General features: G+C 52.5%; 1 protein-coding gene and 5 gene segments (V, D, J or C); all 6 read right to left on the bottom strand.

Annotated features, from left to right (window-relative positions):
- Positions 1 to 14638: 14638 nt before the first annotated feature.
- Positions 14639 to 15122, bottom strand: LOC123347509. The segment is given in 2 exon segments: positions 14639 to 14982; positions 15077 to 15122. Coding segments are annotated over 2 exon segments (390 nt in total).
- A 7370-nt stretch (positions 15123 to 22492) lies between these two features.
- LOC123347510 lies at positions 22493 to 26606 on the bottom strand. The segment is given in 4 exon segments: positions 22493 to 22705; positions 24659 to 24954; positions 25062 to 25166; positions 26567 to 26606. Coding segments are annotated over 4 exon segments (654 nt in total).
- A 2947-nt stretch (positions 26607 to 29553) lies between these two features.
- LOC123348719 lies at positions 29554 to 31503 on the bottom strand. The segment is given in 3 exon segments: positions 29554 to 29758; positions 31251 to 31364; positions 31458 to 31503. Coding segments are annotated over 3 exon segments (363 nt in total).
- A 9972-nt stretch (positions 31504 to 41475) lies between these two features.
- LOC123347511 lies at positions 41476 to 51511 on the bottom strand (the record flags this gene model as incomplete). Its single annotated transcript, XM_044984893.1, has 3 exons — positions 41476 to 42067; positions 42171 to 42365; positions 51088 to 51511. Coding segments are annotated over 3 exons (1065 nt in total), but the record flags the coding sequence as incomplete, so codon positions are not given.
- A 562-nt stretch (positions 51512 to 52073) lies between these two features.
- Positions 52074 to 55967, bottom strand: LOC123347512. The segment is given in 3 exon segments: positions 52074 to 52157; positions 55509 to 55828; positions 55922 to 55967. Coding segments are annotated over 3 exon segments (450 nt in total).
- A 3313-nt stretch (positions 55968 to 59280) lies between these two features.
- Positions 59281 to 59747, bottom strand: LOC123347513. The segment is given in 2 exon segments: positions 59281 to 59594; positions 59702 to 59747. Coding segments are annotated over 2 exon segments (360 nt in total).
- Between the last annotated feature and the right edge of the window lie 9768 nt (positions 59748 to 69515).

Raw genomic sequence — 69515 nt, forward strand, 5'->3', positions numbered from 1 at the left:
TGGGAATGTCACACAAGCCTTTGGGGAGTCCTGGGCCAAATCTCACTCAGTGGGAGCTGCGTTCTGTGACCGTAGTGCCCCCATGACCCCACCGCCACCACCAACGGGCCTCTGCTTCTCCCTCAGCAGCCGCCTCTCCTGGACTAACTCCGGACTGGGGTTCACAGATGACGCGGGGGATCTCTGCACCCAGCGGGGCAGTGGGCAGGAAGGGGAGACACGTTGCCCGGGAACGGAAGGGTTAAAACTGCCGGGAGGTTTGTGTTACATTCACCCGGGTGCCCGGTCTCCTGTCCCAGCCCGGAGCGGTGTGTGTGTCACTGCTGCCCCCGCGCGGCTGCCGGGAGAAGCGCGATTCCGCAGCCTGGGTTTTTGTATGATCACAAACCGGTTTCGTGTCACTGTGTCTCGCACAGTAATAGCGGGCGGTGTCCTCGGGCTTCAGGCCGGTCATTTGCAGATACAGCTCACTCTTGGGATCATCCCTGGAGATGGTGAATCGGCCTTTGACGGAATCAAGGTAGTTTATAGTACTCCCACCGGTGTATATTTCAGCGACCCATTCTAGTCCCTTGCCAGGAGCCTGTCGGACCCAGCTCATGTAGGCGTTGCTGAAGGTGAACCCGGAGGCTTTGCAGGAGAGGCGGAGAGAGTCTCCGGGCTTTTTCACATCCCCTCCGGACTCCACCAGCTGCACCTGGGACCGGACACCTGAGAACAAAGACAGGCCATTAATATCGGTATAAAAACAGCGGTAACACAATATTCTTCTAACTCTGCCACTTATTCAGAGGAGGAAAATATCTTCCAAAGCGGCTAGAGCGAAAATTACAAGGAGCAAAAATCCCATTTTCCCAGGTGCTGGAGGGGAAAGTTCTCAGGGACTGGCTGGTCACTGCACAGACCCAGGGGCTGCGGATTGTGTCTCCGGGTGCAGCCTGGGCAGAGAGAGGCTCAGATTTAAACAGGAAACTGTCTCCCTCATTTGCATGTCCCCGCTTTATAAGAGACACACACTCCTGCTGCCAGCGATCTGAGTGACTCGCACTAGGGCTCCGGGTGCGGGAGTCAGACTGTCCTGTGCTGTGTCTGTGCAGCGCCGGGCACAGGGTGCTGGGATCCTCCTGACACTTTCGGACCCCTGGGAGGAGTGAAAAGCTCCCTGCAGTGACTGTATTTCCCCACCCGGGAACTGAGGGCCTGGCTATTGTGAGGTGACATTGGGGCTGGGGGTGACTCAGCTCTGGAGCCCCATTCCAGGGGCACAAGGGCCATGCAACGTCCGGTCAGGGGGGGTCAGTGTCCGGGGAGGGGTCGTGTCCCAGGGATCCATTGGGCTGGGCCACTCACTGGAGCGGGAAGATTCCCCATGGCGCGGGGGGGGGGGGGGATTGGGGACGGAAGCCCCTTTCCCTTCCCGGCAGTGACCGGCTCCATTGAAATGATCCGTGACACTAGGAACGTGATCGGAGCAAGCCTGGCTCGTGCTTTGGGCCGGGTCTGGGGCCCGCCTGTGGGTGCAGGGGGGGAGAAGCTGGGGGGGGGAGGGGGGAGTCTGAGGACAGAGTTAAGTTTGCTGTGGAGCCTCCCTGGGATTAGTGGACCAAGAGTGGCCTGACCAGGGACCAGGGTTTCTTGCAATTGGTTCTTGCCACTAATAGAGACAGGAAAATGGCCTAGTTCAGTGGCTGTCCTGTCAGCCTTTCCAGACTGTACTGAATCAGGAGTCTGATTTGTCTCGCATACTCCAAGTTTCACCTCACATAAAAACTGTATCAGACATCAAAATACGAAAGTGTCACAGCACCTTATCGAGAAATTGCTGAGTCTCATTTTTATCATATAGTTAGAAAATAAATTGATTGGAATATAAATATTGTACTAAATTTCAGCCTGTAGAGCAGTATAAACAAGTCATTGTCCGTATGAAGTTTGAGTTTGTACTGAATTGGCTAGTGCTCTTTATGTAGCTTGTTGTAAAACTAGACAAATGTCTGGATGAGCTGATGCATCCCCAGGAAGACCTCCGCTTACCCCGTCTGAGAACCACTGCCCTGTCCCGCTCGTTATAAGAGATACAGACTCCTCTCCTCGGAGATGTAAATTATTAACACAATGGCTCAGATGCTTCTTATCCTGTTGTATATGGGAGAAACAAACAGCTCCCTTGAATAACCAGAATTCTTTACCCGGGGATTTGGGCCCCCTATGAAATCTATTCTAGTGAACTAAGAGATGGTGGGGGATTCTGCTCGGAAGCCCCCACTCCCCGTGCACCCTGGGGCGGTGGTTCTGTGGGGTCAGTGACGGGGTCAGGTCCGAGGTTTTCACTGGTTTGGGGGACACCCGCTGGAGGGTGAAGATTCCCCGCGGCGCTGGGGCAAAGTGTCCCCTTCCCTTTCCCAGCAGGGGCCCGCTCCACGGACATGCGCAGTGACCGGGGGCCGGGGCCGCAGCAGGAGCGCCTAGTGCATGGAGCAGGGCGGTGCTGCAGATGGTCGCTGGAGATGGGAGAAGTGCTCGGAGGAAAGTCTCAGGCCAGAGTTCAGAGCTGGATGCGCAGCGCCAGGGCGGTGAATGTGCTGAGGGCAGAATGTCTCTGGGGTGAGCGCAGAGTGTCACTGACAGCGGAGAATGTCGGGGGGGGGTTAGAAAAGCCTGGGGGGATTCTTCACCTGTGACTCCTCATTGCCCGGCTTCTCGGGGTTCAGTTGAGTGCAGGGCCGCCCGGGGGTGGGGCAAGTGGGGGAATTTGCCCTGAGCCTCCACTAGAATAGAGTGTTCTATAGTATTGCAACTTATTTTTATGGAAGGGGCCCCTAAAATTGCTTTGCCCCAGGCCCCCTGAATCCTCTGTGTGGCCCTGGTTGATGGTGGGAATTTGCAGCTTAGAGGCCGGCCGGTGCAGTGCCTGGGTGTGATGGGGATAACAGCGATGGGCCGGTTCAGGAGTGGGTCTCTCGTGCGTTGAGCTGAAGTGCAATTCCTAAACCGGATCCTGGAGTTTGTGTGTGTTTGTGTGTGGGGGGGGGCTGTGGGGTATTTTGCGGGGGAGAAACCAAGATTCCTGGGCTTTGCATATTGCTGTCAGGAGGGGCTGTAGCACATTCATATCTGGGATCCAACCCCCGGGGAGGGAGAGATGTCCAGAGGTCACCGCTCTTCGAATGAAGAGGGAGCCTGGATTAGCGGTAGAAGGGAGGGGACCAGGCCAGGATGAGCGGGTCTCTATGGGGTGATGACAGTAACTGTGGTGTCGGGTATAGAAGGCAGAGGGTGCACCCAGCCTTTTCGGTCTCTGTGGCGTGAGGGAGGCTGTGGGTAGCCGTGGTGGGTAGGTGCAGAGAGGGGGAAAATGGGCAGTAACGTAGGGTCTGTATGAGGTGAGCGTGGCCGTGGGGGGTAGTGGGGGGAGGTGTAAAGGGGAGGGGAGAGTTCTAGAGTGAGGGGGGGTGTCAGTATCATACTCTCCTCATGACACTTTTAACTGACTGGAAATGAAAAATGTGAATCCGACCAGAGAGAGGATGAACTGGGGAACAGGAGGAGGCAGGACCGCAGGTCAGTATTGGAGGTAAGCATTCGTAGTGCTTTTCTCTGAGGTATTTCTATTTGGATTTGTATTTCCATTTACGTTGTTATTCACATTCCAGTTCACCCTCCCATTCATATTGCCAATCCCATCCATAGGAGTTCATAGTCATATAACTGTTCCTATTTCCCCCTGTAGTCCCATTTATACTCCACTTCATATCCCCATTCAGATTAATACCCCCTGGATACTTCCGTTTCGATTCCCCTTCCCATTCACATTTATGTTGGATCCATACCCACTTTTCCTTCCTCTTCCCACCACGGAGCATGAAACTCACAGACGTGTTTCCTTTGGATTGTGGTGGGAATGTGGATCTGGGCATCAGACCCTCAAATGCTTCGGTGCCACTCAGGAGGTGCATAGACGCTTGTGCTGCCCCCTCTACAAAAGGGTGGATTTTTATCCAGAGTATGATCAATGGGCTGAGGGGGGAGATCACTCAGCGATCACTGACCCCACCCTGCCTGTCAAACAACCCTCACTCTGGGCTCCGCACGACCCCTGACCTGCACTAAGGGCTCGGCTTCTCCACTGACCTGACTTGAAGGTGTACACTGTCCCGCAATGTGAAATAGTTGTAGACCTTCAAGTCAGCGGCACTGCTATGGGTACCCGCATGGCCCCACAGTGTGCCAACATCTTTATGGCTGATTTAGAATAACGCTTCCTCAGCTCTTGGCCCCTAGTTCCCTGGTGCTGGAGCGGAAAGTTCTCAGGGGACTGGCTGGCAACTGCACAGACCCAGGGGCTGCGGATTGTGTCTCCGGGTGCAGCCTGGGTAGAGAAAGGGACAGATTTAAACAGGAAACTGTCATCCTTATTCCTATTCCTTATAAATGACAGACTCCTTCCATTAACTATGTGAATTACTCTGAGTAGAACTCTGAGATGAGTCAGACTTTCTCTGTGTTTCTGCAACTAACAACCTGCACTGGGCTCCTGAATATACATTTACCTAATGGAGAAATTATGGTCAGGCCGACCATGGTCTAAATATATAAAATAAATTCCCTTGCATTCCTTACCCGCCTCCCCTTTGCGTTTTCTTTCGGTTTTATTGGGGGACTCGGAGCTCATATTGTCTCCCTGCGCTGCTCACAATCCGTTTCCCCTTTTTGTACCAGTCCCGCTCTGCTCTGCCTCACTGTGTCTCCTGCGCAGTAATAGGTGCTGGTGTCTGCAGCTGTCAGCGAGCGGAGCTGCAGGGAGACCTGGTTCTTGGCGGTGTCTGCGGAGATGGTTACTCGGCTTTGGAGAGACGGGGTATAAGCTGTTTCCCACTCTCCTTCAACATTTTGGAAAATATGTCCCATCCACTCCAGCCCTTTCCTTGCAGGCTGCCTGATCCAGCTCCAACCATAGCCACTATCGATAGTTTCACCGGAGACAGCGCAGCTAAGGGTGAGGGTCTCTCCGGGCTTCACCGCCCCCAGGCCGGACTGAACCAGCTGCACCTCACACAGAACACCTGGGAAAAGGAGAAAAAAAGCAAAGACAATATTAACCATCGAACAAATCCATGGCTCTGTCCTTTTCCCCCCACTGCCCCAGAGACACTCACAGGTGAGGGTTGAGAGCAGGGAAAGGAAAAGCCACAGAGATTTCATTCTCGTTTTCATGAAATGAGGGAAACTCCCCAGCGGGCTGGACTGGGCAGTTCTGTGTCTGGGGAGAGACTGAGGCTCCTAGAACCAGGGATGGGTATTTAAACAGGACCCCCCCGGGGCAGGGATTTGCATGCGGGTTTCCCAGGGTGGGTATAAGAGATGACAGTGGGCGGTGTCTCAGCACATGGCAATATCCCCTCGGAGACAAGTATCCCATTTATACCACACAGAGACAGGGGGCTCAGCTCAGCACACATACATTGACAACAGGGCAGGGCTGCCTGAGAGTAGGAAGGAGGGTCCAGTGTGTAGCTTCTCAGCCTGGGAGACTGGAGTCCTGGTTATTACATTCGTCACCGATCTACAAACCCCTGGTGTGACCTTGGGATGCCACTTAAAGTAACCTTTGCCTCAGTTTGCCGTTAATCGGATTGTTAAACAATAATAGAATATAATTTATTTAAATATTTGTGTATGTTTTCCACTTTTTCATATAAATTGATTTCAATTACAAGATGGAATACAATGTGTACAATGCTCACTTTATATTATTATTTTTATTATAAATATTTGCACTGTAAAAAACAAAATAAATAGTTTTCAGAGTGGTCGCCATGTTAGTCTGTATCAGCAAAAAGAACGAGGAGTACTTGTGGCACCTTAGAGACTAACAAATTTATCTGAGCATAAGATTTCCTGAGTTAAAACCTAGTTCATCAGATGCATGGAGTGGAAAATACAGTAGGAAGATATATATATGAGAACATGAAAAGATGGGGATTGCCTTACCAATTCTAATGAGACAAATCAATTACAGTGGGCTATTATCAACAGGATAACTTCAATGTATACCTTCAAGTCAGCGGCACGGCTATGGGTACCCACATGACCCCACAGTATGCCAACATTTTAATGGCTGACTTAAAACAACGCTTCCTCAGCTCTCGTCCCCTAACACTCCTACTCTACTTGTGCTACATTGATGACATCTTCATCTTCTGGACCCATGGAAAATAAGGTCTGGAGGAATTCTACCAGGATTCCCACAATTTCCATCTGACCATCAACCTTAACCTGGACTAGTCCGCACAAGAGATTCACTTCCTTGACACTACAGTGCAAATACGCAATAGTCACATAAACACCACCCTATACCAGAAACCCACTGACCGCTAAACCTACCTACATGCCTCCAGCTTCCATCCAGACCACATCACATGATTCATTGTCTACAGCCAAGCTCTAAGATACAACCGCATTTACTCCAATCCCTCAGACAGAGACAAGCACCTATAATATCTCTATCAAGTGTTCTTAAAATGACAATACCCACCTGCTCAAGTGAAGAAACAGCTTGACAGAGCCAGAAGTGTATCCAGAAGTCACCTACTACAGGACAGGCCCAACAAAGAAAATAACAGAACACAACTAGCTGTCACCTTCAGCCCCCAACTAAAACCTCTCCAGCGCATCATCAAGGTTCTACAACCTATCCTGAAGGACAATCCCTCACTCTCACAGACCTTGGGAGACAAGCCCGTCCTCACTTACAGACAACCCCCCAACCTGAAGCAAAAAATCACCAGCAACCACACACCACACAACAAAACCAGTAACCCAGGAACCTATCCTTGCAACAAACCCCGTTGCCAACTCTGTCCACATATCTATTCAAGGGACACCATCATAAGACCTAATCACATCACCCACACCATCAGGGGCTCATTCACTTGCACATCTACCAATGTGATATATGCCACATGCCAGCAATGCCCCTCTGCCATGTACATTGGCCAACATGGACAGTCTCTGTGCAAAAGAATAAACGGACACAAATCAGTTGTCAAGAATTATAACATTAAAAAACCAGTCGGAGAACACTTCAACCTCCCTGATCACTCAATTACAGACCTAAAAGATGCAATTCTTCAATAAAAAAACTTCAAAACCAGACTCCAACAAGAGACTGCAGAACTGGAATTAATTTGCAAGCCTGACACCATCAAATTAGGCCTGAATAAAGACTGGGAGTGGGTGGGTCATTACACAAACTAAAAACTATTTCCCCATGCTAATTTCCCCCCTAAGGTGCCACAAGTACTCCTCATTCTTTTTAAATGAAATAGTATTTTTTCAATTCACCTAATAGAAGTATGGGAGTGCAATCTCTTTATCGTGGAAGTTGAACTTACAAATGTAGAATTATGTACTAAAAGCTGCATTCAAAAATAAAACAATATAATGTTTTAGAACCTACAAGTCTACTCAGTCCTACTTCTTGTTCAGCCAATCGCTAAGACAAACACGTTTGTTTACCTTTATGGGAGATACTGCTGCCCACTTCTTGTTTACAATGTCACCTGAAAGTGAGACCAGGCATTCTCATAACACTGAGTTATCTGCAATTAATCAACAGCCTAGTGTATATTAATAAGGGGCATAACAGAGAAGGGAAGGGGTAGCAGTCTCCATAGATTTCCTGTGTCACTTTCGGCAAGCCCCTTGGGGGCAGTTTTTCAAAAGAATTTAGGCACCCAAAGATGCAGATAAAGATTTACTAATGTGTCTAATCAGGCCAGAAACCCAACTTGCCCTGACTTTCCTAATGACCCTGTGACATTATCTGATTAAAATATGACTATATAGATCATTGTTGCAACCACTGTTACATATTTGCAGCAAATCTTGTACAAAGGTTGTTGAGTGGTGTGTATATGAAAAGGTTTGATTTGTTGATTATGATTATGCTATCTGTATGCAAGTATCATTTTTGTATGTGACATTATAAGTATTGGGGGCTCTATACTTGGATTTCAAATGTTTGCTCCTGGGGCAATGCCCACAAAGTTATTACCCAGAAGACCTTGGAGCAGGGGAGGGCAAACTTTTTGGCCTGAGGGCCACATCAGGTTTCCAAAATTGAATGGAGAGCTCCCCCAACAGCCAGGCATGGCCTGGACCCCGGCCCCTATCTGACCCCCCGCTACATCTTGCCCCCTGACAGCCCTCCCAGGACTCCTACCCCATCCACCACCCCCCTGCTCCCTATCCCCTGACCACTCCCGGACCCTCTGCCCCTGACTGCCCCTCCCCACCCCATCCAACCCCACCTCCTTCCTGACTGCCCTCCTGGGACCCCTTCCCCCATTCAACCACCCCTGTTCCCCACCCTTTGACTTCCCTGACCCCTATCTACACCTCCACCCCCTGAACAGCACCCTGAACTCCCCTGCCCTCTTACTGCACCACCCAGAGCACCGGGTCAGGTGGCAGCGTGGCAGCCGTGCTGCCCAGCCGCCCAGAGCATTGCGCCGGTGGCACAGTGAGCTGAGGCTGCAGGGGAAGGGGAACAGCAGGGGAGGGGCCGGGGGTAGCCTCCTGGGCCAGGAGCTCAGCGGCTGGGCAAGGGGGTCTCGCTGGCTGGGTGTGGCCCGAGGGACATAGTTTGCCCACCTCTGCCTTGGAGGGACTATTCAAATTGACTGATCCATGCAAAGAACATTTAACTAACAATAGACCATGGGAGACGCCCATCTACACTTAATGAAATGTCCTGCTCTGACTAGGCGAAATGCATGGACGTGGGATTTGCCCACCATGTGACTCCAAACTCCATCTTGTTGCTGTGATTTTCCACAGTAAGAACAATGGGATGCCCTCCACATGGCAAAAGCTATGAAAGGCCCTGGAAACCCCTCCACTTTGTCTTCAATCCTGCTTCTTACCTCTGGAGGAACCTTGGTACAAACTGAAGCTCTGAACAAAGGACTGAATGACCCATCCCAGCTGTGGATGTACTCCAGAGACTTGACTTAAGCCAGCAGTTTATTCCAACACTGCTACAAGCCTGAACCAAGAACTTTACCATCACTGTATGGAATTGATTCCTTAAACCAAATTTAACTCTCACCTTTCTTTCTTTTTATGCATAAACCTTTAGATTTTAGATACTAAAAGATTAGCACTAGTGTGATTTTTGGGTAGGATCTAAGTTATATATTGACCTGGGTGTGTGGCTGGTCCTTTGGGATCAGAAAAACCTATTATTTGATTAAATTAGTTGTAAAGAACCACTCATCTCTGAATCCAGTGGTTTTGGTGGTGTTATCAGAACTGGAATGCCTGAGGAAACTGCCTTTATGTTTTCTTGTTAGCCAGTGTGGTGAAACAGGAGTTTAATTTTGTGGCTGGTTTGGTATATCTTATCAAAGAGTAACCAGCAGTTCTGGGTTGTGTTTAGCCTATTTCTCAGCAGTTCATCATGAATTTGGCATTCTCAGTTATAGAATATCAGGGTTGGAAAGGACATCAGGAAGTCATCTAGTCGAACTTCTGCTTAAAGCAGGGCCCCTTCCCAGACAGATTTTTTCCCCAGATTCCTAAATGGCCCCCTCAAGGATTGAATTCACAACCCTGGGTTTAAGTAGGCCAATGCTCAAACCACTGAGCTCTCCCTCCCCTGCTAAGGGGCACTTTCACTCCCTCAGTCTCTTTTGGAAATATCCCTGGGTGTCTGTGTCTTTAAGCACCTAAGATTTTCTTAAAGGTATCTAGGTACTTAACACTTGTTGAAATGAAGGAGATTTGGGGACCTCGGTAGTTTTTGCAATCTCACTAGATGCCTTACTCCCTTTACAAATCTGGCCTTTCACCTTTTTATTATACCTCAGTTCTCCATCTTTAAAATGGAGATCAAGATAGTTCTCTACTCTGAAGGGCTTTATGATGTTACGGTTATTAATCTTTATGAATCTCCCCCATACTACAAAGAGGGGAACTAAAATGGCTGCACTGAGTTATTCCAGCTATGCCCCAACTAAGTGACTGGTCTGGAAATCATGAGATCTGGGTCCAGTTCCCAGACTGGTGTGTCTTTGGGAAAGGCACTTAATCTCATTCGGGGCCTCCATCAGTACAAGGGAGTTATTCTATTTCCGTCCGTGACAGGTGTTATAAGGGTAAAGGAATTAAAGTATTGTGAGCTACTCGGGTGCTATTGTGATAGGGGGAACATATAAGTACATATATTGAAATTCATTTGATTTTGGTGCCTAAACTCTATGGAGAACCCCAGACCCTAGAGAAGATGCAAATCCATAGCGCTATGTTCACATTATTCTATACTTTTCCGATTTACTGATTATGTCTGAATTTATCACTCATGGTGAAAACAGAAGGTAAACATGATGTGCAGCACCCAGAACAATGGTACAGTGAAACAAATGGGATTTGTCTATATAAAACCATGAATAATAGCCATGTGTTTTTGTTATGGAATGTTCCACAGAGATTAGTTCTATCTGTCATGCAGGGATACATTTGTGTGGTTACACTGACTAACTCAGAATCCGGTAGGAGAAAGCGAAAAGTCAGGCTTTCATCTACCCACTTCTCTCTCTCTCTCTGTTCCTCGCTGCCTGCAGCAGACGTTATCTCCCATCACACTCCTGTGCAGGCTTGCTCAGTGCATCGGGCACGGGTGACAGGGTCTGAGCTGACTGTGGGCAGGACGGATTTTGCGTGAGTGCTCTGTGCTGTCTAACAGTAACACGTGGCGGTGTCTGCAGCTTCCATGTTGTTCAATTGCAAATAGAGCTGGCCTTTAGCGCTGTCTCTGGTGATGCTGTTTCGATCTGTATCCAATTTCTCCACTTGTCCAGATCAATCCCAATGACTCCAGCTCCCTTTCCAGGAGGCTGCCGGATCCAGCTCCAGTTGTTATAATCAACAGAGGTACCATAAACAGCATAAGTACGTTTGGCAGGCTCCGTGGGCTTCACCTGCTCTGTTCCCCACTGCTCCAGCCGGATTGCTAATACTAATGGATAAGTGGTTTTCAACATTCCCAATGAGTTGAGAAGCCTGGGTTTAAGTTGAACACGCATCGAAACACATATTTAACTGAAAACATTTGGGTAAAGGACAATAGGCTAGATTTTCAAGCATTTTTGGGAACCTAAAGGTGCAAGCAGGTGCCTAGAGGTTAGACGCCAAACTGCTATTGACAGTCAGTGGGAGTTAGGCATGTAACCAGGGCCGGCTCCAGATCCCAGCGCGCCAAGGGCGTGCTTGGGGCGGTGTCCCATGGGAGGGCGGCAGGCGGCTCCGGTGGACCTCCCGCAGGCGTGCCTGCGGAGGGTCAGCTGGTCCCGCGGCTTCGGTGGAGCATCCAGGCACGTCTGCGGGAGGTTCACCGGAGCCACGGGACCGGCGACCGCCAGAGCGCCCCCCGCAGCGTGCCGCCCTACTTGGGGCGGCGCAATTCCTAGAGCCACCCCTGCCCCCCCTCTGCCCTAGCCCCCCCTCTGCCCTGATGCCTCCAGCCCCCAGCGCTGACTCCAGACCACCCCCAGCCCTCTGGGTCCTGGCTGCTAGCCCTGCACAATCCACTGCTGGTCTGGGGTTCTGGCTGATGGATCCTTGCCAGCTGGGGTCCCGGGCGCAGGCCTCGCTCAGCCTGCTGCCGGCCTAGGTGAACAGAACCCCAGACCAGCAGGGGGCTGAGCAGGCCGGCGGCGTAAGATCAACATTTTAATTTCATTTTAAATGAAGCTTCTTAAACATTTTGAAAACCCTGTTTATTTTACAATACAACACTAGTTTACTTATATAATATATAGACTTATATAGAGAGACCTTCTAAAAACATTAAAATGTATTACCGGCATGTCAAACCTTAAATTAGAGTGAATAAATGCAGGGGCGGCTCTAGAAATTTTGCCGCCCCAAGCACTGAGGGTCCACTGGTCCCGTGGCTTCGGTGGACCCTCTGTCCCATGACTTCAGCAGACCCTCCTGCAGGAGGTCCACCGAAGCCACGGGACCAGGGACCCTCCGCAAGCAAGCCGTGGAAGGCAGCCTGCCTGCCGCCCTTGCAGCGACTGGCAGAGCGCCCCCAGTGGCTTGCTGCCCCAGGCACGTGCTTGGAGCGCTGGTGCCTGGAGCCACCGCTGAGTACAAGCTTTGCTCAGAGAAAAGTGTAACCCTAATCTCTCCTATACACAATGCAGAAGCCATCTATTCTAAACAGCAGTAGTACAAGCTGCAGACTCTTCAAAAGACATTAAAAAGCAATAAATTTATTGTCTTCATTATATTCTTTTTTCAGCAAGAGTCCAAAAAGACTGAATATCTTAGAAAATATAGAAGATACACTGTGACTGAAGCTCAAATTAGTCCAACCTGGGAAAACCCTCTGGCTTTCTCATGAGCGATCCTTGGCTGTTGTCTTAAAATTACTCCAGCTGTTATTACTGGCTTTGGAAAGTATCTACCAAGATGGGACGGATCTAAGGAGTGAGGCTGGTGGATCATTTTTGCTACTACGTTCAGAGAAGACTATTGCCATTCTCTCTCTCATAAGTCTACTGTTGAAACCACTTGGATCATTAAACAATGCCATCCAGGCATCTGCTACAACAGTAACAGATCTTTGTCCAGCCATAGAAGCTACATTTGGATCAATCAGAGAGCTAGCCATTGAAAAAGTACTGGAAGAAGCAAAGACTTCAGTCCAGAAGTTGACTAATGAAGTCATTTATATTGAATTCTTAAAGGAAGAGGGCAAGAAGTGTTTGTTAAGGCTACTGAAAAATTACACAGACTTGATTACTAAAAATCTACAAGAACGACTTCTAGATTCTATTCAACCTCTATGTAACTTTTACAGACCCCTGTCCTATAAAACACTAACAGTTGAGTGGAGTGAGGCACTACCAGCAATGAGGCTGCCATGTGCTCAGGACAGAATAGAGAATTTGAACACAGAATGGGAATATCATAGGACGAATGAATGAAGCTTTGACTTCAAGTTCTTTTTTTATTATCACTAGTGGCGTGAGCTGATCTTTATGCCATATTTCCTGGGATGAAAGAAGTAGGAATTCATCTCTTGCTACTCCCAGTCACAACAGCTACAGGTGAGGGTTCTTTTTCATCATTGAATAGAATTTTGTGTTCAGAAAGAGGTTGCCTTCTGTCTGATGATGTGAATGAACTAATGAGCATATCAGTTGAAGGAATGGAAGTACCGGACACACGAGAAGCCACAATAGATGAATGCATTCCAGTCAAGAAGTTAATTAACAGAGTTGTGCAAAATTATAACAAGAAACCAAGAAGGATGTAGACTTAGCACTTCATAGAAGGCTTGAGTAGCCAACTTTACTTTGTGTGATGATTTGAAAACATGAGTTAAATCTAATAAAATGGTCATGAAACATTTTCAGTTCTTACTATGGTGTCTTTCAGCCCAACTTCACCCTCAAGGTCCCACCCCCCCATTGGCTCTGACCCCCCCTGTAAATTCAAACCCTCCCTCCCAAATTTCAATTACTGGGGAAACACTGATGATGTCATCCAGGGCTGAGGGGCGGGGCTCTTTTATTTCCATGGTGACTCTATGAAATTGTAGAACTTTATTGTGGGCTGGATCCTTAGCTGCACCGTTCACGCTGAGACTGTGATTTCCAAATGTCACATGGATGAAAAAACAAAACAAAACGTGAGTCTCTTTTGAAAGTCCCAGCAGTGCCCACATTTACCTGCTCGCTAGAGTGGGGATCATTCAGCTCCACCCACTGACACCCGCGGAGTGTCCGGGTGGTGATTTCCCAGTGTCCGTGGGGTGAAAACAATCCACGAGCCGCTTGGGAAAGTCCCGGCGGTGCCACATCCCCAGGCTCAGCGGAGTGGGGTTTGTTCAGGCGCTGGGTGATCTCTGCCCACAGCCCCGCCCGGACTCTGAATGGCCCATTTCCATATCCAGCCTCCAGCTCTCCGTGCCTCAGTCTCCCCGCTCTGACCCAGGGGCTGGGATAGTTCCCGGCCTCCCGGCGGCGCTGTGGGGAGAAAGGCGATAACCGCGTGTGAAGGGCCGAGACGCCACGGTGAGGGGCCCCACACGGGTTATAATGAACTAATCACCTTCCGCTGCGTTAATCCGCTAAAGTCCCAGTTTGCTGAAAGGGCCAGAGCCTCCCTGGTGTAAATCCGGAGTAACTCGAGTCTAGCGGAAGCAGCTGCGGTGACTTTACAACAGGGGAGGATTTGGCCCCATGAGAAATTCGCTCCATCGGTTGGGTCTGATGCGAACCGCAATGCGCTTGTCCCGTTTACACTGACAGACGCTGCCCTGTGAGTCTGACACCGAGACGGGCCCGGGACAGCCAACGTGCCAGATCTGCGAGGGGAGAGCGACTGAGAACAGGACTCACTCCGGTTTGCGGTTCACAGATGAAGCGGGGGATCTCTGCACCCAGCGGGGCTCTGGGCAGGAAGGGGGGACACGTTGCCCGGGAACGGAAGGGTTAAAACTGCCGGGAGGTTTGTGTTACAGTCAGCCGGGTGCCGGGTCTCCTGTCCCAGCCCGGAGCGGTGTGTGTGTCACTGCTGCCCCCGCGCGGCTGCCGGGAGAAGCGCGATTCCGCCCCCTGGGTTATTGTATGATCACAAACCGGTTTCGTGTCACTGTGTCTCTCGCACAGTAATAGCGGGCGGTGTCCTCGGGCTTCAGGCCGGTCATTTGCAGATACAGCTCACTCTTGGGATTATCCCTCGAGATGGTGAACCGGCCTTTCACTGAATCAAGGTAGCGTATATCACCCCCATCGTCGCTTATAAAAGCGACCCATTCTAGTCCTTTGCCAGGAGCCTGTCGGACCCAGTTCATGTAGGCGCCGCTGAAGGTGAAGCCGGAGGCTTTGCAGGAGAGGCGGAGAGAGTCTCCGGGCTTTTTCACATCCCCTCCGGACTCCACCAGCTGCACCTGGGACCGGACACCTGAGAACAAAGAGCGGTTACAAATCATTGTAATATGAGCTGCAGCCGTGTAATGTCCCCCTATTTCTCCAATTCAGTTACGGGGAGAAAATACCTTGTAAAGCCGCTACAGTGAAAAGCAAATGGAGCCAAAGCCTCATTGTCCCGGGCGCTGGAGGGGAAAGTTCTCAGGGACTGGCTGGTCACTGTACAGACCCAGGGGCTGCGGATTGTGGTCTCCGGGTGCAGCCTGGGCAGAGGGAGGCAGAGATTTAAAGAGGAAACTCTCAGTCTCATTTGCATATCCCGCTCCTTATAAGAGACCCAAACTGTGATGTGATTTCTTAGCGTTCAGAGGGAAGGAATCAGATTATTTCAGGCTGTGTGTTTGTGCAGCCCGGCACAGTGCGATGGGGTCCCAAGTACACATTTGATAAGGGAAAAGCAAAGAGAGGGAGAGTGTAAATCACTCCTAGAGGCTGGGGGAGGAGCAGCTGTGACGGAAGGTGTGTGGGTAACTCAGCAGCCACCCCAACCCACTTCCCGGGTTTCTGTGGGACCCACCAGCCCTTGGGATTAAACCCGGTACCGGCGCATTTCAGCAGGTGGATTCTCCGGGCTGCTTCGCTTCAGAACCGCCTGGGTCAGAACAACCTGCGGCTGGGCCCCCGTGGGAGGGGTGAGAAGGGAACAGTGAGGAAACCGGTCGCAACAAACACCCCCTCCCCCCCGTCACCTAACGGGAGACCAAACACACCCCCCAGGCAGAAGAGAGTCTGCGCTACAGTGAGACTCCATAGCAGCGGGGCGAGGGGAGGAGCTGGTTGCGGGGACTTTAGGAGTGGGGTCTCTGCAGCCCCTTGTTCTAAGCGAGAGAACCGCTCGGAAAGTGACCTGACAGTCTATGCACCGAGGCTGGGCGGAGATGAATAAAGTTCAGCCTGTGAAATGTTTGTGACCCGTTCCGGTGGAGTCTTCACCAGCAGGTCATTTACATTGTGGCTCTGGTCACCTGACAAACTGGGCTTCTGCCCCTGTTCTATACATCAGCTGAAGTCAACTCTAGAAATCTGAGCTGAAACTTGCCCCCTGTTCTGAAAGTGCAGGAGGCGCTGGGCATCAGAACAGGCCCACATCCCATCTGCTTGCAGAGGTTAAACATGGACCACGTGCGGCAGAGCAGGGGGGAATCCGGATTGTTCACCTCTGAACGTCCGCATGATATTGAGAAACTCCTCTGGGTGAGCTATGCCTTGTGCTTGGACGTGAGATGTACCTGAGGCAGCCGAGTGCACGTGTAAAAGCGGATCTCCCTAAACATTTATTTTTGTTATGAATTTGGTTTCTGTAAAGGGAAATCGTGTCTTACTAATCTATTAGAGTTCTTTGAAGGGGTCAACAAACATGTGGACAAGGGGGATCCGGTGGACATAGTGTACTTAGATTTCCAGAAAGCCTTTGACAAGGTCCCTCACCAAAGGCTCTTACGTAAATTAAGCTATCATGGGATAAAAGGAAAGGTCCTTTCATGGATTGAGAACTGGTTAATGGACAGGGAACAACGGGTAGGAATTAATGGTAAATTCTCAGAATGGAGAGGGGTAACTAGTGGTGTTCCCCAAGGGTCAGTCCTAGGACCAATCCTATTCAATTTATTCATAAATGATCTGGAGAAAGGGGTAAACAGTGAGGTGGCAAAGTTTGCAGATGATACTAAACTACTCAAGATAGTTAAGACCAAAGCAGATTGTGAAGAACTTCAAAAAGATCTCACAAAACTAAGTGATTGGGCAACAAAATGGCAAATGAAATTTAATGTGGATAAATGTAAAGTAATGCACATTGGAAAAAATAACCCCAACTATACATACAACATGATGGGGGCTAATTTAGCTACAACAAGTCAGGAAAAAGATCTTGGAGTTATCGTGGATAGTTCTCTGAAGATGTCCACGCAGTGTGCAGAGGCGGTCAAAAAAGCAAACAGGATGTTAGGAATCATTAAAAAGGGGATAGAGAATAAGACTGAGAATATATTATTGCCCTTATATAAATCCATGGTACGCCCACATCTCGAATACTGTGTACAGATGTGGTCTCCTCACCTCAAAAAAGATATTCTAGCACTAGAAAAGGTTCAGAAAAGAGCAACTAAAATGATTAGGGGTTTAGAGAGGGTCCCATATGAGGAAAGATTAAAGAGGCTAGGACTCTTCAGTTTGGAAAAGAGGAGACTAAGGGGGGACATGATAGAGGTATATAAAATCATGAGTGATGTTGAGAAAGTGGATAAGGAAAAGTTATTTACTTATTCCCATAATACAAGAACTAGGGGTCACCAAATGAAATTAATAGGCAGCAGGTTTAAAACAAATAAAAGGAAGTTCTTCTTCACGCAGCGCACAGTCAACTTGTGGAACTCCTTACCTGAGGAGGTTGTGAAGGCTAGGACTATAACAATGTTTAAAAGGGGACTGGATAAATTCATGGTGGCTAAGTCCATAAATGGCTATTAGCCAGGATGGGTAAGAATGGTGTCCCTAGCCTCTGTTCGTCAGAGGATGGAGATGGATGGCAGGAGAGAGATCACTTGATCATTGCCTTTTAGGTTCACTCCCTCAGGGGCACCTGGCATTGGCCACTGTCGGTAGACAGATACTGGGCTAGATGGACCTTTGGTCTGACCCGGTACGGCCTTTCTTATGTTCTTATGTTCTTATGAATTGGTGTCAGGGTTCCCCCTCCCACTACTCCGAACTAGGACCAGCTCTAGGCACCAGCAAAACAAGCACGTGCTTGGGGTGGCATATTTCCAGGAGCAGCATTCTGGCGGATATCTTCAAGAAGTCCAACATCAAGCCCCAGCTCTCCTTGGGCAACAAAGTGCCACCAACTGCCTGGATGTGGCAGGCGGCAGCCCTCTGGGCTACTGCTACAAAGTCTGACTGACCCCGGAGTCCGCCAAGAGCCACTTCATGTTCCTAAAGCCCTACAGCAGGGGTCGGCAACCTTTGGCACACAGTTCACCAGGGTAAGCACCATGGCTGGCCAGGCCAGTTTGTTTACATGCTGGGTCAGCAGGTTCCACTCATCGCAGTTCCCACTGGCCCCGGTTCGCCGCTCCAGGCCAATGGGGGCTGTGGGAAGCGGCACGGGCCAAGGGATGTGCTCACCGTGGCTTCTTGCAGCTCCCATTGGCCTGGGGTGGTGAACCATGGCCAGTGGGAGCCGCGATCGGCCAAACCTGAGGATATGGCAGGTAGACAAACTGGCCTGGCCTGCCAGGGTGCTTACCCTGGCGAGCTGCGTGCCAGAGGTTGCCGATCCCTGCTCTAGTCTGTATTTCACCTCCACACATATCACAGGCAGCGAGAGTTACTCAGGCCCTCTGGTGGCCCATGGAGTTTTCAGCTCCTCTGTCTCAATAAGAAATTCAGGCAAATACACCCAGCTCAAGCTGATTCAGATGAAGTCGTTGCTGAATGCTGCATCAGTACCGCACCCAGTCAAACAAACAAAAAAAACCCCAACAATATTGCAAAGTGCAAACATGTGTAAAAGCCAAAAAAAAAAAAAGGAGGGGAGGCAGCCAAAATTTTTTTGCATGAGGGGTTGGGGGGACCTAGAACCAGCCCTGCTTTGTACAATACTTGCTGAAAATATATAACAGTGGTTGCAACAATGAAGAGGACTCAGAGGGTCCCTTATTCTGTGTTGTGAAGCGCCTGGGATGGGGGATCATGTTTGTGCTTTTACCTAAGGGAGAAGTAAAATGAACTCAAATCCCAAGACATCCTTCGCTGGCCTGAAAGAGCATGTTCTGGGGTCAGGGAAAAGCTTCCCTTATTCCTCCTTGCCTTTGGGTTAGACCAGGGGTGAGCAAACTACGGTCTGTGGGCTGGATCGGGCCCATCAAGGCTTTGGATCTGCCCCATGGGATTGTCACCCCCTTGTGCCATGGGCCTCGCGCTACTCCCAGAAGCAGCCAGCACTATGTACCTGCGGCCCTTGGGGGAGGGTGGGCAGCGGGCTCCACGCTCTGCCCTAGCCTGCAGGCACTGCACCCCACAACTGCCATTGGCCGGGAACGGGGAACTCTGGCCAATGGGAGCTTAGGGGGAGGTAAGTCTCAGAGGGGGAGCTGTGTTAGTCTGGATCTGTAAAAGCAGGAAAGAGTCCTGTGGCACCTTACAGACTAACAGACGTATTGGAGCATGAGCTTTCCTGAGTGAATAGCCACTTCGCATGCATCCGACGAAGTGGGGATTCACCCATGAAAGTTCATGCTCCAATATGTCTGTTAGTCTATAAGGGGACCCAAGACTCTTTGCTGCTTTTAGGGGGAGGTACTTACAGGCGAGGGGAGCGCACGGAACCCTCTGCCTCCCCTCCCCCCCACTCAGGCGCCACAGGGACATGGTGCTCGCTGCTTCTGGGAGTGGCATGGGACCAGGGCAGGCAGGCAGGGAGCCTGTCTTAGCCCCAGTGGGAGCTGCTGCCACCCTGGAGCTGCTCCAGGTAAACAGCGCTGGGCAGGAGCCTGCCCCTCAAACCTCCCCTGCCCCCAAACCAATGTTCTCTCTAATTTTTGACAGGCTGTGTGCGCAAAAAAATTCTTCTGTGCAAATTTTTGTGCATGCAGTGTTTCGCCGTGTGCGCAGGGTTTAGGATCTGTGTGCACACACACATGCACAGCTTAGAGGGAACCGTGCTCTCAACCCACTGCCCTGAGCCCCCTGATGCACCCCACACCCTTCCTGCCCCCAACTTGCCTTGAGCCCCCCCACTTCCCTCCCCCTGCTCTGAACCCCCTCACTCACTCCGCACCCCCTCCTCCACCCCTGGGTTAGATTGTGGGAGACAAGAACATTTGGCACCTGGACCAGAATCTGAAACTAGAAACTCTCTGAGTACAAGGGGAAGCAGGTTCAGCCTTTTTGTAGCCATGGGAGACCTGACAGTGACAATTGGCTGGTAGCTAATGCAGGGTGGGAATGTCATACGAGACTTTGGGGAGTCCTGGGCCAAATCTCACTCAGTGGGAGCTGCGTTCTGTGACCCTAGTGCCCCCATGACTCCACCACCACCACCAACGGGCCTCTGCTTCTCCCTCAGTAGCCGCCTCTCCCGGATTGGGGTTCACAAATGAAGCGAGAGATCTCTGCACCCAGCGGGGCTCTGGGCAGGAAGGGGAGACACGTTGCCCGGGAACGGAAGGGTTAAAACTGCCGGGAGGTTTGTGTTACATTCACCCGGGTGCCGGGTCTCCTGTCCCAGCCCGGAGCGGTGTGTGTGTCACTGCTGCCCCCGCGCGGCTGCCGGGAGAAGCGCGATTCCGCAGCCTGGGTTTTTGTAGGATCACAAACGGGTTTCGTGTCACTGTGTCTCTCGCACAGTAATAGCGGGCGGTGTCCTCGGGCTTCAGGCCGGTCATTTGCAGATACAGCTCACTCTTGGGATCGTCCCGGGAGATGGTGAATCGGCCTTTGACGGAATCAAGGTAGTATATAGTACTCCCACCGGGGTATATTTTAGCGACCCATTCTAGTCCCTTGCCAGGAGCCTGTCGGACCCAGCTCATGTAGGCGTTGCTGAAGGTGAACCCGGAGGCTTTGCAGGAGAGGCGGAGAGAGTCTCCGGGCTTTTTCACATCCCCTCCGGATTCCACCAGCTGCACCTGGGACCGGACACCTGAGAACAAAGACAGGCCTTTAATATCGGTATAAAAACAGCGGTAACACAATATTCTTCTAACTCTGCAAGTTATTCGGAGGAGGAAAATACCTTCCAAAGCGGCTACAGTGAAAATTACAAGGAGCAAAAATCCCATTTTCCCAGGTGCTGGAGGGAAAAGTTCTCAGGGACTGGCTGGTCACTGCACAGACGCAGGGGCTGCGGATTGTGTCTCCGGGTGCAGCCTGGGCAGAGGGAGGCACAGATATAAACAGGAAACTGTCTCCCTCATTTGCATGTCCCCGCTTTATAAGAGACACACACTCCTGCTGCCAGCGATCTGAGTGACTCGCACTAGGGCTCCGGGTGCGGGAGTCAGACTGTCCCGTGCTGTGTGTCTGTGCAGCGCCGGACACAGGGTGCTGGGATCCTCCTGACACTTTCGGACCCCTGGGAGGAGTGAAAAGCTCCCTGCAGTGACTGTATTTCCCCACCCGGGAACTGAGGGCCTGGCTATTGTGAGGTGATACTGGGGCTGGGGGTGACTCAGTTCTGGAGCCCCATTCCAGGGGCACAAGGGCCATGCAACGTCCGGTCAGGGGGGGGGTCAGTGTCCGGGGAGGGGTCGTGTCCCGGGGATCCATTGGGCTGGGTCACCCGCTGGAGAGGGAAGATTCCCCATGGCGCGGGGAGGATTGGGGACGGAAGCCTCTTTCCCTTCCCGGCAGTGACCGGCTCCATTGAAATGATCCGTGACACTAGGAACGTGATCGGAGCAAGCCTGGCTCGTGCTTTGGGCCCGGTGTAGGGCCCGCCTGTGGGTGCAGGGGGGGAGAAGCTGGGGGGGGGGGAGGGGGGAGTCTGAGGACAGAGTTAAGTTTGCTGTGGAGCCTCCCTGGGATTAGTGGACCAAGCGCGGCCTGACCAGGGACCAGGGTTTCTTGCAATTGGTTCTGGCCACTAATAGAGACAGGAAAATGGCCTAGTTCAGTGGCTGTCCTGTCAGCCTTTCCAGACTGTACTGAATCAGGAGTCTGATTTGTCTCGCATACTCCAAGTTTCACCTCACATAAAAACTGTATCAGACATCAAAACACAAAAGTGTCACAGCACCTTATCGAGAAATTGCTGAGTCTCATTTTTATCATATAGTTAGAAAATAAATTGATTGGAATATAAATATTGTACTAAATTTCAGCCTGTAGAGCAGTATAAACAAGTCATTGTCCGTATGAAGTTTGAGTTTGTACTGAATTGGCTAGTGCTCTTTATGTAGCTTGTTGTAAAACTAGACAAATGTCTGGATGAGCTGATGCATCCCCAGGAAGACCTCCGCTTACCCCGTCTGAGAACCACTGCCCTGTCCCGCTCCTTATAAGGGACACAAACTCCTCTCCTCGGAGATGTAAATTATTAACACACTGGTTCAGAGCGGGGTCAGACGCTCCTTATGCTGTTGTATATGGGAGAAACAAACAGCTCCCTTAACCGGAATTCTTTACCCGGGGATTTGGGCCCCCTGTGAAATCTATTCTAGTCAACTAAGAGCTGGTGGGAGATTCCGCTCGGAAGCCCCCACTCCCCGTGCACCCTGGGGCGGTGGCTCTGTGGGGTCAATGACGGGGTCAGGTCCGAGGTTTTCACTGGTTTGGGGGACACCTGCTGGAGGGTGAAGATTCCCCGCGGCGCTGGGGCAAAGTGGCCCGTTCCTTTTCCCAGCAGGGGCCCGCTCCACGGACCTGCGCAGTGACCGGGGGCCGGGTCCGCAGCAGGAGCGCCTAGTGCACGGAGCAGGGCGGTGCTGCAGATGGTCGCTGGAGATGGGAGAAGTGCTCGGAGGAAAGTCTCAGGCCAGAGTTCAGAGCTGGATGCGCAGCGCCAGGGCGGTGAATGTGCTGAGGGCAGAATGTCTCCGGGGTGAGCGCAGAGTGTCACTGACAGCGGAGAATGTCGGGGGGGGGGGGTAGAAAAGCCTGGGGGGATTCTTCACCCGTGACTCCTCATTGCCTGGCTTCTCGGGGTTCGGGTTGATGGTGGGAATTTGCAGCTTAGAGGCCGGCCGGTGCAGTGCCTGGGTATGATGGGGATAACAGCGATGGGCCGGATCAGGAGTGGGTCTCGGGTGGGTTGAGCCGAAGTGTAATTCCTAAACCGGATCCTGGAGTTTGTCTGTGGGGAGGGGCTGCGGGTTTTTGTTGATTTGTTTGTTTGTTTCGAGTTTTCTTTTTAGGAGGTGCCAAAATTCCTGTGCTTTACATATTGCGGGGGGGATGTGTGGGGGCTGTAGCACATTCACACGCAGGGCTGCCCAGAGGGGGGGCAAGTGGGGCAATTTTTCCCAGCCCCGCTGGGGCCCCCACCAGAGCTTTTTGGGACCCCTGGACAGGGCCGCCCGGGGGGGGGGGGCAAAGGGGGCAATTTGCCCCGGGCCCCGGGCTCCGCAGGGGCCCCCAAGAGAAGAGCGCAGGCTCCCGCCTCCGCCCCTTTCCTGGAACGTCCTGCCGAGCCCCTGAGCCCCGCCCCGATCCGAGCCGCGTGGGGAGGGGGCGGGGCAGCTGCCTCCGCTCGGCATGGAGCTCCCAGCCCCGCCCCCTCACCACACGGGTCTGAGCGGGACGGAGCTCAGGCCCCTCCGGAGACGCGCTCCGGTAAGGGGGGGGGGGGAAGCGGGAGCTGCCGGGGCCGGGCCGGGCCGAGGGGGGGGGGGCCGGGAAGCGAGACCCGCCGCCGCCGCCGAAGCGCAGCCCGGTCTTCGGCGGCGGGGGGCCCCTTCTGTTCCGGAACCCGCCGCCTTAGTGCCCCGAAGACCCGCGGTGGGGACCCCCCCCCCCGCCGCGGGTCTTCAGCTTCGGCGGCGGGTCCCGGAACGGAAGGGCCCCCCGCCGCCGAAGACCCCGGGCCCCCGGAATCCTCTGGGCGGCCCTGCCCCTGGAGGAGTCCTTCACTGGCTCCGGGGGCCCCAGAAAACTCTCGCGGGGACGGGTCCCCAGAGCTTCTTCCGCTCGGGGTCTTTGGTGGTGGGGGTCCTTTCCCTCCAGGGTGGAAGGACTCCCTACCACTGAATTACCGTCGAAGCGGGACCCACCGCTGAAGTGCCAGGTCTTCTGCAGTAATTCAGTGATGGGGGTCCCCGCTGGGGGTCTTTGGGGCACTTCAGTGGTGGGTCCCAGAGTAGAAGGACCCCCCACCACCGAATTACCGCTGAAGGGGGCTTCCCGCTGCCAAAGACCCAAGGCCCCCTGAATCCTCTGGGTGGCCTTGGCACAGAGATATCGTTCTGGTTCAACCAGGGAGGAGTTAGAGCTTGAAGCTGGAGCACTGAGCAATTCTGGGAAGGAGATAAACTCCCCTCCTGTCAGAGTGAGATGAATCTCGGAAGGAGGGAGGATTATGAGAAATCTTCCCCTTTTGAGCAGGTGAGTTAATAATTGCCAAATAGTGGGCTGCTTCCTATACAATAGTGGGTGCTGACCCCTCTGGGAGACAGAAGTTTGAGTTACGTGGGCCCTTGGGAGAGCGTTAGTGCTGGCAATTCTTAGGGTCCCAGGCTAGGTCCATCAATGGCTATTAGCCAGGATGGGCTGGGATGGTGTCTCTAGCCTCTGGTTGCCAGAAGCTTGGAATGGGCGACAGAGGATGGATCACTTGATGATCACCGGTTCTGTTCATTCCTTCAGAAGTACCTGGTATTGGCCACTGTCGGAAGAAAGGATACTGGGCTAGATAGACCTTTGGTCTGACCCAGTATGGTTGTTCTCATGTTCTTATTCCTGGGGTCTTTCCCTTCATTTCTTAGGGGCACCAGAGACAAAATGCAGCAGCCAGGACTCCTGGGTTCCACTCCCAGCCTTGGGAGTTCTGCCTTTCAGTGCTAAGGGGTTGGATTCATGGAGTGCTTGTAACGCAAGGCAGAAGCAGTGTTGGCAGCTGCTCCTCCCTGGGAATCATAAACCCAGACTGGTTCTCCGCAAGGTTAGTTTTAGTGCAGGCTTTAATAGGATTTTCCTCACAGTGTGTATCTGACACAGTAATACACGGAGGTGTCTCCGGGCTGCAGGCCGGTCAGTTGGAGGGACACTTGGCCTTTGGAGGTGTCTCTGGTGATGGGGAGTCGACTTTTGAGAGCATTGCTATAAGCAGTGCCCCCATCAGCCCAGATACCTCCCATCCAGTCCAACCCTTTCCCCGCTGGCTGGCGGGCCCAGTGCGCCCCGTAGCTGGTGAGAGAGAATCCGGACACGGTGCAGGTCAGTCTGAGGGTCTCCCCGGGCTTCTTGACTCCCCCACCGGACTCCACCAGGCTGACCTGGGAATAGACACCTGCAGAGGGGGAGATAAAGGGGGAATATTGCAGTGATTCCGGAGGCGCAGTTATTAGGGAACACGCGGTACCGGGCGCGGAGCGGCAGCGCAGGTCCCGCCCGTACCCGCGGGGAGCAGCAGGAGGAAGGCGATGGCCAGGCTGGGGGTCACGTCTGCGGCTGGCGGCTCGGTCCCCAGGCGGGATGGGAAGCTGAAGCCCGGCGCTGGCTCTGAGCGGGGTGAGCGGCCGGGACTGGGCTATGAACAGGGCCCCGGGGAGCTCATTTGCATGGGCCGGGGGGTGGGGACAATATAACGGGGGGACCCAGCAGGCGTGTGACACTGTAGCTCATTGTGAAATCTAATACAGGTGGGTTAGAGAGTCCGACCTTAGCAGCGAATCTTCCCTTAAGGTCATGATTTTACCCTTATTTCATGTGTAAAACAACTGTATGGAAACAGTTGTGTTATCTATCTATCTATCTATCCCTGTACACCTCCTCTATCTATCTATCTATCTATCTATCTATCTATCCCTGTACACCCCCTCTATCTATCTATCTATCTATCTATCTATCCCTGTACACCTCCTCTATCTATCTATCTATCTATCTATCTATCTATCTATCTATCTATCTATCTATCTATCTATCTATCTATCTATCCCTGTACACCTCCTCTATCTATCTATCTATCTGTGGATTTTTGCCTCTCTTCCCCCCGCCCTCTTAAATGTTGGTGTCAGTGTTATCAACTGGGAGCAAGTTACAGTATTGATCCGTTCTGTTCTCAGGGTAACCCAGTCACTGAGTGTGGAAACAGATTTTGAAATGGTGATTTGGAATAATTCTGGTGTTTTTTTGCTACTGTGGAAGCAGAGAAAAGGATAAAGGGAATTTGAATGCAGATATCTTAACTTTTAGGAATAAAGTAAGAGTCAGACTAACACTAGCTTTAATAACATGAGATTTCAGGCAGGGCCTAGGCAAGTAGAAAGCAAGTGGAACAAAAAACTCTAAGAGATACTGTTTTTTGTCCTTGTGTTAGATAAGAATGGAATGTAGATTGTGGCAGAAATTCATGAGAAAAAGGGAGATATTAGGAAAGAATATGTATAAACAAGGTGCGGTTGTTGATCATTACTGTCTGCAAGAAAAGGTGTAAATGCTTGTCCTAATTGTTTATCTAACGGAGACCTGACTGGGACTGGGAACCCCGCCTGTGTGTACTCTCCCCTTGCAAGTGTCAGGAAAAATAAACTGTTGTGGACTTGTTGCAGCCAACCTGAGAGTGAAGACTCTGTTTTCTTCCATACTACATTGCTGGAAATAGTTTTGGAGTCACTGTGGCTTGGTCTGAGGAGAAGGGTCAGAGCTCTGGAGATGGGATAAAAAACCATCCCTGTGCAGAAGGGCAGCAGAAGGCTCCGCCAGTGGATAAATCCTACAGGAGGCTTAGGTGGGGCTCGGGAGCTGGAGAGGAGCTTCGGCTGACTCCTGTGAAAAGGGTGAATTTCACCCAGAGAATTATCATCCTCAGTACAAAAGCAATAGATGATCACTGACCACCCCCACTCCCACCCCCCGCCTTCCAGTCACTGGGGGGATCCACAGAGTGAGGGCGGATGCACCTGTTCTTTCCTCCTGCTCCGTGAAATACACCCTGGGCATCCGCTCCCTGCGCTCCCCAGGGGAATGGGGTCAGCAGAACCTCTGTCTCCTGTCTCTAGCCATTTCGCTGCCCCAAGCACGGTGACATGCCGTGGGGGGCTCTCTGCTGGTCGCCGGTCCCGCGGCTCCAGTGGACCTCCCACAGATGTGCCTACGGAGCGTCCGCTGGTCCCGCAGCTTCCGTGAAGCAGCCGCAGGCACACCTGTGGGAAGTCCACTGGAGCTGCCTGCCGCCCTGCCAGCGACCGGCAGAGCGCCCCCCGTGGCATGCCGCCCTAAGCATGCGCTTGGCACGCTGGTGCCTGAAGCCATCCCTGGTGGCAGGGAAAGCACTGGGAGGGGGAGGGGCAGGAACACAGCATGCTCAGGGAAGAAGTGGGGGAGGGGGGAGCTTGGCTGCTGGTGGGTGCGGGAGGAGCCCGCCCTGCACCAGGAGCCCCAGGAGCTGGCAGGACCAAGCTTCTGCCCCTGCAGGAGAGAGCAGTGGGTGGGGGGCAGAGAAGAGCTGGCAGGGCCTTTCTGCAGCCCAAGCAGGGTGGGACAGGCCGGTGCCCCTTTGGAGTCCGGGCCCAGTGCCATGGCACCAGTGGTACCTGGTAAACCTTGTACTGATCAGTGGCTGGGGAGGGGTGGGATCACAGGGTTGCACTGGGCTGGGACACTCACTGGAGAGTTAAGTCTCCCTGGGATGGGAAGCACGATGTGTCTGTGAGTCTTTCCATAGGTGAGGATGCAGGCAGCTCTGAAGTTATTACTGGCTTTGGAACGTATCTGCCAAGATGGGATGGATCTAAGTAGTGAGGCTGGTGGATCATTTTTGCTACTATATTGAATTCTTAAAGGAAGAGGACAAGAAGTGTTTGTTAAGGCTACTGAAAAATTACACAGACTTGATTATTAAAAATCTACAATAACAACTTCTAGATTCTATGTAGCTTTTACAGATCTCGGTCCTATAAAACACCAACAGTTGAGTGGAGTGAGGCACTACCAGCAATGAGGCTGCCATGTGCTCAGGATAGAATAGAGAATTTGAACACAGAATGGGAATATCATAGGACGAGTGAATGAAGATTTGACTTCAACTTCTTTTTTTATCATCACTAGTGGCTTGAGCTGATCTTTATGCCATATTTCCTGGGATGAAAGAAGTGGGAATTCATCTCTTGCTACTCCCAGTCACAACAGCTACAGGTGAGGGTTCTTTTTCATCACTGAATAGAATTTTGTGTTCGGAAAGAAGTCGCCTTCTGCCTGGTGATGTGAATGAACTAATGAGCATATCAACTGAGGGAATGGAAGTACCAGACACACGAGCAACCACCAAAGATGAACACACTGCATTCAACAAGTTCATTAAAAGAGTTGTGCAAAATTATAACAAGAAACGAAGAAGGATGTAGACGTAGCACTTCATAGAAGGCTTGAGTAGCCAACTTTAATTTGTGTGATGATTTTAAAACACCAGTTAAATCTAATAAAATGGTCATGAAACTTTTTCAGTTCTTACTATGGTGTCGTACAGCCCAGCTTCACCCTCACGGTCCCATCGCCCATTGGCCCTGACCCCCCTGTAAATTCAAACCCTCCCTCCCAAATTTCAATTACTGGGAAAACACTGATGATGTCATCCAGGGCTGAGGGGCGGGGTCTGTTAGCTCCATGGTGACTCTATGAAATTGTGAAACTTTATTGTGGGCTGGATCCTTAGCTGCACCGTTCACGCTCAGACTGTGATTTCCAAATGTCACATGGATGAGAAAACAAAACAAAACGTGAGTCTCTTTTGAAAGTCCCAGCAGTGCCCACATTTACCTGCTCGCTAGAGTGGGGCTCATTCAGCTCCACCCACTGACACCCGCGGCGAGTCCGGGCGGTGATTGCCCAGTGTCCGTGGGGTGAAAACAATCCACGAGCCGCTTGGGAAAGTCCCGGCGGTGCCACATCCCCAGGCTCAGCGGAGTGGGGTTTGTTCAGGCGCTGGGTGATCTCTGCCCACAGCCCCGCCCGGACTCTGAATCGCCCATTTCCATATCCAGCCTTCAGCTCTCCGGGCCTCAGTCTCCCCGCTCTGACCCAGGGGCTGGGATCGTTCCTGGCCTCCCGGCGGCGCTGTGGGGAGAAAGGCGATAACCGCGTGTGAAGGGCCGAGACTCCCCGGTGAGGGGCCCCACACGGGTTAGAATGAACTAATCACCTTCCGCTGCGTTACTGCGCTAAACGTCCCAGTTTGCTGAAAGGGCCAGAGCCTCCCTGGTGTAAATCCGGAGTAACTCGAGTCTAGCGGAAGCAGCTGCGGTGACTTTACACGAGCGGAGGATTTGGCCCTAGGAGCAATTCGCTCCATCGGTTGGGTCTGATGCGAACCCCAATGCGCTTGTCCCGTTTACACTGACAGACGCTGCCCTGTGAGTGTGACACGGAGACGGGCCCCGGGGGAGCCAACGTGCCAGGTCTGCCAGGGGAGAGCGACTCAGAACAGGACTCACTCCGGATTGGGGTTCACAGATGAAGCGGGGATCTCTGCTCCCAGTGGGGCTCTGGGCAGGAAGGGAAGACACGTTGCCCGGGAACGGAAGGGTTAAAACTGCCGGGAGGTTTGTGCAGGGGCGGCTCTACGAATTTGGCCGCCCCAAGCAGTCATGCGCGGGAGGTGTCCCGGAACCCGGGAGATCCAGCGGAGCCGCGGGCCGAGCGCCCGCTCCGCAGTCATGACTGCGGGATGTCCGCCGCCCCGCCTGCCGCCCCTGCCCGCAAATGCCGCCCCACGCGCGTGCTTGCCGGGCTGGGGTCGGGAGCCGGCCCTGGGTTTGTGTTACATTCTCCCGGGTGCCCGGTCTCCTGTCCCAGCCCGGAGCGCTGTGTGTGTCACTGCTGCCCCCGCGCGGCTGCCGGGAGAAGGGCGATTCCGCAGCTTGGGTTTTTGTATGATCACAAACCGGTTTCGTTTCACTGTGTATCTCTCGCACAGTAATAGCGGGCGGTGTCCTCGGGCTTCAGGCCAGTCATTTGCAGATACAGCTCACTCTTGGGATTATCCCTGGAGATGGTGAATCGGCCTTTCACTGAATCAGGGTAGTATGTACTACTCCCACCCGTGTTTATAGCAGCGACCCCTTCAAGTCCCTTCCCGGGAGCCTGGCGGACCCAGTCCATCCAGGCAGGGCCGGCTTTAGGAAATGTGGGGCCCAATTCGAACATTTTTGGCGGGGCCCCGGCAGAGATGACTAAAAAAAAAAACCATGTAAAAAAAAGCCTTTCATTTCTTAGCAACCGGTTCCCTGTAAAAAGTTCTGCTTTAAGGGATGTGCCACAGTATGTATTTTTTGTACCAATAGGGTTACCATATGTCCGTATTTTTTAAAATTCCTCCCGGATGGCGATTTAAGAACCAAAAAGCTGGACATGTCTGGGAAAATACGGATGTACGTTAACCCTACCTAAAGTTCTTTTTTTAAAAGATGGGCCTGAACTAGAAATGAGCTCCGTTTCACATGTGTGGGTCCCCGCCACTCCCTGGAGGTGTGCTAGGGTGACCAGATGTCCCGATTTTATACGGACAGTCCCGATTTGGGGGTCTTTTTCTTATATAGGATCCTACTACCCCCCACCCCTGTTCCAATTTTTCACACTTGGTTTCTGGTCACCCTAGGGTGTGCACATGTGTGGGTCCCAGCTGTTCTCTGCCCCTCTCATTGAAGCAGGTGTGCAGGGTTACTGCCCTGGGAACTGCAGGGCACCAGTGGACATGGGGCTGGCTGGAGGCAGGGCAGGGGCTGACTGGAGGTAGGGTCTGGCTGCAAGCAGGGCAAGGGGTGTGGGGCTGGCTGGAGACAGGGGGATGTGGGGTGGGCTGGCTGGCTTCAGGCAGGGCCGCAGGGGGGGGCGGCAGGGGTTGGCAGGCCTGGAGACAGAGGAGTGCGGGACTGGCTGGCTTCAGGCAGGGGCGTGTGGCAATGGTTGTCTGGAGACAGGGCAGGGGGTGCGGGGCTGGTGCGGGCAGGGGCTGGCTGCAGGCAGGGGCTGGCTGCAGGCAGGGGGTGTGGGTACAGGGGGTACAGCCCACCCTGTACGGTAAGTGCCTCCTCCTCCTCCCTCCCCCACCGGGGTAGTAGCAACAGCAGCCCGGGGCTCGGGGGCTATTTAAAGGGCCCAGGGTTCCCCTGCTTCCACCGCCCCGGCCCTTTAAATAGCCATGGGAGCCCTGGGGAAGTGGCAGGGCTCCAGGGGCTATTTAAAGGACTGGGGCAGCAGAGGCAGCTGGAGCCCCCCACTACCCCAGGACTCTGGGGTTATTAAAGGGCCTGGGGCTCCCCTGCTTCTACAACCCCGGCCCTTTAAATAGCCACGGGAGCCCTGGGGAAGCGGTGGGGTTCCAGGGGCTATTTAAAGGGCCGGGGCAGTAGAAGCAAGGGGAGCCCCAGACTTTTTAAATAGCCCCCAGGGCTCCAGCAGTGGGGCTCTGGTGGCAATTTAAAGGGCCTGAGGCTCCAGTCCATGCTGGGAGCCCCAGGCCCTTTAAATTGCCCCCTGGGGAAGCTGGGCCACCCCGGTACAGCGCACTGGCAGGACTTGGGTGCGGGGCCCTCTTAGGCGCGGGGCCCGATTCGGGGGAATTGGTTGAATTGGCCTAAAGCCGGCCCTGCATCCAGTAGCTGCTGAAGGTGAACCCGGAGGCTTTGCAGGAGAGGCGGAGAGAGTCTCCGGGCTTTTTCACATCCCCTCCGGACTCCACCAGCTGCACCTGGGACCGGACACCTGGGAATAAAGACAGGCCATTAATATCGGTATAAAAACAGCGGTAACACAATATTCTTCTCACTCTGCCAGTTATTCAGAGGAGGAAAATACCTTCCAAAGCTGCTAGAGCCAAAATTAAAAGGAGCAAAAATCCCATTTTCCCGGGTGCTGGAGGAGAAAGTTCTCAGTGAACTGGCTGGTCACTGCAGAGACCCAGGGGCTGCGGATTGTGTCTCCGGGTGCAGCCTGGGCAGAGGGAGGCACAGATTTAAACAGGAAACTGTCTCCCTCATTTGCATGCCCCCGCTTTATAAAAGACACACACTCCTGCTGCCAGTGATCTGAGTGACCCGCCCCAGCGCTCCGGGTGCAGGAGACAGACTGTCCCGGCCTGTGTGTCTGTGCAGCGCCGGGCACAGGGCGCTGGGGTCTTCCTGACACTTTCGGACCCCTGGCAGGAATGACCAGCTCCCTGCAGTGACTCTATTTCCTCAACCAGGAACTTAGGGGCTATTTATTGTAAAGTGATATGGCGAGGGGAGGGGAGGGGAGACTCAGCTCTGGAGCCCCGTCCCATGCGCAGAGGGGCCATGTAACGTCCGGTCAGTGGGGCCCGTGTCTGGCGAGGCTTCAGGCAGCACTGAAGGGAGATTGTTATTCACGATGGATATTTATATTCGTGTCCACACTCCTGTTCCCATTCAGACTCCACTTCGCATTTATACGGAGATTCTGTGAAATAAAACTGACCACAAATCTGCCGTTGTGTTGGCTGTTGGGGTTGATTCCTGTTCCCCCCGCTTAAATGGGGCCATTTTAAGAGCCAAACACGATGTGAACCCGCTGTCGGTTTTGGTGATGGGCTTTGTCACTCTGGTCTAGCCTCTCACACAGTGATACCGGGCGGTGTGTTCCGCTGTCCTCCTGCTGCTTTGTAAATACAGAGGGTTGCTGGGACTGTCTCAGGAGACAACGAACCGCCCTTTCACTGAATCGGTGCAATGAGAACAATTTCGTGTGTCCTGCGCCCTGGAGACCCGCTGCAGACGCTTCCCAGGAGCCTGACGGACCCAGCGCTGAAGTGGAACCCGGAGACTTTAGAAGAGGCGAAGTCAAAGGGCGCCTGCGAGCAGGGCCGCCCAGAGGGGGAGGCAAAGGGGGCAATTTGCCCCGGGCCCGGGCTCCGCAGGGGCCCCCAAGAGAAGAGCGGAGGCTCCCGCCTCCGCCCCTCTCCTGGAGCCTCGGCGCATCGAGCGCCGAGTCTCCTGCCGAACGCCTGAGCCCCGCCCTGATCCGAGCCGCGTGGGGAGGGGGCGGGGCAGCTGCCTCCGCTCGGCGTGGAGCTCACAGCCCCGCCCCCTCACCACGCGGCTCTGAGCGGGACGAAGCTCAGGCCCCACGGGAGACGGTGCTCGGGTAAGGGGGGGGGAAAGCGGGAGCTGCCGGGGCCGGGCCGGGGGGGGAAGGGAAGCGAGACCCGCCGGGGCCGGGCGGGAGGGGGGAAGGGAAGCGAGACCCGCCGGGGCAGAGCCGGGGGGGGGGGGGGGGGGGGGAAGGGCGGCGGGACCCCCCGGGGCTGAGCCGGGGGGGGGGGACGGGAAGCGAGACCCGCTGGGGCGGGGCGGGGCGGGGCCGGGCCGGGCCGGGGGGGGGGTGGGAAGCGGGACGGGCCTGGGCGGGGAGGGGAAAAGGGGGACCTGCCGCCGCCGAAGCGCAGCCCGGTCTTCGGCGGCGGGGGGCCCCATCTGTTCCGGGACCCGCCGCCTAAGTGCCCCGAAGACCCGCGGCGGGTCCCGGAACGGAAGGGCCCCCCACCGCCGAAGACCCCGGACCCCCGGAATCCTCTGGGCGGCCCTGCCTGCAAGTTCCATGTACAAACGAGCCGTGTATGTAGGTGCAGAGCTGAAAAAAGGATGTTTTCCAACCCCCAAAGCCCCTCTTCAGTCTCCTCCCCAAGGCTGTGCTGTTTTCTCATTGCTCCCCCTGGTGGGGAATGGAGAAGGGGACTCTGCAGCCCCCCTCCCGCTCACTGACCTCCCTTTTGTATTATAATTTAAAGCAGAAAATAAATATTTGGGGGGTTATTTATTCTTTTAATCTAAGATTATTTTGCTCCTAGGAAAATGTCCCTTGTGCCAGAAACAGCCAGGTTTTGCTGAACAATTATTCAACTAACCAGAAAAACAAACAAACAAAAAAGAAAAACAAAACAAACAAACTTGGTGGGTTCTAGTGCCAAAAGCTGAGAGATCACTGCCCTTCTGCTTGACTGTATCTCTGAGAGTGGGGGAAGAAAGCGGAATCCCAGGATGCTGAAGTAAAGAGGGTGCTAGACTGAAACCCAATTAATCAGGTTGAGGATTTATGACCTGTATTATGCAGGTGATCAGACTAGAGAATCATACTAATCCTTTCCAGTCTTTAATTCTATGAATTTGTAACTGTCCTGGAGGTTGTTTTCCTTTTTACTTTGGTGTCTGATAAGGGTCACATTCAAATATGACCATAAGAACATAAGAATGGCCATTTTGTCTCAGACCAAAGGTCCATCTAGCCCAGTGACCCGTCTTCTCACAATGGCCAATGCCAGGTGCACTAGAAGGAATGAACAGTATTCCAGATGTGGGCTTACCATGGATTTATATAAAGGCAATAATATATTCTCCGACTTATTCTCTATTCCTTTTTAATCCTAATATCCTGTTTGCTTTTTTGACTTCTGTTGTGCACTACGTGGACATCTTCAGAGAACTATCCACCATGACACCAAGGTCTCTTTCCTGACTTGTTGTATCTAAATTAGCCTCCAGCATATTGTATGTATAGTTGGAGTTACTTTTTCCATTGTGCATAACTTTACATTTATCCACATTAAATTTCATTTGCCAGATTTTTTTTAGCACTTTGTTATTGTTTGTTTGAAACAATTGTTTGTTGGTTTTGTGAGATCTTTTTAAAGTTCTTCACAGTCTGCTTTGGTCTTAACTATCTTGAGCAGTTTAGTATCATCTGCAAACTTTATCACCTCACTGTTTACCCCTTTCTCCAGATCATTTATAAATAAATTGAATAGGATTGGTCCTAGGACTGACCCTTGGAGGACACCACTAGTTTGTCCTCTCCATTCTGAAAATTTACCATTTACCATTTATTCCTACCCTTTGTTCCCTGTTTTTTAACCAGTTCTCAATCCATGATAGGATCTTCCCTCTTATCCCATGACAACTTAAGAGCCTTTGAGTGGCCTTGTCAAAGGCTTTCTGGAAATATAAGTACACTATGTCCACTGGATCCCCCTTCTCCACATTTTGTTGACCCCTTCAAAGAACTCTAATAGATTAGAAAGACATGATTTCCCTTTACAGAAACCATGTTGAGTTTTGCCCAACAATTTATATTCTTCTATGTGTCTGACAATTTTATTCTTTACTATTGTTTCAACTAATTTGCCTGGTACTGACGTCAGACTTACCAGTCTATAATTGCCAGGATCACTTCTAGAGCCCCTTTTAGGTTGGATATTAAGAAAATATTCCTAACTATCAGGGCAGTTAAGCATTGGAATAAATTATCTAGCGTGGTTGTGGAATCTCCATCATTGGAGAGTTTTAAGAGCAGGTTAGACAAACACCTGTCAGGGATGGTATAAATGGTGCTCGTCCTGCCATAAGTGCAGGAGAGTGGACTTGATGACCTCTCGAGGTCCCTTCCAGTTCTATGATTCTATGAAAATCTAAAATCAGCAGCGGATTGAAGGAGAGAAGTTACTTCATAAAGGGACCAATGAGCCACATGAACCATATTCTCCAATAAAGAGCATGAGAGCACTGAATAAAGCTGTGTTATAAATCACAGCCATTGCAGTATCACACAGAGAAAAATCTCTCGCCCTTCAGGAGATGCATTAGGAAGAAAATACTTTCCAAAGCCGCAGCAACAAAAACTAAAAGGAGCCAAAGTCTCATTTTCCCTGGTGCTGGAGAGGAAAGTTCTCAGGTGATTTGGCTGGCAACTGCACAGACCCAGGAGCTGCCGATTGTGTCTCCAGGAGCAGCCTGGGCAGAGAGAGGCAGAGATTTAAACAGGAATCTGTCACCCCTATTTGCATATCACCCTCCTTATGACACACAAAACATCCTCACTTAATGAGCCCAATTTACCTGCCTGGGGATTCAGAAAGTGGCCAGAGGAAGCAAGAGAGGAACATTCAGGGCTCAGGGCGCTCAGGCTGGGTTCTCTGCTCTGTCACAGACTTCCTGTGTCACTGGGGAAGTAAACCTGTGGCTGGATTTTTCCAAGTACTGAGGCATCACTGTACATTCTCTGAAGCACCGAGGAGCCCAACTCCCATAGATGTACCTCAGTTCTCAGGCTGTGAAATGGGGATGATCGAACTTTCCTCCCTCTGCGGGGTGCATGGCGGATAGATGAGACAGAAAGTATGAGGTGCTCAGATATGATGGTGACTGGGGCAGAGGGGGATATATGTGTATCTAGGAGAAAAAAGTCTATTACTCTGGGTGTGATGCGAGGATCACTTAAATGAATGGAATGAGCTAGTCAATTATCTTCATTTGACCTTGGGCCATTCCCCAATGCAGCAATTAATGGCTTTTCCATCCCATGAGAAAACTGCTGGTTGGGTGACATGATGAACTTGAGCAAAAATGTCTGGTCTACGAAAAGAGAAGCGACTTTAATCCTTGTAGGGCCTGATGCGACAGGCCTTTATAACTCACTGGAAGCCACCCCACTGAGTACAACATCATTTGTGTCACGCCCTGTGTTCAAAAACCTGATGCTGGAAACTTTTTGGCCATTGCTCAAAATATAAATGTAAATGTTTCACCAGTTGCCATGGAGTTCTCGCTAAACCGGAGCTAATTATGGTGCAGAGGATGCTTCCCTCATAGGGTCATCAATTGTGTTTGATGCAGAAAACTCTCAGAGCAATCAGTTTAGTAGAAGAGCCCTGGGCAGATTCCTAGGTATGGGTAAAATACCAAATCTGACTAATTATATTGAGACTGTTGGCGGGATTGAGGAATGAAGGGTGTTGCCCAATATTAGTGAGGTCATGGACCTTCACCTGTCAAAAATTTAATGTCATTTCTGCATCATCAGGCCGAGATAATCCCAGTACAGATGAGGATGATGATAGTAGAACCTAGCTCCTATATAGCCATAGATTTCAGAGCGCTTTACAAAGCAGATAAACGGCGTTATCCTAATTTTCCACGTGGGGAAACTGAGGCACGTGGAAATGAAGTGACTGGCCCAAGATCACCCAGGAAATAAGTGGCAGACCTGGAAGTAATTTTCAGCTCTCTTAAATCTCAATTTACCACTTACCACTATGGACACCTGCAATGCACAGTGCAGTAAAGGGTAGAAAAGGCAGTAGACCAGCTCTGTAAACTGGCTGACTATTTTCCGCTCTGTGTTAGGTCTGATTCTGTTGTCAGTTACTCAGTGTAAATCTGGAATAATTCTGTTTAGTTCATGGGAGTGACCCCGGATTTAGGCCAATGCAACTGAGAGCAGAATTTGGCTGAATCTTTTCAAATCCAGTCTCTTCTCCTTTGACACACTCAGAAATTGTCAGAAGGCTTTTTCAGGGTGTGTATTTGCATGTGTGTTTTTGTTTGTGTATCTTAGTGTAAGTGCTTGAAGGTGTGGATGTGTGTGTGGGGGGGTGCTTGTATGATTGTATGTCTGTGACTGTGTGTCTGTAGGTGTGATGATGTGTCTCTGTGTTTGTGTGTGTGTGTTTGGAATAGAAACGTGGCTGATAGGAGCTCTTAGCAGGGCAATGTCTGACGTACAGAGCAACTCCAGGGTGACTCTTTAAAACTCACTTAGAAATGCCCTTTACCCTCAACTATTTATAATCCAGGGACCGACATTTCTTCCCCCGACCCCTTTCTCTGCGATGCTCCCATGACCGAGTTCTGTGCAGTCTGCGGCGCGCTAGCGACCCATACCCCAATGTGGCCCTCAGCCAAAAAGTTTGCCCACCTCTGTGCTAGGACCACAAGCAGCATCAAATCTATCACCGCTGAGCGTCATCATCAAGATCATTTACTTAGTTAATTATTAATGAGCAATGAAGTGTAGACAGAAGCTTTCTCCTGGTTGTGTTTAAAAAACTTGTGTGACATGAACGCTACGTGTTTCTAAACCATCCCCAGGATGTAATATTGAGGGATAGTAACAAAAACAACAACAAAAATATTTCCGTTCCCACTGACTTTCAGACAAGTAGCAGCATTCACGCTGAGACACAGATCTCCATTCCCATGACCACTCGTGTTCCCTTTCATATCCCCACCCTCATTCACACACACTGGAGAGAGAGAGTGAGAGAGAGAGAGAGGAGGGAATGTTCTCAGGGAATGTCCCATAGACAGTTACACTGAACGATGCTCAGAGGATGAGGGTGGGTGGATGGCTCCATAATGCGCCATGGTACTAGGCTCTCAGACTGGCTGGAGACCAGTTCATTGATGAGGCTAATAGAGGTGAGACAATGTACAGGGCAGGGAGTCAAATAAATCTATAAACAGACACGACCCAGCTCTCTGGCATTGACCAACAGGGATTTGGGGAACAGCCTTGTTCCCTTTTATAGCTGCCAGGGTTTGTGTTTTCACCTCGCCTGCTTTCTGTCCCCACACAGGAACTGAGAGGTGAACATGGGACTATTTGGGCTTCTGTTTGGCAGATAATAATTCCCGTTAACCCATATCAGAGTCTGTGTAAGGGGACTGTTGTTGCTTTGAATTGTACATGATGATCAGTGGTTCAGGGAAGCATCCAGTGCAGAGGCAGCCCCCCAGAGTGGGGACATGTTAGCCCCTGCCCTAAGTGACCATGACAAGGTTGGGGGTCGAGGCCCCCCCCAGGAATCCTGGGCCCAGCCTTGTTGGGGTTACAAGGATTCTGCCACACACGAGGTGGAAGGGGAGCCCTCGAGGTCAGGCAGGGCTCTGGGTAAAGGCAGTGGGAGCGAGGACTCAGACCGTTTCGTTTGCCCACTTCACCGGCATAGTGTACAGGCCAGGAAAGTTCCCCACACTAGCGGGACCATCCCCCGCTTACATCTGTAATAGAACATCTGGGACTGAGTGAATCCCCACCACGCCCAGTGCAGGACACCCCGTTCCCGGTATCTCCACCTCCTGTGGATCTAGACCTGACTGACCAGCCGGGTTCATTTCCCCCATTTCAAACAGAGGAAATTACTGTCTCCTGTGAGCTCCCAGCGCGGCCTGTCAGCATCGAACCAGCTGGGACTTTCTCTGCTAATCGCAACAGGAGGTTTTTGTCTGAGCTCAGCTCGGCTTCCCCTCACTGTGCAGGGTGTGTGTCTGGCACAGTAATACCGGGCGGTGTCCTTGGCTCTCAGGCCGGTCAGTTGCAGATACAGCAGGTTGTTGGAATTGTCCCTGGAGATGGTGAATCGGCCTTTGTCTGGGTCGCTGTAGTATGTGCTGCTCCCACATTTGGAAAGGGGCTGGGGGGGTGGATGAGGAGGCTCCAGGGGAGCAGTTAGCAGGGCCGGTTCTAGGCACCAGAAAACCAAGCACGTGCTTGGGGCGGCCCATTTTCAGGGGCAGCATTCTGGCCATCTGTTTTCTTTTTTCTTTTTTCTTTTTTTTTGCTTTGGGCTGCAAAAGCCTAGAGCCGGCCCTGGCAGCAGCAGCACGTTGTGCGCCGGGGGTGCCCTGGGGCTGCTGCGGTTCGCACCGAGGGGGAGCAGTGCCCGCACCTTGTGGCTGGGCTGGGCAGGCTCCAAGCGGGGGACACTTGGGCTGGGGGCCACCCCGCAGGGCACACGGAGCCGCCTGCAGGTGCCACAGGGTGGCCACCCCCAAGCTGCCCAGGGACTGCGGCAGGGTGGCCAGAAGCAGCAACAGCAGCAGTGCCATGGGGGGGACACTGCTGTGCAGGGCCCATGTCCCGCTCTCTGGGATTCCGCTCCCTCTGGGACAGCCAAAAATCTTTTTGTTTGGGGCAGCAAAAAACCAAGAGCCGGCCCTGCCCATGGGTAGGGCAGGTTCAAGGATGTTTCGTGCCCTAGAGGAAACTTCCACCTTGCGCCCCCCTCCCCGAGCCCTGTGGCAGCTCTCCGCCCTCCCCAGGCACCCCTCCCCCGCGGCAGCTCCCCCTGGCCTGGGGAGCCGTGCGGCAGCTCCCCGCCCCAGCTCACCTCTGCTCTGCCTCCTCCCCCGATTATGCTGTCACCGCTCCACTTCTCCCGCCTCCCAGGATTGTGGCGCCAATCAGCTGTTTGGTGCCGCAAGCCTGGGAGGGAGAGAAGCAGAGCGGGGTGGGATGCTCAGGAGAGGAGGTGGAGCAGAGGTGAGCTGGGGCGGGGAGCGGTTCCCCTGCGTGCCGCCCCCCCTTACTTGCTGCAGGAGGCCCTCCCCTCGCCCCCCTGCCCCAGGTCCCTCCGCTGAAATGTCGACAACAACCAGGGCAGCAGAAGATCCGGCCGCCATGGTCGCTGCCACCGAAGGACCTGAAATGCCGCCCCCCAAATGCCAGCGCCTTAGGCGACTGCCTAGGTTGCCTAATGGGTTGCACCAGCCCTGACTGTGGATCAAGATGTCCTGATGTGATTTCCCAATTTTGGAGTCTGGAGACACAGAGAGCCTGGTCCCCAGGCATGATACCCGCCCACAGCGCCAGCTGAGGCCAATGAGAGATACGGGCCCTGAGCATCTTCTGGCGATTAGGGTCAAGGTGTGTCGGGATAAGTGCCCAAAATATGAGGTAGCCCAAACCATCACTCCTGGCTCGGTGAGTCTCTGGGTGCACTTTTCAGTGCGCAGCACAAGGAAGCAGAGTGTTTAAAATCCCTTGGTGGAAGGGGCTGGGAGAGGGTGCGATGTAGGGGACACAGGGGGTTGGCTCCTGAGACCCCACTGTGGGCAATGCCCCGTCTGTCTCATCCCCTAGAGCACAGACTGTGTGTTCCAGTCAGCTGGCACTTTAGAAATTCATTTCCCTTTTTTGTGCCAGTCCCGGCTCTGCTCTGTGTCACTGTGTCTCTGGCGCAGTAACAGGTGCCAGTGTCTACAGCTGTCAGCAAGCGGAGCTGGAGATAAACTTCGTCCTTCCAAGTATCCCTGGTGATGGTGACACGAGGTGTGAGAGCCGAGTTATACTCTGTGGTTCCCCCATTAACTGTATGTCGGCTAAATCCCATCCATTCCAGCCCTTTCCCAGGGGGCAGGCACAGGGGCGGCTCTAGCTTCTTTGCCACCCCAAGCATGGCAGGCAGGCTGCCTTCGCAGTGCACCTGTGGGAGGTCGCCGGTCCCGCGGCTTCGGCATCCCCGACGCTGAATTGCCACCGAAGCCAAAGGACTGGTGGACCTCCCGCAGGCAGGCCCCCGAAGTCTGCCTGACTGCCGCCCTCACAGGGACCGTCAGGGCGCCCCCAGTAGCTTGCTGCCCCAGGCACAGGCTTGGAGCGCTGGTGCCTGGAGCCATTGCTGGTTGCACACATACAGAACTGGAAATGACTGCCTAGGAAGGGGTACTGCAGAAAGGAATCTGGGGGTCATAGGGGATCACAAGCTTGATATGAGTCAACAATGTAACACTTGTTAAAAAGAGCGAACATCATTCTGCAATGTGTTAGCAGGAGTGTTGTAAGCAAGACACAAGAAGTAATTCTCCCGCTCTCCTCCACACTGATTAGGCCTCAACTTAAATATTGTGTCCAGTTCTGGTTGCCACATTTCAGGAAAGAGGTGGACAAATTAGAAAAAGTCCAGAGAAGAGCAACAAAAATAATTAAAAGTCTAGAAAACATGACCCATGAGGGAAGATTGAAAACTCTGAGTTTGTTTAGTCTGGAGAAGAGAAGACTGAGGGGAACGTGATAACAGTTTGAAAGTACATAAAAGGAGAAGTACAAGGAGGAAAGTGACAAATTATTCTCTTTAACCTCTAAGGATAGGACAAGAAGCAATGGACTTAAATTGCATCAAGTGAGGTTTGACATTAGGAAAAACTTCCTAACTATCAAGGTGGTTAAGCACTGAAATAAATTTCCCAGGGAGGTTATGGAATCTCCCTCACTGAAGATTTTTAAGAGCAGGTTAGACAAACACCTGTCAGGTATGGTGTCTAGATAACACTGAATCCTGCCATGAGTGCAGGGGACGGGACTAGATGACTTCTCCAGGTCCCTTCCAGTCCCAGGGTTCTATGATTCTACAGATGGATATTGAGCTCTGAAACCTGAGGACTGATTTGTTTTTCACTCTGGTTGCAGATCCAATTCCTGTGCCCAGGGCTGGATTGTTTGGGGAAGTGCTGCCCCCATGCGGCGCACGGGAGAAGGGCGGTTCTGCGTCTCTGGTTTTTGTACGAGCCCTGCCGGGATTTTCCCCACTGTGTGTCTCGCACAGTAATAGCGGGCGGTGTCCTCGGGCTTCAGGCCGGTCATTTGCAGGTACAGCAGGTTGCTGGGATTGTCCCTGGAGATGGTGAATCGCCCTTTAACTGCATCAGCGTAGTATGTGCTACTCCCACTGCCGCTGCTAATGTAGGCGACCCACTCCAGCCCCTTCCCGGGGGCCTGGCAGACCCAGCTCATGTAGTAATCGCTGAAGGTGAAGCCGGAGGCTTTGCAGGAGAGGCGGAGGGAGTCTCCGGGCTTTTTCACATCCCCTCCGGACTCCACCAGCGCCTGGGACCGGACACCTGGGAATAACAATTAATTATGGGGAACATGAGTGCCTCGGGCAATAGCACAATAATCCCCCGCCTCCCCAATACATCCAGCCCATGGAAAGGGAGAATGTACCTTCCAGACATGCTGCAGTGAGAACGAGATACAACCAAAGCCTCATTGTCCCTGGTGCTGGAGGGGAAGTTCTCAGGGACTGGCTGGTCACTGCACAGACCCAGGGGCTGCGGATTGTGTCTCCGGGTGCAGCCTGGGCAGAGAGAGGGGCAGATTTAAACAGGAAACTCTCACCTTCATTTGCATATCCCCCTCCTTATAAGAGACACGCAGCATTTCCTAGCGCGAACTCAGTTTCTTTGTGTGCGGTTGAGAGAAGAGGCGGCGCTTTGTCTCCGTGGTACCGCCCTTGTCTCAGTCGGAGCCTCCTACTTGACCAGAAGGAGACTAACTGGCATCTTCTTTATCCCTCCACTAGCTCCCACACCTAACCGTGACCTTGAGCAGGGGCGGCTCCAGGCACCAGTGCTCCAAGCGCCTGTCTCGGGTAGTAGGGGGGGTGTGTGCTCTGCTGGTTGCTGCTAGAGTGGCAGGCAGGGTGCTTTTGGGGGGCATGTCTGTGGAGAGTCTGCTGGCCCTGTAGCTTCAGTGGACTTCCTACAGTTTACTGAAGCCATGGGACCAGTGAATTCTTCCTGCTTGGAGCAGCACAATGTCTAGAACTGACCCTGAAGATAAACTCCACTTTCATATGTGTCTTAACTGGAAAACTACATGAATACCTTACTTAGAGCAGGTTTCAGAGTAGCAGCTGTGTTAGTCTGTATCCGCAAAAAGAACAGGAGTACTTGTAGCACCTTAAAGACTAACAAGTCTTTAGTCTTTAACGTGCTACAAGTACTCCTGTTCTTTTTACTTAGAACACCAAATCCTGACTTTAGGATGCAATTCTAACCCCGAATGTACATTCTAACCTGAGTTTTCTCCATGCTAAGAGGGAGGTTTATTCCTCTTTTTGTAACTTTGAAGCTAAGCCTAGAGAGGAATCATCTGAGTTTTAAATCTATTTATTACCCTGTAAAGTTACTTTCCATCCTGATTTTTGCAGGTGTGATTTTTACTTTTTTTAAAATAAAATTCTCCTTTTAAGAACCCGATTGATTTTCAGTGCCCTAAAAACCAAGGGGTTTGGTCTGTGCTCACATTGTAACCAATTGGTTGGTAGATTATTCTCAAGCCTCCCCAGAGAAGGGGGTGAATGGGCTTGGGGGGAATATTTTTGGGAAATAAGGACTGCAAGTGGCCCTTTTCCTGATTTTTTGGCTAAACCACTTGGTGGTGGCAGCAATAACATCCAAGGACAAGGAAAGGATTGTGCCTTGAGGAAGTTTTTATCCCAAGCTGGTAGAAATAAGCTTAGGGGGTCTTTCATGCGGGTCCCCACATCTGTACCCCAGAGTGGGGAGGGATCCCTGACAGCCACATTAACCACATTGTCCAATAAAGGTGTGAGGTAACAGAACAAAGCTCTGTTATCAATCATAGCCATTGCAGTGTCACTCATAGAACAATCCCTCACCTTTCAATAGATTTACTGGGGAGAAAATACCTTCCGAAGCCACAGCAATGAAAACTAGGAGACAAGGCTAATTTTTCCTGCTGTTCTAGGGGAAATTTCTCAGGGAATTGGCTGGTAACTGCACAGACCCAGGGGGCTCCAAATTGTCTCCCCTGGTGCAGCCTGGGCAGAGAGAGGGACAGATTTAAACAGGAGACTCTCACTTATATTTGCATATCACCCTGTTTATAAGACACACAAGTTCTGTTGTGGAGCAAGCTCTGTTTTTTTTTAATCTGGGTCTAAGAGAGAAAGAGCTGGATTTTCCCTCTGTGGTACAACCTCCTGCACTGTCAGTATCAGAGCATGATTGGCTTTGCACTTCCTACCTCATTCTGAGGAGGACAAATTCTCATCTTCTTTATCCGAACCTGAACCCTAAATTTCAGGCTGAACTCTAACCCCAAATTTAACATTTACCTTAATCCTAAAAGGAAATGTAAAAACTAACCTTACCCTAAATCCTTACAGTAGTGCTAAAAGTACCTCTAACTTCAGGGGTAAACTCTAACCCCATCTTTTGACTTTTACCCTACATTTAATTTTAATTTATACCTTGAACCTAATGGTACATTCTGAACTTACCCTAACCACCACAGAGGTAATTTCTAACCCTATATTTTAAAACTCACCCAAACTGAATTGTTCACCTAAATCCTAAAACCTTACTCCAGCTGTAATTCTGAGAGTAAACTATAACTCTAAACGTCAAAGCTAAAACACAATGTGTAAACTTAACCCTAACCTCAAACACTTATCTTTAACTCTTACCTTTAACCCAAATTTATGCCCTATCTCTACATCCTGTCCGACTAATGCTAATTATTACTCTAAACCACTATTTTAACCCAAAACGTAGCCCCAGTCTTAACTCTAAACTTTATCCTTCCCTAAGATAAACTCTAAGCCAGGGATCAGCAACCTTCGGCATGCCACTCGCCAGGATAAGCACCCTGGCTGGCCAGGCCGGTTGGTCTACCTGCCGCATACACAGGTTCGGCCAATTGCGGCTCCCACTGGCTGCGGTTCGCTGCTCCAGGCCAATGGGAGCTGCGAGAAGTGGGGGCCAGCACGTCCCTCATCCTGCACCACTTCTCGCAGCCCCCATTGGCCTGGAGCGGTGAACCATGGCCTGTGGGAGCTGCGATCGGCCAAACCTGCGGACGCCGCAGGTAAACAAAACGGCCAGGCCCACCAGAGTGCTTACCCTGGTGAACCACATGCCAAAGGTTGCTGATCCCTGCTCTACGCCCTAAATAGTAAATCTAGCTGTAGATGGATAGAATTTAATTCTAAGCTTATTAGTGGTGAGTTACTTTATAGGGCAGAACAAAGAGAGTCAGCTAATATTTTACAAGCCTTCCAAGCAATAATGCCAATAGTCGATTGCAGTGGATAACCTTGTATTTGGGAGACAATCTGGTTGGCCGTCAGGTGGGATTTGAAAGTGTTTCTCGTGATTCCACAGTTTAGACTGGCATCGGTAGACAGATACTGGGCGAGATGGACCTTTAGTCTGACCCGGTACGGCCTTTCTTATGTTCTTATGTTCTTATGTTTATGGAAAGCTAGAAGGAGCTCAGGTGCTGGGAACAGAGACCGGGGCTGGACCAGACAAACGTCTGCAGGGTCTAGTTCTCTTTAAGATCTTGCCATCCCTACTAATGGGACTGACCCCACTGGCTCCCGTGGAACAATTTGTGGGGTAAGGGTTACTAGGCTAGGAAGGGATTGCAGGGCCACTCTCAAAATCCCAATGGAGCTGAAATCAAGAACCTCTCCGAGCGCAGAGCTCACTGTTTCCAATCAGGTTTGCCTCTCTGGGCTCCAATCCATGTAGGGTTTAAACGGAAATCGGTACCGTTTCCAAGCTAACCGGTTTGCAATAAACTCAGGAGCCCTCAGTCCTGAATTTCAGGGGTGTGCGAGGGGTCAGCACATCTGGGAAGAGGAGAGCCCAGAGGGGCTAGCACAGACGTGTCAGCCAATGCAGGGTCCCTTCACTGGGCTGTCTTGTAACCGTGATGGTTTACAATATCAGAACGCAGTCAGGCACCTGAGGGGAGAGATCAAACAGCTGGTTTATGGATCTCCAGAGTGAAGTTCGACGGACAGTTAGCAGGACTAGCTCTAGGCACCAGCAAACCAAGCAGGTGCTTGGGGTGGCACAATTCCAGGGGCAGCATTCTGGGAGGTTTTTTGTTTTGGTTTGGTTTTTTGCTCAGGGCAGCAAAAACCCTAGAGCCGGCCCTGGTGCTATGTAATGTGAATCACTTGATTCAGTGTGAAATAATCTTCTCTTTGTTCTCTAAAATGTATCTTTTTAAATAATACTCTCCCTTTTTTCCCTCCTGCAGCTGCAAATGTTTCTATGCTCCCCCTATCATCTCAGTCCCAGAGGCTAGCGGAGATTAGAAGGTGAAAAAGCCGCACTCAGGACAGACATATTCTCAGAGCTCATGCAGTCCTTCTGCACTGAAAGAGTTCAGCAGAATGCATGGAGGCAAACAATGGCAGAGTCTAGGAAAGCGTTAAATGAACATGATGAGAGGAGGGAGTAGCATGCTGAGAGGAGGCAGGATGCAATGCTGAGGCTAATGGGGGAGCAAACTGACATGCTCAGGCATCTGGTGGAGCTGCAGGAAAGGCAGCAGGAGCACAGACCACCACTGCAGCCCCTGTATAACCACCTGCCCTTCTCCCCAAGTTCCAGAGCCTCCTCACCCAGATGCCCAAGAATGTGGGGAGAGGCTACGGGCACCCAGCCACTCCACCCCACAGGATTGCCCAAGCAACAGAAAGCTGGCATTCAATAACTTTTGAACTGTAGTGTGGCCTTGTCCTTCCTTCCTCCCCTCATCCACCACCCCACCTGGTGCTTCCCTCTTCACCCACCACTCCCAGCTACCTTGTGGGTTTTCCCCCTAGTTGTGTGTTGAATTAATAAAGAATGCATGATTTTGAAACAATAATGACTTTATTGCCTCTGCAAATGGTAATCTAAGAGGGAGGGGAGGGCGGTTGGCTTACAGGGAAGTAGAGTGAACCAAGGGGCAGGTTTTCATCAAGAAGAAACAAAGATAACTATCACACCATAGCCTGGCCAGTCATGAAACTGGTTTTCAAAGCTTCTCTGATGTGCAGGGTGCCCAGCAGTGCTCTTCTAATCGCGCTGGTTTCTGGCTGTGCATAATCGGCTGCCAAGTGATTTGCCTCAACCTCCCATCCCACCAGAAATGTCTCCCCCTTACTCTCACAGAGATTGTGGAGCACAGAGTAGGCAGCAATAACAATGGGAATATTGGTTTCACTGAGGTCTAACCTAGTCAGTAAACTGAGCAAATGAGCTTTTAAATTTCCAAATGCACATTCTACCACCATTCTGCACTTGCTCAGCCTGTAGTTGAACTGCTCCGTACTACTGTCCAGAATGCCTGTGTATGGCTTCATGAGCCATGGCATCAAGGGGTAGGCTGGGTCCCCCAGGATGACTATAGGCATTTCAACATCCCCAACGGTAATTTTCTGGTCTGGGAAGTAAGTTCCTTCCTGCAGCTGTTCAAACAGACCAGAGTTCTTGAAGATGTGAGCATCATGTACCTTTCCCGGCCATTCCACGTTGGTGTCAGTGAAACATCCCTTGTGATCCACCAGTGCTTGCAGCACCATTGAAAAGTACCCCTTGTGGTTTACGTACTGGCTGCCAAGGTGGTCCAGTCCCAAGATAGGGATATGGGTTCCATTTATCACTCCACCACAGTTAGGGAATCCCATTGCAGCAAAGCCATCCACTATGACCTGCACATTTCCCAGAGTCACTACCCTTGATAGCAGCAGATCAGTGATCGCATTGGCTACTTGGATCACAGCAGCCCCAACAGTAGATTTGCCCACTCCAAATTGATTCCTGACTGACCGGTAGATGTCTGGCATTGCAAGCTTCCAGAGGGCTATTGCCACTCACTTCTCAACTGTGAGGGCTGCTCTCATCTTGGTATTCTTGCACTTCAGGGCAGGAGAAAACAAGTCACAAAGTTCCATGAAAGTGCCCTTAAGCATGAGAACGTTTTGCAGCCACTGGGAATCGTCCCACACCTGCAACACTATGTGGTCCCACCAGTCTGTGCTTGTTTCCCAGAATCAGCATTCCAAGGCAGGAACCTGCCCCATTACCACCATGATGTCCAAATTGCTAGGGCCTGTGTTTGAAAGAAGTCTGTGTCCATGTTCTCATCCCTATCGTGATCGCGCTGTTGTTGCCTCCTTGCCTGCTTTTGCAGGTTCTGCACGTACTGTAGGATAATGCATGAGGTGTTTAAAATGCTCACAACAACAGCGGTGATCTGAGCGGGCTCCATGCTTGTCATGATATGGCGTCTGCAGGAGAGCAGAGTTGCAGCGGAAGAGGTGGAGGATGATGGTTAGCAGTCCTACTGCACCGTCTGCTGAGAGCAGCACCCCAGACACAACAGCAGTGGTGTCAGTGAGCTGAGCTGAGCAGGCTGCACGCTTGCTGTGGTATGGCGCCTGCGTGGAAAAAAGGCGGGAAACGATTGTCTGTCGTTGCTTTCATGGAGGGAAGGGTGACTGACGACATGTACCCAAAACCACACAGGACAATGTTTTTGCCCCATCAGGCAATGGGAGTTAACCCAGAATTCCACTGGGGAGGGGAGACTGCGGGAACTGTGGGATAGGTACCCACAGTGCACCACTCTGAAAGTCAACGCTAGCCATGGTAATGTGGACGCTCTCCCCAACTTAATCTGCTTAGTGGGGACACACACAATCGACTGTATAAAATCGCTTCCTAAAAATTGACTTCTATAAATTCGACCTAATTTCACAGTGTAAATGAAGATGTGACTCTCTGTGCCTGCGGGCATCAGGGGTTTGTGAAAACCGATCTCCGTTTCTAAGTCTGCATTTGCACCATAGCCATAGGCTGGACCCTGAGACAAGGTAACCTGGAATAGTTAGGCTCCGGGTAGGATTTTGGCCCCTAACTTTCTTGTAGGAGCAACAGTGATCTTTATGCTCTGTATTACTATGCTCTGTATAACCTGTATGCTCAAAAGGTCTGTTATACTCCCCCTCCCGCTTTTGTCTCCTCTCCCTCTCTGAATACCTGTGAAGTGGCTTTCCCCTCCCCCTCTCCCCTGGAACGCTTGTGGGATGAACTGGCTGGTTGAACAGATGGAAGATCAGAAGAACTTCCAGTTGGACAAGGTGTCTGGGACTCTAATTAGGCAGCACTCACACATCCAATGCATGGATGCTGCATGGACACTGCTCGAGGTGGATTGTGACCAACCAGATGCGGCCAAGTCATCTCTAGTCGCAGGCCATGAGGAGCAGGTCTTTAAAATGGGAAGGGTGCACTCACAAGCTTGTACCTCTGTGAAGGCCCTTCTCCCGGATCACCTGGCCCGTGGTTTGCTGCGTTGCTTTTCATCGTGCCTTGGGAAGACTTACCTTCGTCGCTCTGTCCATCACTGCACTGTGAGACATTTACCTTCAAGGATCCTAACATCTCCAGTGCCGTGCCTGTCCTGGGAGCCTGAGTATGTGTAAGCGGGGGAATGGTCTCGCTATTGTGGAGAACTTTCCTGGCTTCTGCACTACCCTGGTGAAGTGGGCTAATGAAAGGATCTGAGTCCTCGCTCCCACTTCCTTTACCCAGAGGCCTACCTGCTCTTGGGGACTCCCCTTCCACTCTCCTGTCTGGCAGAGTCCTCGTAACCCCAACAAGGCTGGGCCCAGGATTCCTGGGGGGCTCAACCCCCAACCCTGCTGTGGTCACCTAGGAAAGGGGCTAGGGTGTCCCCACTCCGGGGTGCTCTCTCTGCACTGCGCACATCCCTGACCCACTGATCACATCATACAATTTAAAGCAAATACAAGTTATTTAATTAACACTTAATTTAAAAAAAGAATAAGGAAAAATGGGAAAGGTTAAAGGAAAACACATTACGCTGCTCTGTGGCAGGGAACATCACAGTGTCTCTGGAATGTCAGGGCAGTTCACAGTCTGTTCCTTGTAGGTCCCAGGCCTCCTTCTCAGGCCCTGGCTGTGCTGCAGGGACCCTGTGGGTCGGACACTTGCTCTGGCGGTGGCCACACACTCTCAGGCTCTGGGTGGCAGGACCCTTCTCCCCAGCGTCACCCCCGCCCTGTCAGGGTTACGATCCCCCTCCCAGTCTGGCCTGCAGGGCCTCTTGGCTGAGGTATCTCCCTGCGCTGGGCCCACTGCCCGGGGTCCCCCTCACTCTCCCCAGCTGCTCACCGCACCCGGCTCCGGACTGCTCCAGCTCCAGCTCCATTCTGCCTCAGCACGGCTGCTGCTGCTGCTCTGACTTCAGCTCCCTGGGCTGCTTCTCTGGCCTCTCTGGCTCCAGTTGCTACAGCTCTGCTCCCAGGGCCGTCCGCTCTGCAGGCTGCTTCTGTGACTCTGCTCTCAGCTCTCATCTGCTTCCTGGGCTGCTTGTCTGGCCCCTCTGGCTCTGGTGCTGCAGCTCTGCTCCCAGGGCAGGGCTGCTCTCTCTGGGCTGTGCTCTGGCTTTGGGCTGCAGCTCCGCTCCCATCAGCTTAGCCTGGGGCCCTGCTCTCTCCTTAGCTCGGCCCCACTCCATCTGACTCAGACAATTCCAGCTCACACGGAGGACGGGACCCCCCCTGGCCTCCTGCCTCCTTGATTAGCCTGCCCGCCCTGTCAATCAGGCTGACCTGGAGCATTGGCCTCTCCACATTGTTCCTGGAGACTGTCAGTCTCAGGCTCCTGATTTCCCATCGACCCCTCCCTTTTTAGTGCTGGGAGCTAGCAACCAAACACCCCCACTGAGTATTAGTAAGGGGGCAACAGTCCCCTTACATATGCAAGTGTGAGTGTGACACCCCCCCCACACACCTTCTTTTGAGCTTAGCTATCAATATAATAAACATGGGTCATTAGTCCTCCCTAAGCTTACTAACTAGCCCAGTTTCAGGTAACAAACGTCACTAGCTTTCTTTGAAAATACCTGGCACAGTCAATAAATCTTTCCCGATTTCCTTGCCCATGGAGCATTTTGTGTATGATCGACGTCACTGTCAAAAATCTGAGCCTCCATTGTGGGCAAGCAATGGAGTTGGTTTTGGGGTAGGAATCAGTGTGAGAAAGGCCCAGCCACTTGCAGTAGAGGCAGATGCCCTGTCAGGTCCCTTCAGCTGAGGAGCTGGGCTTGGATTTCAAATGGATTGGGGCCACCTTAACTCATGGGTCTGATTGGAAAATCCCAGCTCTGCCCCATATCTCCTGCTGTAGCTGATTGTGGTTTGCTCAGGAATGGAGCCGTCTCTGTATGGAGCCCATCGTGAAGCGAGCGGTGACATTGCCAGGGAATTAAAGGGTTAAAAGCCCATGGCAGATTTTGGATTCACCCTGATGCCTTTTCTCAGCCTGTGCCCAGAACTGCATGGTCACTGCTGCCCTCACGCGGCTCGGGGGAGATGGTGCAGTCTGGGTTTTTTGCATCACCACTACTAAGCTTTGTGCCACTGTGTCTCTAGCACAGTAATAGCGGCCAGTGTCCTCGGCTTTGAGGCCGGTCATTTGTAGATAAGCCGAGCTGACGGAGTTGTCCCGGGAGATGGTGAATCGGCCTTGAACGGCCGGGGAATACCACTGGCTGGATCCACTTGGTTTACTGACTGTAGCGACCCACTCCAGCCCCTTCCCGGGAGCCTGGCGGACCCAAGCCATTTCATAGTCGCTGAAGGTGAACCCGGAGGCTTTGCAGGAGAGGCGGAGAGAGTCTCCGGGCTTTTTCACATCCCCTCCGGACTCCACCAGCTGCACCTGGGACCGGACACCTGAGAACAAAGACAGGCCATTAATATCGGTATAAAAACAGCGGTAACACAATGTTCTTCTAACTCTGCCAGTTATTCAGAGGAGGAAAATACCTTCCAAAGCTGCTGCAGCGAAAATTACAAGGAGCAAAAATCTCATTTTCCCGGGTGCTGGAGGGGAAAGTTCTCAGGGACTGGCTGGTCACTGCACAGACCCAGGGGCTGCGGATTGTGTCTCCGGGTGCAGCATGGGCAGAGGGAGGCAGAGATTTAAAGAGGAAACTCTCACTCTCATTTGCATATCCCGGTCTTTATAAGAGACCCAAACTCTGATGTGATTTCTTAGCGTTCAGAGGGAAGGAATCAGATTATCTCAGACTGTGTGTTTGTGCAGCCCCGGCACAGTGCGATGGGATCCCAAGCACACATTTGATAAGGGAAAAGCAAACAGAGGGAGGGTGTAAATCTCTCCTAGAGGCGGGGGGAGGAGCAGCTGTGACTGAAGGTGTGTGGGTAACTCAGCAGCCACCCCAACCCACTTCCCGGGTTTCTGTGGGACCCACCAGCCCTTGGGATTAAACCCGGTCCCGGCACATTTCAGCAGGTGGATTCTCCGGGCTGCTTCGCTTCAGAACCGCCTGGGTCAGAACAACCTGCGGCTGGGCCCCCGTGGGAGGGGTGAGAAAAGGGAACAGTGAGGGAAGCGGTCACAACAAACACATCCCCCGTCACCTAACGGGAGACCAAACACCCCCCCCCCCTCCCAGGCAGAAGTGAGTCTGCGCTCCAGTGAGACCCCACAGCAGCGGGGAGCGGAGCGGGACGGGACGGGACGGGACGGGACGGGACGGGACGAAACGAAGCGACTCTGGGAGCTGGTCCCTGCAGCCCCTTGTTCTAAGCGAGGGAACCGCTCGGAAAGTGACCTGACAGTCCATGCACCGAGGCTGGGCGGAGATGAGTAAAATTCAGCCTGTGAAGGGTTTGTGACCCGTTCTGGTGGAGTCTTCACCAGCAGGTTATTTACATTGTGGTTCTGGTCACCTGACAAACTGGGCTTCGGCCCCTGTTCTATACATCAGCTGAAGTCAACTCTAGAAATCTGAGCTGAAACTTGCCCCCTGTTCTGAAAGGGCAGGAGGCGCTGGGCATCAGAACAGGCCCACATCCCATCTGCTGGCAGAGGTTAAACATGGACCACGTGCGGCAGAGCCGGGGAGAAACCGGATTGTTCACCTCTGAACGTCCGCATGATATTGAGAAACTCCTCTGGGTAAACTATGCCTTGTGCTTGGAGGGGAGATGTACCTGAGGCAGCCGAGTGCACGTGTAAAAGCGGATCTCCCTAAACATTTATTTTTGTTATGAATTGGTGTCAGGGTTCCCCCTCCCACTACTCGGAACTAGGACCAGCTCTAGGCACCAGCAAAACAAGCACGTGCGTGGGGTGGCACATTTCCAGGGGCAGCATTCTGGCGGATAGCTTCAAGAAGTCCAACATCAAACCCCAGCTCTCCTTGGGCAACAAAGTGCCACCAACTGCCTGGATGTGGCAGGCGGCAGCCCTCCGGGCTACTGCTACAAAGTCTGCCTGACCCCGGAGTCCGCCAAGAGCCACTTTATGTTCCTAAAGCCCTACAGCAGGGGTCGGCAACCTTTGGCACACAGTTCACCAGGGTAAGCACCATGGCTGGCCAGGCCAGTTTGTTTACATGCTGGGTCAGCAGGTTCCACTGATCGCAGCTCCCACTGGCCCTGGTTCGCCGCTCCAGGCCAATGGGGGCCTGTGGGAAGCGGCACGGGCCAAGGGATGTGCTCACCGTGGCTTCTTGCAGCTCCCATTGGCCTGGGGTGGTGAACCATGGCCATTGGGAGCTGTAATCAGCCAAACCTGCGGATGTGGCAGGTTAACAAACTGGCCTGGCCTGCCAGGGTGCTTACCCTGGCGAGCTGCGTGCCAGAGGTTGCCGACCCCTGCTCTAGTCTGTATTTCACCTCCGCACATATCACAGGCAGCGCAAGTTACTCAGGCCCTCTGGTGGCCCATGGAGTTTTCAGCTCCTCTGTCTCAATAAGAAATTCAGGCAGATACACCCAGCTCAAGCAGATTCAGATGAAGTCGTTGCCGAATGCTGCATCAGTACCGCACCCAGTCAAACAAACAAAAAAAAACCCAACAATATTGCAAAGTGCAAACATGTGTAAAAGCCAAAAAAAAAAAAGGAGGGGAGGCAGCCAAAACTTTTTTGCATGAGGGGTTGGGGGGACCGAGAACCAGCCCTGCTTTGTACAATACTTGCTGCAAATATATAACAGTGGTTGCAACAATGAAGAGGACTCAGAGGGTCCCTTATTCTGTGTTGTGAAGTGCCTGGGCTGGGGGATCATGACTGTGCTTTTACCTAAGGGAGAAGTAAAATGATCTCAAATCCCAAGACATCCTTCGCTGGCCTAAAAGAGCGTGTTCTGGGGTCAGGGAAAAGCTTCCCTTATTCCTCATTGCCTTTGGGTTAGACCAGGGGTGAGCAAACTACGGTCTGTGGGCTGGATCCGGCCCATCAAGGCTTTGGATCTGCCCATGGGATTGTCACCCCCTTGTGCCATGGGCCTTGCGCTGCTCCCAGAAGCAGCTGGCACTATGTACCTGCGGCCCTTGGGGGAGGGTGGGCAGCGGGCTCCACACACTGCCCTAGCCTGCAGGCACTGCACCCCACAACTGCCATTGGCCGGGAACGGGGAACTCTGGCCAATGGGAGCTTAGGGGGAGGTAAGTCTCAGAGGGGGAGCCGTGTTAGTCTGGATCTGTAAAAGCAGCAAAGAGTCCTGTGGCACCGTATAGAGTAACAGACGTATTGGAGCATGAGCTTTCCTGAGTGAATAGCCACTTCGCATGCATCCGACGAAGTGGGGATTCACCCATGAAAGTTCATGCTCCAATTTGTCTGTTAGTCTATAAGGTGCCACAAGACTCTTTGCTGCTTTTAGCGGGAGGTACTTACAGGCGAGGGGAGAGCACGGAGCCCTCTGCCTCCCCTCCCCCCGCTCAGGGGCTGCAGGGACATGGTGCTCGCTGCTTCTGGGAGTGGCATGGGACCAGGGCAGGCAGGCAGGGAGCCTGTCTTAGCCCCAGTGGGAGCTGCTGCCACCCTGGAGCTGCTCCAGGTAAACAGCGCTGAGCAGGAGCCTGCCCCTCAAACCTCCCCTGCCCCCAAACCAATGTTCTCTCTAATTTTTGACAGGCTGTGTGCGCAAAAAAATTCTTGTGTGCAAATTTTTGTGCATGCAGTGTTTCGCCGTGTGCACAGGGGTTAGGGTCTGTGTGCACACACACGTGCACAGCTTAGAGGGAACCGTGCTCTCAACCCACTGCCCTGAGCCCTCTGATGCACCCCACACCCCTCATGCCCCCAACCTGCCTTGAGCCCCCCCACTTCCCTCCCCCTGCTCTGAGCCCCCTCACTCACTCCGCACCCCCTCCTCCACCCCTGGGTTAGATTGTGGGAGACAAGAACATTTGGCAGCAGGACCAGAATCTGAAACTAGAAACTCTCTGAGTACAAGGGGAAGCAGGTCCAGCCTTTTTGTAGCCATGGGAGACCTGACGGTGACAATTGGCTGGTAGCTAATGCAGGGTGGGAATGTCACACAAGCCTTTGGGGAGTCCTGGGCCAAATCTCACTCAGTGGGAGCTGCGTTCTGTGACCCTAGGGCCCCCATGACCCCACCGCCACCGACAACGGGCTTCTGCTTCTCCCTCAGCAGCCGCCTCTTCCGGATTGGGGTTCACAGATGAAGCGGGGGATCTCTACACCCAGCGGGGCTCTGGGCAGGAAGGGGAGACACGATGTCCGGGAACGGAAGGGTTAAAACTGCCGGGAGGTTTGTGTTACATTCACACGGGTGCCGGGTCTCCTGTCCCAGCCCGGAGCGGGGTGTGTGTCACTGCTGCCCCCGCGCGGCTGCCGGGAGAAGGGCGGTTCCTCAGCCTGGGTTTTTGTAGGATCACAAACCGGTTTCGTGTCACTGTGTCTCGCACAGTAATAGCGGGCGGTGTCCTCGGGCTTCAGGCCGGTCATTTGCAGATACAGCTCACTCTTGGGATCATCCCTGGAGATGGTGAATCGGCCTTTCACTGAATCAGGGTATGCAGTACCCCCACTGCTGCTAATATAAGCGACCCATTCTAGTCCCTTGCCGGGAGCCTGCCGGACCCAGTTCATATCCCAGCTGCTGAAGGTGAAGCCGGAGGCTTTGCAGGAGAGGCGGAGAGAGTCTCCGGGCTTTTTCACATCCCCTCCGGACTCCACCAGCTGCACCTGGGACCGGACACCTGAGAACAAACACAGGCCATTAATATCGGTATAAAAACAGCGGTAACACAATATTCTTCTAACTCTGCCCGTTATTCAGAGGAGGAAAATACCTTCCAAAGCGGCTACAGCGAAAATTACAAGGAGCAAAAATCCCATTTTCCCTGGTGCTGGAGGGGAAAGTTCTCAGGGACTGGCTGGTCACTGCACAGACCCAGGGGCTGCGGATTGTGTCTCCGGGTGCAGCCTGGGCAGAGAGAGGCTCAGATTTAAACAGGAAACTGTCTCCCTCATTTGCATGTCCCAGCTTTATAAGAGACACACTCGTGCTGCCAGTGATCTGAGTGACCCGCCCTAGGGCTCCGGGTGCGGGAGTCAGACTGTCCCGTGTTGTGTGTCTGTGCAGCGCCGGGCACAGGGCGCTGGGATCCTCCTGACACTTTGGGACCCCTGGGAGGAGTGAAAAGCTCCCTGCAGTGACTGTATTTCCCCACCCGGGGAACTGAGGGCCTGGCTATTTTGAGGTGATACTGGGGTTGGGGGCGGGGGCCAGTCAGCTCTGGAGCCCCGTTCCAGCAGCACAAGGGCCATGCAATGTCCAGTCAGGGGGGGTCAGTGTCTGGGGAGGGGTCGTGTTCCAGGGATCCATTGGGCTGGGCCACCCGCTGGAGAGGGAAGATTCCCCATGGCGCTGGGGGGATTGGGGACAGAAGCCCCTTTTCCTTCCCGGCAGTGACCGGCTCCATTGAAATGATCCATGACACTAGGAACGTGACCTGAGCAAGCCTGGCTCGTGCTTTGGGCCGGGTCTGGGGCCCGCCTGTGGGTGCAGGTGGGAGAAGCTAGGGGGGGGGGAGGGGGGAGACTGAGGACAGAGTTAAGTTTGCAGTGGAGCCTCCCTGGGATTAGTGGACCAAGAGCGGCCTGACCAGGGACCAGGGTTTCTTGCAATTGGTTCTGGCCACTAATAGAGACAGGAAAAGGGCCTAGTTCAGTGGCTGTCCTGTCAGCCGTTCCAGACTGTACTGAATCAGGAGTCTGATTTGTCTCGCATACTCCAAGTTTCACCTCACATAAAAACTGTATCAGACATCAAAATACGAAAGTGCCACAGCACCTTATCGAGAAATTGCTGAGTCTCATTTTTATCATATAGTTAGAAAATAAATTGATTGGAATATAAATATTGTACTAAATTTCAGCCTATAGAGCAGTATAAACAAGTCATTGTCCGTATGAAGTTTTAGTTTGTACTGAATTGGCTAGTGCTCTTTATGTAGCTTGTTGTAAAACTAGACAAATTTCTGGATGAGCTGATGCATCCCCAGGAAGACCTCCGCTTACCCCGTCTGAGAACCACTGCCCTGTCCCGCTCCTTATAAGAGATACAGACTCCTCTCCTCAGAGATGTAAATTATTAACACACTGGTTCAGAGCGGGGTCAGACGCTCCTTATGCTGTTGTACATGGGAGAAACTAACAGCTCCCTTAACCGGAATTCTTTATCCGGGGATTTGGGGCCCCCTATGAAATCTATTCTAGTGAACTAAGAGCTGGTGGGAGATTCCGCTCGGAAGCCCCCACTCCCCGTGCACCCTGGGGCGGTGGCTCTGTGGGGTCAGTGACGGGGTCAGGTCCGAGGTTTTCACTGGTTTGGGGGACACCCGCTGGAGGGTGAAGATTCCCCGCGGCGCTGGGGCAAAGTGTCCCCTTCCCTTTCCCAGCAGGGGCCCGCTCCACGGACATGCGCAGTGACCGGGGGCCGGGTCTGCAGCAGGAGCGCCCAGTGCACGGAGCAGGGCCGGTGCTGCAGATGGTCGCTGGAGATGGGAGAAGTGCTCAGAGGAAAGTCTCAGGCCAGAGTTCAGAGCTGGATGTGCAGCGCCAGGGCGGTGAATGTGCTGAGGGCAGAATGTCTCCGGGGTGAGCACTGAGTGTCACTGACAGCGGAGAATGTCAGGGGGGGTTAGAAAAGCCTGGGGGGAGTCTTCACCCGCGACTCCTCATTGCCCGGCTTCTCGGGATTCGGGCTGATGGTGGGAATTTGCAGCTTAGAGGCTGGCCGGTGCAGTGCCTGGGTATGATGGGGATAACGGCGATGGGCCGGTTCAGGAGGGGTCTCGGGTGGGTTGAGCCGAAGTGTAATTCCTAAACCGGATCCTGGAGTTTGTCTGTGGGGAGGGGCTGCGGGTTTTTGTTTGTTTGTTTCCAGTTTTCTTTTTAGGAGGTGCCAAAATTCCTGTGCTTTACATATTCCGGGGGGGGGGGGGGGAATGCGTGGGGGCTGTAGCACATTCACACGCAGGGCTGCCCACAGGGGGGGCAAGTGGGGCAATTTGCCCAGCCCCGCAGGGGCCCCTACCAGAGCTTTTTGGGACCCCTGGAGCGGGGTGCTTCACTGGCTCCGGGGGGCCCACAAAACTCTCGCGGGGATGGGTCCCCGGAGCTTCTTCCGCTCGGGGTCTTTGGTGGCGGGGCTGCTTCCCCTCCGGGGCGGAAGGACTCCCCGCCACCGAATTACCGTCAAAGTGGGACCCGCCGCTGAAGTGCTGGGTCTTCTGCTGTAATTCGGCGACGGGGGTCCCCACCGGGGGTCTTTGGGGCACTTCGGTGGTGGGTCCCAGAGCAGAAGGACCCCCCGCCACCGAATTACCGCCGAAGGGGGCTTCCCGCCGCCGAAGACCCCAGGCCCCCTGAATCCTCTGGGCGGCCTTGGCACAGAGATATCGTTCTGGTTCAAACAGGGAGGAGTTAGAGCTTCAAGCTGGAGCACTGAGCAATTCTGGGAAGGAGATAAACTCCCCTCCTGTCAGAGTGAGATGAATCTAAGGAGGAGGGCGGATTATGAGAAATCTTCCCCTTTTGAGCAGGTGAGTTAATAATTGCTAAATATTGGGCTGCTTCCTATAAAATAGTGGGTCCTGACCCCTCTGGGAGACAGAAGGTTGAGCTAGGTGGGCCCTTGGGAGAGTGTTGGGGCTGGCAATTCTTAGGGTCCCAGGTTAGGTCCATCAATGGCTATTAGCCAGGATGGGCTGGGATGGTGTCTCCAGGGTCTGTTTGCCAGAAGCTTGGAATGGGTGAGAAAAGGATGGATCACTTGATGATCACCGGTTCTGTTCATTCATTCGGAAGTACCTGGCATTGGCCACTGTCAGAAGACAGGATACTGGGCTAGATAGACCTTTGGTCTGACCCAGTCTGGCTGTTCTCATGTTCTTATTCCTGGGGTCTTTCCCTTCATTTCTTAGGGGCACCAGAGACAAATGCAGCAGCCAGGACTCCTGGGTTCCACTCCCTGCCTTGGGAGCTCTGACGCAATGGCTGCCTTTCAGTGCTAAGGGATTAGATTCATGGAGTGCTTGTAATGCAAGGCAGAAGCAGTGTTGGCAGCTGCTCCTCCCTGGGGCTCATAAACGCAGACTGGTTCTCTGCAAGGTTAGTTTTAGTGCAGGCTTTTATAGGATTTTCCTCACAGTGTGTATCTGACACAGTGATGCATGGAGGTGTCTGCGGGCTGCAGGCCGGTCAGTTGCAGGAAGACTTGGCCTTTGGAGGTGTCTCTGGTGATGGCGAGTCTACTTTTGAGACCATTGCTATAAGCAGTGTCCCCATCAGCCCAGATACCTCCCATCCAGTCCAGCCCCTTCCCCGCTGGCTGACGGGCCCAGTGCACCGCGTAGCTAGTGAGAGAGAATCCGGACACGGTGCAGGTCAGTCTGAGGGTCTCCCCGGGCTTCTTGACTCCCCCTCCGGACCCCACCAGGCTGACCTGGGAATAGACACCTGCAGAGGGGAAATAAAGGGGGAATATTGCAGTGATTCCCGGAGATGCAGTTATTAGGGAACACGCGGTACCGGGCACCCAGCGCCAGCACAGATCCCGCCCGTACCCGCGGGGAGCAACAGGAGGAAGACGATGGCCAGGCTGGGGGTCATGTCTGCGGCAGACATGACCCCCAGGTTCTTCCCTTGCCTCCGCAGATTCCTAGGGCCCCACACAGCCTCCCCATGGGGCGGGGGAGGGGAGGCTGCATAGGGCACTTAAGTGGCTAGAGACGGCCCTGCTGCCCTGCCTAGGAGCCCCAGGTAAGCACTGCACTCCTCCACTCCCTTTCCAGAGCCTGAACCCCTGCCCCTTCCCACACACCTCTCCTGCCCCCAAACTCCCTTCCAGAGCCTGCACCCCTCACCCCCTCCTGTACCCCCACCCCTCTGCTCCAGCCCATAGCCTGCACACAGCACCCAAACTCATCCCAAAGCCTGCACCCTGCATCCCAATCCCCTGCCCCAGCCCAGGGCCTGCCCCCAGCACCCCTCCCCCACCCACACTCCCTCGCAGGGCCTTAGGCAGGTGGGGAGCAGAGTTGGGGATGGCGAGCTCTGGGCATTTTGGGCACCACCAAAATTTCTACAAACCTGCCCCCCACCCCGGGAGGTCCTTTGGGATCAGGAGAACCTATGATTTGATGAGACAGGTTGTAAAGAACCACTCATCTCTGAATCTCGTGTTTTGGTGGTGACATCAGAACTGAGATGCCTGAGGAAACTGCCTTTATGTTTTCTTGTTAGCCCCTGTGGTGAAACAGGAGTTTAATTTTGTGGCTGGTTGGGTATAGCTTATCAAAGAATAACCCCCAATTCTGGGTTGTGTTGTGACCCACTAAGGCACGGTTACAAGCAGAAATCTCTTTCTGTCTGTTTTTCATAGGTTGGATCCCCAAGGTGTCCATACCTGGCACAGTAATGCAGAGTGGTGCGCTCGGATCTGGGGCTGCTCAATGGCAAATGCAGCGAGTAGTTGAGCTGTAATAACGTGGCGGGGGGGATTGGCCTGCTATAGATTCTCACCTCTTCTACCTACATCCCCTGTTTCATGGTGGTTTAAGTAAAGGGTTTGGCCTGGAGCTGCAATGAAATGAAAAAAAAACAAAAACAAAATATCTCAGGAATTGTTCTACCACCCTCGAGGGGCAGCGAGAGTGTGATGGGTGGGAGAGGGGAGAGGGAGGAGGGGGGGCGCTTTATAGAAGTTTTATCTTTCTTTAAACTGCTCACCATTATCTGGTGCAGGGGCGGCTCCAGGCACCAGCATGCCAAGCGCGTGCTTGGGGCGGCAAGGGCGGGGGCCGTGAGGGCGGCAGGCAGGCTGCCTCCAGCGGTAGGGTCCGCTGGTCCCGGTTTGCCTGCTGCAGGTCCGCCGAAGCTGCGGGACCAGCGGACCCTCCGCAGGCAAACCGCCGGAGACAGCCTGCCTGCCGTGCTTGGGACGGCAAAATCCCTAGAGCTGCCCCGATCTGGCGTTTCTGTTAAAAGACCCGAGGGAAATAAAGCAAAGAGGTATTAATTTGGAGGCTGTGGTAACACAGGTGACATCCTGTGACCTTTAGGGAGGGAAAAGTTTACCTTGGAAAATTGATAAAGCAGCAAGTTAGTGGAAACCGAATCTCATCTTCCTGGAGGTGGAGAAATGAGCGTGTCCAAGGATGGGGAGTCAATGAGAAACTGTGGAGAAGCCGGAGTCTCTGTACCGGGGCAGATGCAGGGACAGAGGCGTGGCGGGATTTAAAGAGGGCGTTGGGTTATTAATTTCCCTGGGCACCTGTAAACGTAAGAGCCTCTCCCCGGAGTGTGTGATCCCAGCTCTGGGAGCAAAGGCTGAGAGAGCGGGGAGGGGTGGAGTATCCATGGATGGTGGATGGATCGATCATAGAATCTCAGAACTGCAGGGCTGGAAGGGAGGGGTCATTCCCTCCAGCGCCTGCGCTTTGGCACCGGTGCAGCCTGAGGCCAGGGGAGATGAGACAGCGGATCAGACAGGGAGTCAGATAAGTACGGAAGCTGTTTAATAGGCTTCTAAGCAAACACCACACAGCTCTATGGCACTGGTCAGGCGTCTTTGGGGGGAGTAGCCTCTGCTCGTTGATAGGTTTCAGAGTAGCAGCCGTGTTAGTCTGTATCCGCAAAAAGAACAGGAGTACTTGTGGCACATTAAAGACTAACAAATTTATTTTAGCGTGAGCTGCAGCTCACTTCTTCGGATGCATAGAATGGAACACACAGATGCGCATCATCAAAGATTTACAATCTATCCTTAAAGATGATCCCTCACTCTCACAGATCTTGGGAGACAGGCCAGTCCTCGCTTACAGACAGCCTCCCAACCTGAAGCAAATACTCACCAGCAACCGCACACCATACAACATAAACACTAACCCAGGAACCTATCCTTGCAACAAAGCCCGATGCCAGCTCTGTCCACATATCCATTCAAGTGACACCATCATAGGACCTAATCACATCAGCCACGCCATCAGGGGCTTGTTCACCTGCACATCTACAATGTGATATATGCCATCATGTGCCAGCAATGCCCCTCTGCCATGTACATTGGCCAATCCGGACAGTCTCTACGCAAAAGAATAAATGGACACAAATCTGACATCAGGAATCATAACATTAAAAAACCAGTGGGAGAACACTTCAACCTCTCTAACCACTCAGTGACAGACTTGAAGGTGGCAATTTTGCAACAAAAACACTTCAAAAACAGACTCCAAAGAGAAACTGCTGAACTTGAATTAATATGCAAACTAGATACTATTAACTGTGGCCTAAACAAAGACTGGGAATGGTTGGGTCATTACACCAATTGAATCTATTTCCCTATGTTAAGTTCTCCTCACACCTTCTATGGGCCATCTTAATTATGACTTCAAAAAGTTTTTTTTCCTCCTGCTAACGATAGCTCATCTCAATTGATTAGACTCTGCCTGTTGGTATGCATACTTCCACCTTTTCATGTTCTCTGTATGTATAAATATCTCCTGTCTGTGTGTTCCATTCTATGCTTCCGAAGAAGTGAGCTGCAGCTCACAAAAGCTCATGCTAAAATAAATTTGTTAGTCTTTAAGGTGCCACAAGTACTCCTGTTCTTTTTGCTCATTGATAGTTGTCCTCGTCCGTGTTTTTCCTTATCCCGGTTTTTCCCAGCACACAGAACATGGGGGGGGGGGGTCACATGGGGAGTGTTTGGCATTTTCTGGGCTCTATAGAATGTGTTGTGAGGCGTAGAACAGTTTATGGGACCCAGCGTGTCAGTCCCCCCATCCCAGTCACGAGGTGCCGGCCTCGGGATCTCTGCTGTCTGTGGCACTGGATGTGGCTGCAAAGCCGAGAACATTTTAATCATTTCAAGGAAGGGAACACACTGTTGTCTCCCGCGACAGCCCAGCACACGGACTGTCAGTGTCACAAACCAGCTGGGACTTCCCCTGCTGACTGCAACGCAACGGGAGGTTTTTGTCTGAGCTCAGCCCGGCTTCGCCTCACTGTGTGTCTGGCACAGTGATACCGGGCGGTGTCCTCGGGCTTCAGGCCGGTCAGTTGCAGGTAGATCAGCTTCTTGGAGTTGTCTGTAGAGGTGGTGAATCGCCCTTTCACGGAATCTCCGTAATGGGTGGTTGCTCCATTAATTGCTGATACCCACTGCAGCCCCTGCCCGGGAGCCTGGCGGACCCAGCTCATCCAGTAGCTGTCTATGCTGAACCCCGAGGTGGTACAGGTCAGTCTGAGGGAGTGTCGAAGAAAAACTCAGTTCTCGCTTTTGTTTGGGTGCAGCAAAACCAAATACTTTAATTTCTCCAGTAATTACCATGGAGGGAGAGAGTGCCATAGGACACAGGGTCACCCCAGTCCTGGACAGGTCTCTCAACTGGTAAACAATCACAGCAAGCCTTTATACCTTTTACAGACAATTTCTAACAATAATACAGACAGTAAAAAGCAACAACTACATTTTGTTTATACATAGCAAAAAGGCTTATCTTATTTGTCTCAATCCTAGGAAAAGCAAGCCTGCATTTTGGTTAGTGATTGCAAGGTCGTAATAACTTTGTACACAGTTCCTGTCCTGTCGCCTCGCACTATCTTTGCTCCTACAAGTCTTACGTCATTAAGGTTACAGTATGGCCTGACTCTTGCTAACTAACATTCATTAAGATCTCTTCAAATCCTTGTTAATTATTTACTGGCTTCCACAGGGAGTCTCCGGGCTTTTTCACATCCCCACCGGACTCCAGCAGCTGGACTTGTGACCGGACACCTGGAATAAACGCATGTTAAAATCATGTCAGTGCGAATTGTCAACAATCCATCCCGCTGACTCCCCTACCCGTACAAGGGGAGAAAATACCTCCCAACGCTGCTGCAACGAACACGAAATGGAGCCAAAGAGGCATTTTCCCTGGCGTGGGAGGGGAGCGGAAAGGTCTCGGGTGGGTCGGTTGGTAACTGCACAGACCCAGTGGGCTGCAGATTGTCTGGGCGTGCAGACTCGGCAGAGAGAGATTTAAACAGGAAACTCTCACCCTTATTTGCATATCCCCCTCCTTATAACAGCTAAAACTCCTTCCCAGTGACTCACTGGATGAGTGCCCTGGTCTGGTCACTCCCTCTGGGGCACCTGGAACTGGCCACTGTCAGACAGGACACTGGGCTGGATGGACCTTTGGTCTGACCCAGCCTGGTGGCTCTTATGAGCTCACATCCTGTCTGGGGAAAAAAGGAGTGGGAAAAACTTTGAACTCCTCAAGGGTTTAACAGACTCTCACCCTTTGGTGTTGCCCCAGTAGCTAAGTGGCCTATGCTCTGTCTACAGGCCCAGCCCTGACACCCCTGGAGCGGACACGACTCTCCTCTTCGCAGTCAGGGAAGTGTCTTTAATTGCTGCCAGGGTTTGCCGCGGGGACGGGAAGGAGCCCCGCTCTGCCAGGCTTTCGGCGCTCTCACCTCCCCACATTTACAATGACAGGCAAGAACCGGTATCTGACAGGTGTGTGTTGGTGTCCGGGTCTCAGAAGAGAAAGGTGAGACCCCTCAGCTCCCTGCCCCCGACATCCCTGGACATCCCTGTCTGTGTTTCTGATACTGTTACTGAAAAGCCCGGGTTTCAGAGTTTTGCTGCGTGCTCCAGGTTCTGTTCTTGCGCGCCAGGGCTGGGGCGCATCAGCGCGAGAGGAGATGTATCGAAAGGGGAATGAGGACCCCAAACGAGCAGCCACCGGACAAGGCCACCAGCCCTGCACTCTCTGACCCTAAAGACCCCTGACACCTCTCCTGTGGGGCTGCTGCTTCTCCCTGCAGGATCCCAATAAGTCCTACCAGGCTTGTTCCCTGTACCCTTACTCAGGGCCGGCTCCAGCCACCAGCGCAGCAAGCAGGTGCCTGGAGTGGCAAGCGGGGCCGGGGAGGGGGCGCTCTGCCAGTCACCATGAGGGCGAGAGTCAGGCTGCCTTTGGCGGCATGCCTGCGGGAGGTCTGCCTGTCCCACGGCTTCCCCGAAGACGCAGATCGGCAAATCACGGCAGAAAGGCCACCGAAGGCCACCCGACTGCCGTGCTTGGGGCGGCAAAGGACACAGAGCCGCCCCTGCCCTTGCTACCGCACTGCAGGGCCGCCCAGAGAGGGGGGCAAGAGGGGTAATTTGCCCCAGGCCCCGAGCCCCACAGGGGCCCCCACCAGAGTTTTTTGGGGCCCTCGGAGCGGGGTCCTTCACTCGCTCTGGGGGGCCCAGAAAACTCTTGCAGGGCCGGGCACAAGAGCTTCTTCCGCTCCCGGTTTTCGCCAGCGGGGGGTCCTTCCGCTCCGGGGCGGAAGGAGCCCCCGCCGGCAAATTACCGCCAAAGCGGGACCCGCCGCCGAAGTTCAGCTCGGTCTTCGGCGGTAATTCGGCAGCGGGGGGCCCTTCCATTCCGGGACCCGCTGCCGAAGTGCCCCGAAGACCGCTGAATTACCGCCGAAGACCGGGCTGCACTTCGGCAGTGGGTCCCGCTTCGGCGGTAATTCGGTGGCGGGGGGGTCCCCGCCGCGGGTCTTTGGGGCACTTTGGCGGCGGGTCCCAGAATGGAAGGGACCCCCGCTGCCGAAGACCCCGGGCCCCCGGAATCCTCTGGGTGGCCCTGCTGAGCAGAAAGCCCTGGTGAGTCAGTGGGAGCATCGCAGAGTGAGGGCGGATGCACCTGCTCCTTCTTCGCTAAAGTAGCCACTGAGCGTCTGCTCCCTGTGCTCCCCGGGGCAGATGGAGTCAGCAGAGCCTCTCTCTCCCCTGGCAGTTGTGTGAGTTCCCGTCAAGGGAGATACTTTGTGCGTCTCTCTCTTCTCAATAATGTGGAGCAAAAGGACACAAAGGGCAGTTCAACAGGTAGCTCCCATGGATCCTGGTCCTCTTTGGGCACCTAACTTGTGTTTGCCCCTGTGGCATCTCCCCTTGCTCCTCTCCAGTCAGGAAGGACAGTGAAGAACGCTGGTGTCAGTTTAGTCCCTTCTTATAGGCCAGGGGACAGTTGGAACAATGACCCTGGTGCTCTGTGTTGCTCGGGATGGTGGGATGGATAATGCGCAGGCTGTGGAATGTTTATTTGGCTATGGAGCATTCAGCAGTAATGTATTTTTGGTGTGACTGGTCACCTGAGTACATGAGCTTCTCCTCCTATTCTCTACATTAGCTGAAGTCCACTCTAGTAATCAAACTGCCCCTGGTCTTATTGTATGGGAGGTGTACAAGGGGGTGGGGGAATCAGGACAGGCCGACATCCAGCCCACTGTGAGGAGAGTTCAACTGGATCACAATCTGCAGAGCAGTGGAGAATCAGGATGGTGCCTCTCTAACCAGATACATGGGATAGATGTGGAGTTCCTCTACATGAACTCTGCCTTGTGTCGGGAGGGGACATTACAATGCACATCCAAATGGGTCTTGGTAAATCTTTATGTCTATCATGAAATAGTTTGTGTGAGGTTGAATGTGGGACACTGAACAGGGATGGGAACAATTTAGGGGAAATGCTGTAAAAACAGAGCAGTCCGCCCTGGAAAGAAGGCAGCATTAGGGCTGAGAAATATTAAAATCCCACTTCATGCTGATGGGGGGCTCACACAAGGACCTCTTCACAAGGGTTAAAATGATCGCCCACAGAGAGCTGCGAGTGGGTTGAGGGGGGACAGAGTTATCCCTCTCAGCACCTTGCAGGCCCAGAGCCAGAGCGACTTACTGTTTGCTCGGAATCAATGTGCTGTTTGTCATCCACCTAACAGAACATCAGGCATCTATTCCTGGTGCTGATATGATAGCCAGGCAATGCAGTCTGCAGTAGGTACCGATATAGAGACTCCTTGTGCATATTCCCAGCCAAGGGAGGGAAGAATAGTTTACTTGCTGTAGCGAGAATATTCCTGGTGCCATTCCTCTCATTTCTTGGCAAAATGAAAATTCATAGAGCAGGATGCTTGGAGCCAGGACTCCTGGCTTCCCTTCTGAGTCTTTGAACTTTTGATTCACTGTTTGACTTTGGTGTCAATTATCAGAGGGGTAGCCATGTTAGTCTGGTTCTGTAAAAGCAGCAAAGAATCCTGTGGCACCTTATAGACTAACAGACGTTTTGCAGCATGAGCTTTCGTGGGTGAATACCCACTTTGTCGGATGCAAGCCGACGAAGTGAGTATTCACTCACGAAAGCTCATGCTGCAAAACGTCTGTTAGTCTATAAGTTGCCACAGGATTCTTTGCTGTTTGACTTTGGGAGATTCGAGGTTTAGTTCCCAAGTGCTTGTAACTTGCCAAAGAATCTGCAAGAAGTGATCAGGTAGCCAAGCACAGAGAACCCGGTGCTGGCAGCTGCTGCTTTCTGCCACTCACCCTAGAAGGCTGGTTCTCCGCAAGGTTAGTTTTAGTTCAAGCTTTGATAGGTTTCCCCTCACTGTGCGTATTTGGCACAATAATAAATGGAGGTATCTCCAGGTTGCAGGCCAGTCAGTTATCGTAGCCCTGACCTCTCATGTCAGCTATCGCAATTCCCATATCTCCAGCTTTTTAAGAAGCACATTTGTCATACCAGCTCCTGTAGTATCATCAATGTCAATAAATTCTAGAAAATGCTCTGACAGTCACCATTGCAGGGACATTTTCACTAGGTTCTGTTGTTGTTACAAAACACACCATTAAAGTTACTTGTTCCCTATGGCTGATGTCAGGTGTGCAGTGCAGAATAACAGAATAATATCCTGGTGACTTCAGATTTGCCACAATCTTATGTTTGACTTTTGTTGCCAGTTACTTTATGATCTCATTTTGAATTGTTTTTCCAAGGTAGTGGTGTGTGTACATTTCTTGCCAGGAATGTGTTGGACGGAAACTTCTATTTTCATTGTCTTTGGGGAACATGAAGTTTTTCACTTGCTGTGGCCCATGCAGAACAAGGAAGTCCCTCAGGCTACTTACTGCTCAAGTGGCTCCACAGTCCTGGATCATCTAGACTTAAACTCAGCAGCAGCTGTTTCTTGTGCCTCCACCACACTCTTCTCTGCTCTACACTTGTCTTCAGGTATGCAGGGCTGGCTTTAGGAAGTGTGAGGCCCAGTTCGAACATTTTCAATGGGGCCCCAGCAGGGATGACTACAAAAAAAACAAAACACAAAAAAAGCATGTGGGGCTTGTACTCACCAGGTGGTGCTCTGAGTCTTCGGCAGTGGGTCCTTCACTGGCTCCAGGTCTTTAGCAGCACTGAAGGACCCGCCGCCAAAGTGCCGCCGAAGACCCAGAGCAAGCGAAGGACCTGCCACCGAAGTGCCGCTGAAGACCCGAAGCGCCGCCAGGTGAGTAAAAATTAAAAAGGCGCCTCTAGCCAGGGAAGGGATTCTCACTGGGCGCGGGGCCCTCTTAGGCACGGGGCCTGATTCGGGGGAATTGGTGGAATAGGCCTAAAGCCGACCCTGCAGGTATGTGCATGGTTACATCCATTTGAGATGGAGATATGGATGCTGCAATAGCTGCCAGCTCACCTGCACTCTGACTAACTGGAAGATCAGGCATCTCCTCACCACTCACATCCTCACTGGGGCCGGAAGGCTCACGGTGAACATTTGTGTCTATGTATCTCAGGAGAGCTCCTTCCTGCTTAGATAGAAAAAGCTTCTTTTCTTTTTCTGAATGCTGCTCCAGAGGGGTGATTTCTTCTTTCACTCATGAGAGCTGTTCTGTGCCAGCTGTAGTGGCTCTCAACACTCAGTTGAAGGGGACAAATAAGCAGGCTGGTAGCAGGGCCTGAGTGAGGGAAGATATCAGCGTCTTAAGGGCCTAACTGGCTCCTACTACTTCAGTTGACTGCCTGTTCCCCTCAAGTGGGTTCAGGGAAGCAGCAGGAAACAGGAAGCTCCCTGAGAAGCTGGTGTGAATCAGTCCAGGCTCCCGGGGGTGCTGGAGAGGTAAATAAGAGGCTCCTCCTCCTCTCTTTCCCTTCAGCTCCTGCTGCTTTCTGTTATTCCCTCTCCCCTTTTCTCCTGCCTGCCTGTTATGTCTCTTGTGCTCTCCTCGGGGGCGGCTCCAGTCCCCAGCATGCCAAGCGCATGCTTGGGGTGGCATGCCGGTGTTGCTGGCCCAAAAGGCCTGAGGCAGCAAACAGTGATTCGTTGCCCGGAGTGCCTCGCTCCAATTAGACACACCAGGGTGGAGAAGCAAAAAAAAAGTTTATTTGAGATCTCAAAGCGCAGGATGCTTGGAGGAACACACCTCAGATCAAGCACACCCCAGAAAAGCAGCTCTCTGTCTTTATACATGATCTTAGCTAAGCATGTCTATTACCCCCAATGCCCAGCTTTCCCCCTTCGCCCCCCTCTTCTCCCTCCTTTTTAGTTCCCATACAGCAAATACAT

Source organism: Mauremys mutica, chromosome 13 (genome assembly GCF_020497125.1).
Source record: "Mauremys mutica isolate MM-2020 ecotype Southern chromosome 13, ASM2049712v1, whole genome shotgun sequence".
NCBI classification, from domain to species: domain Eukaryota; kingdom Metazoa; phylum Chordata; order Testudines; family Geoemydidae; genus Mauremys; species Mauremys mutica.